This window comes from Dermacentor andersoni, chromosome 10 (assembly GCF_023375885.2).
Source record: "Dermacentor andersoni chromosome 10, qqDerAnde1_hic_scaffold, whole genome shotgun sequence".
Lineage (NCBI taxonomy): Eukaryota > Metazoa > Arthropoda > Arachnida > Ixodida > Ixodidae > Dermacentor > Dermacentor andersoni.
In genome coordinates, this window is record NC_092823.1 from 45,159,979 (window position 1) to 45,232,067 (window position 72,089).

At 45.3% G+C, this 72,089-nt stretch overlaps 2 protein-coding genes across 3 annotated transcripts in view; both read right to left on the reverse strand.

Moving 5' to 3' along the window:
- Positions 1-437: 437 nt before the first annotated feature.
- Positions 438-29,759, reverse strand: LOC126543397 (venom metalloproteinase BumaMPs1-like). 2 transcript variants are annotated; one of them, XM_072285104.1, is made up of 15 exons: positions 29,580-29,759; positions 28,491-28,678; positions 27,712-27,884; positions 26,267-26,359; positions 23,300-23,420; positions 22,875-22,934; positions 22,702-22,820; positions 22,559-22,630; positions 13,726-13,862; positions 13,050-13,099; positions 9,758-9,866; positions 7,104-7,274; positions 6,299-6,446; positions 6,083-6,205; positions 438-670 (listed from the first exon to the last, which is right to left on the reverse strand). In XM_072285104.1, exons 2-15 carry the CDS (start codon positions 28,558-28,560, stop codon positions 488-490), a joined length of 1,629 nt encoding a protein of 542 aa, XP_072141205.1. In that variant the 5' UTR covers positions 28,561-28,678; positions 29,580-29,759; the 3' UTR covers positions 438-487. The 2 variants fall into 2 exon arrangements, with proteins under 2 accessions (XP_072141205.1, XP_072141204.1); XM_072285103.1 differs by lacking the exon at positions 29,580-29,759 and adding an exon at positions 28,767-28,836.
- Positions 29,760-47,392: 17,633 nt separating this feature from the next.
- The window catches only part of LOC126533597 (venom metalloproteinase antarease TserMP_A-like), a 72,886-nt gene continuing 48,189 nt past the window's right edge, over positions 47,393-72,089 (reverse strand). Inside the window, exons 10-13 of the mRNA XM_072284671.1 lie at positions 62,662-62,711; positions 56,637-56,745; positions 48,270-48,440; positions 47,393-47,480 (exon numbers count right to left, since the gene is read on the reverse strand). Of these exons, the coding sequence (XP_072140772.1) occupies positions 47,393-47,480; positions 48,270-48,440; positions 56,637-56,745; positions 62,662-62,711 (418 nt within the window). The remainder of the gene's footprint in view (positions 47,481-48,269; positions 48,441-56,636; positions 56,746-62,661; positions 62,712-72,089) is intronic.

Consider the following 72,089-nt stretch of genomic DNA (forward strand, 5'->3'; position numbering starts at 1 on the left):
GTCAGAGATTTTTTTATTTTTATCGCGTTCCACTCTTAAAGGCAAAGCTTAAGCGTCCACCAATCTCTCGTGCCAGATCACCCAAGCTTCTAGTGTATCATCTCGATTGTCTGCAGAATTGCTGCCAAAATACTTTATAAAATACCATGGAATATTTTACATAATTTGGAGTTTACTCCTTTCCCGTGAAGTCATGTCATTTTCAACACGGTATTTTCTATATTTATATATTTTGTTCTATAATCAAAATTTTGATCTAGATCCTGTTGGGCATGCACGTTTTATAGTATAGTTGTATAATTTGTTTTGTTCTACAAAGCGCAGCAAAAATCTATGGCGCGATCCACGGCTCCAATGATGATAGAAGGGGTGGGTTGGCGTAGCTCTAATTCTGGCAGGTGTTTCTCTGGCTTTCCGAAACTTTACTCAAATACCTATAGAATAATAACAATTGTTTATTAGTTTCGCAGATTTCATGTCTTTTTTTTTATTCACGTCTATTCGTTTGGGTCGTAACCTGTGCAGTGGGCGTCCGTTCAGCTTTATCACTTTTTTTCTTACTTTTCTTGCTAGTTTTCTTATCTCCTTTCTTGGGTTTTTTTGATTTCTTGTCTTTCTTGCGTTTATACTTCGGAAGCAAGTTCTCGACACACCTCCCGTTTATACATACCTGCAAGCAAAGGTAATTAGGAACGTAAAAGTTAACACACGCAATGACCATAGCCAGACATATAATACAGGTAACCAGCTTCGCTGTTTATTTTTGCTGTAACCAGGGTAATACGCGGTATACAAGTATTCCTAGTTTCGCGTAGCAAGTTTGCCAAACTATGACCACCACGATGAATTTAAAGCTCGCAGCAGACATGCCAAAAGTGCTGCATTGGCGGGCGTACTTCCCCGTTCGTATAGCTCAGTGGTGGCCGCTTTGAGTAGAATGCATCTTTGCTGACTTATCACTGCTAGCCGCAATGCCCTCTTTGAAATACAAATATCGCTTTTACAGAGCGACTTTGCATCTTGTCGATGGCATAGCTTCGCCTAGCGTGCGCTGTGCAAGCTGATAGGGAGCAGTGTAAACTAGTTACTTCTCTGGCGATGAATGTAGAAGCTAATGATATTGGCATTGAAGGAATATACCAATACATCACATTGACACTGCCAATTAAAACACGTCATTTATGAGCCGGGTATGCAGCCGGATTCCTCTCTTGTGCATGCCTCTGGACACGCTGCGCCATCTACCGGCTCCACAGCAAAGGCTTGCCATAGCGCGTGTGTGAATATGTACATAGTCACAACGCAAGACGCGGGTTAAATTTCCTCCAGCAGCAGGAATCGTTTTATGGAATTCAACGTCGTCGAAAAGCGGCACATACCTAATGGTGCATACACACCGTCCGAAGCTGGCATAACACAGGTTTTAACAGCGCAGATGTTTAAGCTTTTAGTTCCGCTGTTGAGCGTTACCAGAAAACATAGCCCAGCTGTGCGCCGCCTCGGGTCGCCTAGCAACCACCTGAGAGAGCACTGAGCCATGTAAGCTCTTTGCGGCCCACGCGCGTAGGGTGGAGTCGTGACGTCACAGGCGAGTAAAAGCTCGGAACAACTGCCGCGGCGACAAACCTCTCGCCGACGGAGTAGAGATACTCCGTGCGTAAGTGCTGCTGCCATGGGTAGACCGAAGAATGTCCGGACGCCTCAAGAAGAAACGGCTTACAAAGAATACGTCATACTGCCAAGCGAGAAGTGATGCGTCTCCGCCAAGCTAATCCGAAGCATGCCTAGCTGCGGCTAAGAAGAAGCGACGCCGAGTCGAGGATCCCGAGTTTCAGCCCAAGGAACGCGACAGACGGTGCCTGAACGCTCGACGTCACTGACAAAGTGATCGCGGCCTCCGACTGCTCGAAAACTTCCAGCGTCAAGTCCACCGAGACATCCTGACAAAAAACCTAGCATAACCTCGCAAAACCTACAAACGACTTAGCCAAGCCTACCAACAACTTAGCAAAACCAGCATAAGCTCGAAATACCTGAAGACAGCTTAGGCAAGCCACGTAAAACCTAGGTGATTACAAGCTCCGCTATTGACTCCAGCCTTGCACCACGAGTGCAAGCTGGGCACGTTCTTTTTTCTTTTTTTTAGCGCGGCACAGTCCCCTGGTCGCACATTATCCGTTACCCAAGTTGATTCGACGGTGTTCACAGCGTGTTTACAGGAGGTATTCAGAGACCTGGATTGGGAAGAATTGGGGATAAGAGTTAATGGAGAATACCTTAGTAACTTGCGATTCGCTGATGGTATTGCCTTGCTTAGTAACTCAGGGGACCAACTGGAATGCATGCTCACTGACCTGGAGAGGCAACGCCCAAAGGTGGGTATAAAAATTAATCTGCAGAAAACTAAAGTAATGTTTAACAGTCTCGGAAGAGAACAGCAGTTTACGATAGGTAGCGACGCACTGGAAGTGGTAAGGGAATACATCTACTTAGGACAGGTAGTGACTGCGGATCCAGATCATGAAATTGAAATAATCAGAAGAATAAGAATGAGCTGGGGTGTGTTTGACAGGAATTCTCAGATCATGAACAGCTGGTTGCCATTATCCCTCAAGAGAAAAGTATACAACAGCTGTGTCTTACCAGTACTCACGTACGGGGCAGAAACCTGGAGGCTTACGAAAAGGGTTCTACTTAAATTGAGGACGACGCAACGAGCTACGGAAAGAAGAACGATAGGTGTAACGTTAAGGGATAAGAAAAGAGCAGATTGGGTTGAAATCTTAGTTGAAATCAAGAAAACGAAATGGGCATGGGCAGGACGCGTAATGAGGAGGGAGGATAACCGATGGTCATTAAGGGTTACGGACTGGATTCCAAGGGAAGGGAAGCGTATCAGGGGGCGGCAGAAAGTTAGGTGGGCGGATGAGATAAAGAAGTTTGCAGGGACAACATGGCCACGATTAGTACATGGCCGGGGTAGTTGGAGAAGTATGGGAGAAGCCTTTGCCCTGCAGTGGGCGTAACCGGGCTGATGCTGATGATGATGATGATTATTATGATGGTGATGATGATGATGATGATGAAGTTGGTTCGACGGTTGGTATTGTTCCCGGATCCCCCTGCATAGCAACTCGGTGGACTGCGAATTACACGATAGACTACGCGGGGATCCCTAATGGCGAGGAAACTGTTAGAGAAAAAAATGAATTATGAGGTCTTCCATGCCAAAACCATGATTTTATTATAAGGCACGCCATTTTGGGGGACTCTGGAAAAATTTGGACCACCTGGGGTTTTTTTAACGAGCACCTAAATCAAAGTACATGGGTGTTTTTGCATTTCGCCTCCATCGAAATGCGGCCGTCGTGGCCAAAATTTGACCCCGCTATCTCGTGCTTAGCAGTCCAACACCAGAGCCCCTAAGGAACCACCGCGGATGGTGAGAGACACCTTTAGCTTGCTGACGGTGCGTCACAACAGCCGCCATATCGCACGTCCTCTCCGAATCAATGTTATGCGAAGCAGTGTGCGAGGAGCCTACCACGTCAACGAAACGACCATCGAAGCACCAAGACGCAGGCGACTGTTTCATCATTTACATCACATGAATATCATGACATTTATCTCATGATTTATCACTTATGCTCGTCATACACACTTTCCATGCTATGTCAATTTTGGTACATAAAAAGTTATCGAAACGACCAAGAGAGGACCAAGAAGTAGGCTGCTAGATAGATAGACATATACGGTCAAGGAGGCAAATTTCTCCAAGAAAAGTTTCGAATTTAATATCCTAACAACGCTAATCACAATGAAACCAAGCGTGAAGCCACAAACCCAACCCACCAACACGATAATGCATGTTAAACTGACTTACGAATAGCGTTCAGCGTTCCTACTTTTCAATGCGATTGGCATTCTTAAAATACTCAAGGTGGTTTGTCGTATTTATGTTTCTGTGTCCTTGGCCGTTCCTCCACCAATTTCTGTTCCTGGCAAGTCCATGGTCTAATGAGTAGAGCATTGGGCTACAGTGCTGAGGGAACTACGTTCCAAACCGGCCATTTGACCAACTTGAGTAAACGAGTAGGTGACACTGGGTATGTACTGCTCTTTATTGAACCTTCTTACGCCAAATATGACCACTGGGTATGTGTCGCTTTTCAATGAACTCCGTTGAAACCAAGTTGCGTAACTCTCCATGTGCCACTGGGTATGCGTGGCTCTTTGAGACCAAGAAGTATCCTTTAAATTTTGTCTGGTACTAGGCAGAATGAAACCTGAGTAATCTAGAATGAGAAATGTGCCACGCCAGAACGTCTCGGCGGTGTTGCTACAAGGCGCAACATGTCCAAACGTGTGCGAGACCGAGCCTCCCTCCTGAATATACCTTATGCATCACCCGTTACTGTGATGGCTGCAACGTTCGATGTGTCGCAACTGTGCTTCAATGCTAATGGCATTAACGTCGATGTTCATCGTGTGATAGGTTCTGCGAATATATATTTCTCGAAAGTTCGGCGTACGATAGTCTTTATTTATTTCTGAAAATCCAGTTCTTTGCGATTGTAATGTTTATTCTGGTAAATATTTTTTGTTCATTAGAAAAGGCGAAACACCGATTGCGATAGAAAATTAGCAACGATAGTAGTTTTATCGGCCGTACAAATATGTAAACATTGGCTTACTAAACAAATTATCAAGCATGAACACGTCTCGCTCGACGACAACGGAAACTCGCTGTCAAAATGCTGGAGCGAAGAGTCGTGGCAGCAGCAGCGAGCGAATCGACCTTCGTCCATCTCTCGCTTCATCGCAAACGCATATGAACTAAGCGCATATGAAGCTACTCAGCGCATAAAAGCTACTTAAAAACTAGGCGCATATGAAGCTACTAGCACTACGCGCAGGCTGCAAAACATCGCAGATCGCTTTGAAGATGAGGCCCGCGCGGGCGCGCACTTTGGCCACGTCGCAGATCGCTTTGCAGGTAGAGCGTCCGCATGCCGCGCTGTAAGCAACATCCGCCGGAGAAGAACGCCCTCGCCCGACCCCTCCCTCCCTCCCTCGCCTCAACCGCGTGCCTCGCGCGCGACAGAAGAGGCACGCTTCCGCCCCGCCTTCCTCGTTTGCGCACGCGAGATTGAGCCGCGTTCGCTGGCTCACCGTCGCACGCTTTCACTCGCACATACAGCGTAGAGTCGGCGGCAACGACTATATCGTCCTTGGATTTATACGGAACCTCATGGTGACGGCGACGGTGACGCCGGCAGTGGCGGCAGCAGTTCGCCTGGAATGTCCATAAATTGCTATCGCAGTAGAAATTTTCGGCGGATGCTTTCTCGAGTCGAGCTTCCCGTTTTTCTCTCGTTCACTCGTTTTCTTAACGTTCAAACGTGGTCAATGACTGTTCATCAAGTTTGATTAGGTTTGGTGCATTCAAAAAAAAAATTTAAATCTAGTGGCTGCTGATAGCAATTTTTGATTTAGGCAATGCCTGTCTGAATAAAAATTGTTCGAAATGGCAAAGGTTCCAGAAACAGAACTATGAAGTTTACAGCTCTAACTCAGCAATAAAAAATTGTATACCAATTCTGTAAATTACATTTCACAGTACATCCAAAGCAGGCAAAACAATTTCTATTGTACATGGCTCTCATACATACCACTATTATGTGAATAGGGCTTTTGCGAAACGCTTGTAAACAATGTAATAAATTAACGTAAGCTGTAAACTTATGTAGCAAATTTGTCCGCTTTAGATGTTCGATCGGTGGCATCTTGCACAATGGCGATATCTGTTTTTCATGTGGAGGGACAAACTTGTGAATTTCCTGCTTCCCAGTTTTGTTCACTTAAGTTTTTTTTATGTTATTGTAAAAACAATTAGGTTCTAAATCAATTTTTTTTGGAACAGTCACTAGAATTTTAGATTTTGCTCTAAAAGGCGAGAACTTTCACTAAAATTGGCCCAGGGGTTATCTCTGCGTTTTACGTGCATCTGAATAGGCCGCGTTGCAGTTGGGGCCGAGCTAAAGCTTCCTCTTAAGATGCAGTCAACTTTTCACGAACATACCCTATTGGTCCTCTTATCGCACACGCTGCCATCGATGAGAAGCATCGGCCAATGAGAGTCAGAGGCTTGGAATTCTATGCCGTGGACAAAGCACTGTGCTACGCAGTGCTGGACACCCAGGTTCTGCAGAACAAGAAGCATAGAGTGAGAAACGGGGGCAACTGTGTGTAGAAAAAAAATGTTTCTTAAACGTGATCATTTTCCCGGCAGACGTACCTCCATGTAATACGTGCGTTTCAATGTGGGATATGTCATCTTGCATTGCGTGTTTTTATCTAGCATTTGTCCGGGCAAATAAATTGTCTTCTTCATTTTTATTTTCGTGATTGTCTCATTGTTCCTCAAACAGGAAGCTTCCATGGACCTGAACAAAAAGAACGTTTCCGGAAAATTATACAACGTTCAACTTTGACATACATAGCACAATTTGGCAACTAGCGCGTCTAAATTATGTTATAAGGTGCCCAGAACCAGTGCCCTCGTGCATTGCGGTCTGATATGTGTCCCGATTTTATGAAACACAGGTAAATCGTGCGAATGGTTTAAGAACGCGAGTGAGCTAAAACAGGGCGCAGTTAAACGAATATTGTAGGCCACGGTTCTGTGTGAGGAGTAAGTCACATTGTATTTTCTATTCTCATTGTGCATTTAGTAGCAGCTAATTTCTAACTTCTCAGATTAAAATTCTGGGGTAAACTTGCAGCGGGTCAATTTTAAGCTTTCTGGAAAGCGTCTCTTGAATAGATTCATTCACTGTCCTAAAGCATCCCTCTAGCTAGAAGAAAAACAACCTTTAGAATCAAAGTGACTAGATCGCACTCATTCCCAGCACGCGCCCTATACACAAACGAAGCCTTTAACTTAGGACACTGCTTAGAAAGTTACAGGGCACTGACATTTCTCAATCTTCTGATGGTTATCAAGAGACGGCAAGCTTGTCGCAGGCTAGGCCAACCATTGATGTCAACTTTCCAGTGAAGGCTTCATAAAACAAACAAGAAATGTTTTTCAGATAACGTACCACGAAACTAAAGACATCATATAGTTACAACAAGAAGAGAACTGATAGCTTCTGCTGTCCTCTTCGATATAGCTCATAATGTAGCCATCTTCCCAGGGGCAATTCGTGGAGTCCGACTTGAATGACTTAATGATGCCGTCGACATTCGTGCCATCGTGTGAGCAGCCCAACCTGAAAGTGATTCAGGATGCAATTTTCTGATATTACATGCTTGAAAAAGAATGTTCATGTAACATTGCTTATGCCTAAGGGCTTTTATTTCAAATACGGGAAGCAATGTGAAACGAAGTCAGCAAGTTAGTATTCGCCTAAGGAATTCGACAAATGCTTGCAAACAATGGCGCATTTAAGGTTTACAGTGCCAAATATTTGTCTCAGATGAATTTGTAAATTGTAGTTCTCTAGCTATACATATTTATTAGCGTCAGCCTCACTTATTTCGTCAATATGTCGGGAATGTGACTCAGTCTAGTACAAAATTATGTATCTGAACATATGACTAAGAAAAAGTTTACGAGCCACATACTCACCCCCACAGCGTTTATTATTATTGGGAAGTACTATATATTTTGTTTTATTGTCCCAAGCTGCAAATTGGGTTATGAGAGACGTCCTAGTGTAGAGACCCTAAATGGTTTTTACCATCCGCAGTTCTTTCAAGTGCATCCAGTGCACGGTATAAGAACGTTTTTACATTTCGCCTTCACCAGAGTCCGGCAGGGATTGAAACCGTAACATCGTGCTAAACAGCTAAAGAGCCACCGACTCACCGCAGCTGGTTGAACAACAAATGCGTGAAATTTGTTGCAGGCGGAGGCGTCCAAATTGCGTTAACATAAGACTGCTTAACGAAGTCTACTCTAGCGCAATCTACTGTACAATCTACTTAGCGCAATCTACTGTAGTTTTATCTACAGTATTGATGAAAGAAAGCGATCGAAAAAACACTAAACTAAACAACAGATCATAACAATGACAAAGACAGCACAGACGTTTACCTAAATTGGAAGCACGAGCGCAAAAAACTAGGCAAGGTACACTGTGAAAAAATAAACAAATACTTTTATCAGACATATACAGCGCGTCCCCCCCTCCAAAAAAAATGGCGTTACAAGTCATTAGATGACTTGTAAAGACGCGCGCCAATCTCGTCGAAGAGTAACGGCAGTGGGGATGACTATATATATATATATATATATATATATATATATATATATATATATATATATATATATATATATAAATATGTAGAGAGAGAGAGAGAGAGAGAGAGAGACGGAGAGAGAGGGAGAGAGAGAGACGACGATTCGTTATGCGCGCCATTCTTTCCATGAGCTTAGCGACAAGAAACCGCTGCCATGGTAATCAAAGTTCGAGAAAGTTCGTAAAGGACCTTTGCTTAAGCATTCGCGTCCGAATGCGAAATCACATCTGAGCCGGTATACAGTGAGGGTGTTTCGCTCTCTCTTTCTTTCTTTTTCTCTCTCCCTTCCCCATCTTTCATCCCCCCATCCCGCTCCCATGTGTAGGGTAGCAAACCGGTTAAGCTAAACTGGTTAACCTCCCTTCCTTTCCTTCTCCAATTTTTCCTTCCTTCCTTCCGTTCCCTTTTATTCCTTTTTTTAGGATCAGCTGCTCACGGACAGCCAATGCGCTGATAACGTAAGCGCAGCGTATTTCAAGCCATTGACGAAGTGATAAAAGCAGAACCAATTTAATCAAAACATTGCGGCATTCTGGCTAGTATATCGCTCCTGTGGCGAAGTACTTCTCACTATCGAAGTATTAAATACTTCGATAGTGAGAAGATCTTTGAGCATATTTACAACCATATCAGCATCAATATGCAACGCGAAATCATTAGTATTAGGAGCCACCACGGAAATATTCAGCTAATCTCTAGTATTTAGAGTGTACAGCTTTCTTTGGCTACTGTTTTGCATGGTCGGGAGGTGCTGACCGGACATCTTTCATTGAGGAAGGGCAGCCTGAAAGCATGTGAAGTTGGAGGAGCTAGTACTCGCTGACTGCTTTTTGTCGCACTGGCCACTTATCCGGCGCCAACTACTCTGAAAGGACTGACGTCACGCTTAGATACGCAAGCGCCGGCGTCAGAGACAGGGCTGAGTAGCGTTGAAAGAGTAGGAAGTTTCTGGTTCCGGTTTTTTATGATGTCGCGGGTGCCCTACAGTAAAAAGAGGGCTGTTATGATTTATGTCTGTGACGTTGTGTGAAAGATGTACAGAACAAATGAAATTGCGGAAAGAAATCGGCTGGCTTTCTTCCAGCTGGGTAAATGGTCGGAATAAGAAGATCTTTCGTTAAATGAAAAGGACATGTACATGTGAATATTGAGCCCCATTCACGCAATTGTGAGGTATATAGATTTGGTCATTCGTAGCGTGTCGTTCGAGCAGTGTATTTTTTCAAGCAAAATGAGCCCACTAAACTTCTTGTTTCTGCATGGCGCGAATGGCGCAGAATTGTAGATTATGAAATTCTAAGCATTCTTTTTTTTTCTATCTTAAGAGGCACAACACTAATCAAAAAAGCTAGCTGAGCTAATAATTATTACGTCTCAAAAAGGAGGCTACATTATCAGTGCTGAGCTAGACGGATGCAAACATATTTTTGTACATTACAATAATACTTACGTATGCCCCATTTCATGTGCCATGATGCGAATGCCAATATAAGTGTACGCTTTGTCTTCGCCTAGCTGTTGACGCTTGTCGGTGCAAGCAGACGCCACAAATGCGAACCCTTAATGAAAACAAATCACATCATTTAAGCTCCTTCCTCTCTACATGGGAGAAAAAGTATAGGCATAACACACGGCCAACACACAGACACGCCTCGGCATTCTCGGCAACCTCCAAATGGAGGTCACGTGTACTATATTTTAAATTTTAAATCGCAATATGCAAACCCTACACTTCTTAAGCATAACAAAGACACGCATAAGCACTAACACTTCCGGTTACGCGGAGTAAAGTAAGGATTTCAGAAATAATACTTTTAACTTTTACGCTGAGCCTTTGTCTGGTCTGGTTCGAATATTTTTATACCCGAAAAAGGAGTCAGAGCTACTTCAGCGCTCACCTTGAGCTACTGGCTGCGAAAACGAAGTACGCAAAATGATAAGGCACCAGGCACACAAATTGCTCCATGTGCCTTGCATAAGCGTAGGTGGCGCAGAATGGCCAAGAGCCATTTGCATCCGTCCGCGAGATAGTTGCGACGCTATAAGTGACCGTCTCGATGAACGAAGTGGGGCGCTTGAAGACGCATTTCGGGAGAAATGGCACGCAACGTGGGTTGACGCAACAAGTTCATAAGGGAAGCAACCCAGTGGTCACTCCGTTGCTTCGGAAGCGCGTCGGTGAAGGAGAATCAGGACACATCATAGGTGAAAACAAGGAGATTCACTACACCCGATGCCAAAGACGAGTGGGATAAAGCATGTGCATAAAGATGCTTGCGTCCAGACCGGGTAACTGACGCGAATATCATGCTGTTGGAGCCATAGTTCACAGCGGTTGAGCCGCCAAGATGAATCTTTCAAAGAGGCAAGTCAACACAACGCATGGTGATCTGCCATCATGCTGAACTGGCGTCCGAAAAGGTGAGGGCGCAACTGGCCTATTTCCCATATGATGGCTAGACTCTTTTTTTTGTCAGAAGTAAGCAATAGCGTACTTGTCAAAACAAGGTTTACGCTGGGCAAACACAATGCCAAGGTCAATGTTGGTTGCGTCCGTGTGAATATCAGTTGACGAGGGCGGGTCAAAATGTCGAAGAATTCGAGGTGACGTATGAAGATGCAGAGTGGAGTGAATGCATCGTCTCGTGCTGGTGAGAATACCGAAAGGCAGCTGCCGCTGCGGAGGTCAGCCAAAGTTGTCATAACGCAGGCAGAGCCACGGTTAATATGACGAAAAAGGTTAGTGACGTTTCACGCCGTGAACGAGGATGGCGCGCAAGTGCATGGGCGATATAACGCAAACTACTCTATCAACCCTCGGTGCGCCTACCCTGTCCACATAACTGATCATATTCAAAAGAGCACCCGCGATGCCACGCCACACGCAGCAGCCGCCATAGTAGAATGCGCCGCTGTAAACATTTGTTTACTATTTAAATTGCCTAGCACGGAGTCTGCGCGTAAAAGCAAACATAAAGAGTCCCCACTTGATGACTGCGGGCACTCGCTGTCAAAATGCTGTCATGAGGATTCGCGGCAGCAGCAGCGAGAGAAGTGACCTTCGTGCTGTCTATGGCTTCAACGCAAACTCAGCGGTGAGAACCAAGCGCACGCAAAGCTACGAGCCATCAGCCCACCTAGACTTGTCCCCCAAAGCAGATCATTTTCAAGCTAAAGCGCGCGCCACCGCGCGTAGCCGAAGTACAACGCCCCCCCTCCCCCCCCCCCCCCTTCGGTGGCATGGTGCAATGCGCGATGCGGAATACAGCGCGCTTCCTTGCGCATGCGAGGTTGAGTCGGCTCACCGTAGCACGCTTTCACTCGCACAAACACCGTACGGTGCCTGAGGATGGTTTTGCCATGAGACGAACGCACTATGTATGCACCAAAAAGAAAGCCAGTAGCAACTGCCAAAGAAGGTCAACCCAGCGCGCAACCGTCTGTTTTCCTCCTGCGCCCGATGCTTGGCCTCGTTTCTACATCTCCACTTCGCTCAGCGTTACCCGCACCTTCCTCTAGGTGCCGGTACTTTGCCGCGCGCTCTAAAACCCGTTAAACTTCGTAGAGTACTGCCACGCTTTAAAGAATGCCGCCTCCTCCTCGCGCGCTCTGGCCGAGGCCGACGCCGCGTCGCTATTGGCCCTCGCTACTCGCGCCGTGCATCAGCGCCATTTTCACTCGAGAAGCATCTACGGAGTGGCGAGGAGCGCATGTTGGCGCCCTTGCTACGCTTGAGCAGTGTAGGCGGCGCCTCGGTTGAGGAGGGAGCGTGAAAGAGAGGAGAAACGAAGAGTAGTGAAGGTGGAGGAGGAGAGTGTCCCTACTTTACGAAGTTTCAGGGTTTTTATCGCGCTCGGCGCGCTCCTTCGTACTACCCCCGGCGTGCGATTTTCTTCACCTCCAGGCGCCTTTGTTCACTTGCTTGGCTGTCTAAGGCAAACACCGCCGATTTGAAGAGCTGGCCAGTTACGCTCACGCGTAAACAAAGGTTCGGCAGGTATTACACTCTTGCAGCACAAGGCGAAATCCTCTGGACATTTGGTAGTACATAAAGCTAGACAATCAGGGTTAGACTTCTATGTATGACATTTTGGCAAAGCATTAAGTTATACAATAGAGAATTACTGCAAGACATAACGAGTCGCAGTGGGTAGTACACGTGTGGCAAAAAGCGACCTGCTCACTAAGCCGCAGCGCGTTCAGCTATATATTTTCACGGCAGGAAACGTATCAATATCAACTGTTCTGGCCCCATCTTGAACGCTGAGAATTGTTACCGACAGCAAGGTATTTCTTTCGATAGCTAACTTCGTCCCGGGGTATTACCGTAAGGAAACAGGGGTGTAGAAGTACAAGAGGTGAACAAATTGAGCCTAAGTAGAGTCATAGATTCTGCGGTCTAAAGGACAGCGAATGACAAACAAAACAACTACGAAGTAACAAGCACATGCACCACAATGGTGGCTTGAAATGTCCACCTTCAGGGGAAGCAAAAACTGCGTCCATGAAAACATATAATGACACACAATAAATTATCAGAATTCTTTCAATGAACAGGTATACAAATATGGTTTCGCATAAGCGTTTTTTCATGGTATTTGTGTGGCAGTTGTGAATAATTACAGATGGCATTTTTTTTTTAAATAAATCCTATCGTGTGTAAAGTTTATTCTTTTTTGTAAAACATGTTTTTTTGTAAAACAGCCTTAGTAAAACAAGAGGTCTTAAGACATACGGCTCACCTTGAAGCACGCTTTCCTGCCTCGATCCTTGTACGGCAATCATATCTCTCCTGAAAGACATTTTTGCAGTATCTCAACATATTGGTGATAAATGTAAGCAAGTGTCCGGAACACACTATAAAGCTGACACTGATATGTTCAGATTGGAGTACACCATCAAACAAATCTGGGCGCCAGCAAAATAGTTTTTTTTTTCATTTAGTGCGGCTAATAGTTGTCCACTTTTGGGACAGTAAGTACTTTTTAAATTAGCCATGCTGCATAACTTTTTTGGGCATAACACTATAGCACGGAGGGAACCAGCACTTCAAACACCGTGTATAGGTCGCATTGAGACCCTTTTACACAAGGACACATTCACAATTGTGGTTTAGTAGAACAGCGTGTGAAAAGCATAGATTTATTTGCACCACATTTCTCTAACGACAAGGAGTATGTTGCATTTACCGGGTAGTTATTTCTTGATGATATGGAGAGGTCACTGAACTATAGCCCCTTGTTCGAGTTTCTCTCCCAGATTACTACCATTACACAAAGGCAGCGAGAAACCATTTTTTCACAGGAAAGAAGCCACAGAGAATATTTTACTCCCTACCTATTTCTGTTTCTAATATTGAGTTACCGTTTCTAAACATGCACATCTTAAATGGTCAAACGATGGGAGGTATCTTCTTACCCTGTTGCGAAGTACACCAGGTCATACTTTCCATAGGTTTCATTGTTTTTTGTCACAAATTCAACGATGGCGTAAAGGGATTTCAGGGCATCTATTCCCGCGCCTATATAAGTGAAGTATTTGCCCTCTTGTTGATACTGCAATAAAAAACATATGGCACATAAATATCCCCCCTCCAAATCAAAACAAAATTATGATCATTGATTCAGCAATCCGTATCTCTGAATGGGGATTTAAAATATCGCTCTCTTTTGGCCACCCTGTAGACACTCCTCGGACTACGTCGGAATTATACGGTTTTGTCCTTGAATCAACTGCTGATTGCTATATTGAGATTGCTTCTTTTCTTCTTCTATACATATATGTGGGTCCATGCTGAAAAAAAGTTGAACAAAGAATGCGAAATAGTGGACTCCGACTTTACCTATTTACGTATATCTTAGGTTTCCTCGATATCGGACTGTGCCAGTGCCAGATGTTCTAAGCGACTCATATACGGCGTTCCTATAGTGGTATTGGTGCAACACTTTTGTTTCCTGCAGGCTTTCTTACAACGTAAAAGTGTATAAAAAAAACTTGGACGCTCATCTCATACATAAATTGTACTAGTGGCTTAGCGAGATTAGCGCCCTCGAGACGGCGACTATAACTGTCTGTCTAATCTGTTAAGCTTAGTAGCTCTTAAAATCATTTTGGGAATATTTCTCGCTCCTGGGCAAAGCCACCATAGGTGTTGAAGGTGTGCTGCGAATGTGGGGGCGGCGCACATTACACAGCTCACGTGACTTTCAGGCATTGTAGACCAGGCCCTGGTGACAGGAGGTGATATAGGACGCCACCGCTCGTAAGTTCCGAACAGAAAATTCCTCCCGACGAGAAAGAAATAAACGGGTGGATTGAGGAGCGTATTCCTGATTAAGACGTTATTTTTGGACTAAGAGGTTAGGCCAATAGTTCGGAGGAAATGTATCGGGTGCATTTCTGTGTGTCGGAACGCTGTGTCACTCGCGACCAAATGCGTCAGAAGCGTGGATTCAGTATGCATTGACGAATAATTGGAAATAGCTGGAAGGTGGTATTTCTTTTCGAAAATGCCTGGCTTTTTGAGAACTTTATTTTGAGGCACTGAACGGGTAAGTGTGGATGCCAACCACACGGATGCTACTCGGCGTATCATTGGCCTGTGGTGTAATTACTAAGACATGTGCGGTCTTCTGTCCTTTCTGGTCGAGTACCTTAATTTCCGGGATGTGTTAGACTGACGAAGGCAAACGCGGCATTCTTCTGAGTCAGCAGCCGCGCCTGTTGATTGCACAGTATCCGCGAGAGAGATTCATTTGTGGTGATCGGAGTTTTGACGACGCTTTAGGCCTGATAGTAAGGTAACACCATGGCGGATGATCGTTGAACTTGGTTGAGCAGGGAAAATGAGATAACTTTATTGAAGAGTCACCTTAAAAAGGCTCCGAGACAGTGCTAGAATATACGTGCTCTTGAAATGCTGGAAGTGAGGTGAGATTTCGCAGCGCCACTAACGCTCCTATCCTCCTCTACTAAATTGAGTTTCGACGATTACCTTGTTCCGAAGTGATGCGACTGCGCTTGCCATTTCATGCGCTTTTAGATGACTAAGCTTGTGCACTAGTTGTCGAGCCATCTTGGTACGAGATCCGTGATTATCCGTAACAAGTGCAAAGCTTCATTCAATGTGTTGCGAACGTCTCTGAACCATTTGGCGCAAAATTTGGAAAAAGCAACATCGGCTGAAATAACAGATCAAAGAGCACAATGTGCCCATTAGGTGCACCAAAGTATAACGATCTTTTTAGGGCAAGCCCATTGTGCACAAATAAATTTACATTACACTTCAACTATTCCATTTTCAACCATAATTTATTTTCGATTATCCGCCGCCTCTTTTTTTTCGTTTTGCCTACACTTGCTTTCTGCCGCAGTGTTGATATATCATCAGCCTGGCCACGCCCACTGCAGGGAAAAGGCCTGTCCCATACTTCTCCAACTACCCCGCTCATGTGCTAATTGTGGCCATGTTGTCCCAGCAAACTTCTTAATCTCATCCGCCCACCTAACTTTCTGCCGCCCCATGCTACGCTTCCCTTCTCTTGGAATCCAGTCCGTAACCCTTAATCGCCATCGTTTATCTTCCCTTCTCCATTACATGTCCTGCCATGCCTATTTCATTTTCTTGATTTCAACTAAGATGTCATTACCTCGCGTTTGTTCCCTCACCCAATTTGCTCTTATCCCTTAATGTTACACCCATCATTCTTCTTTCCATAGCCCGTTGCGTCGTCCCCAATTTAAGTAGAGCCCTTTTCGTAATCATCCAGCTTTCTGCCCCGTAGTTTAATACTGGTAAGACACAGCTGTTATACGCTTTTCTCTTGAGGGATAGTGACAACCTGCTTTTCATGATTTGAGAATGCCTGCCAAACGCACCCCAGCCCATTCTTATACTTCTGATTATTTCAGTCTCATGATCAGGATCCGCGGTCACTACCTGCCCTAAGTAGATGTACTCCCTTACTACTTCCAGTGCCTCGCTACCTATCGTAAACTGCTGTTCTGCTCCGAGACTGGTAAACATTACTTTAGTTTTCTGCAGATTAATTTTTAGACCCACCCTTCTAATTTGCCTCTCCAGGTCAGTGAGCACGCATTGCAATCGGTCCCCTGAGTTACAAAGCAAGACAATATCATCAGCGAATCGAAAGTTACGAAGGTACTCTCCCTTAACTTTCATCCCCAATTCATCCCAATCCAGGTCTCTGAATACATCCTGTAAACACGCTAAATTATGGGGTTTTACGTGCCAAAACCACTTTCTGATTATGAGGCACGCCGTAGTGGAGAACTCCGGAAATTTAGACCACCTGGGGTTCTTTAACGTGCACCTAAATCTAAGTACACGGGTGTTTTCGCATTTCGCCCCATTCGAAATGCGGCCGCCGTGACCGGGATTCGATCCCGCGACCTCGTGCTCAGCAGCCCAACACCATAGCCACTGAGCAACCACGGCGGGTCGCCTGTAAACACGCTGTGAATAGCATTGGAGAGATCGTATCTCCCCTCCTCACGCCTTTCTTTATTGGGATTGTGTTGCTTTCTTTATGGAGGACTACGGTGGCTGTGGAGCCACTATAGATATATTTCAGTATTTTTCACATACGGCTCGTCTACACCCTGCTTCCGTAATGCCTCCCTGACTGCTGAGGATTCGACTGAATCAAACGCTTTCTCATGCTAACGCTTTCAATCCTCGGCCTCGGTCAGAGCGGCCACCGCGAGTATAGCAGAGCAAATTGCGGTTGCGCTGGCCTTGTGTGACCCAGAGCATTCCTACATTTACACTGACTCGAGAGACGCAATCAGAGCTTTTGAGTCGGGTAACCTCATACGAGAAGCGGCCTCTATTTTAGAGAAAGGGACTTGCCCCAGTTTTCATTATATCACGTGGTTCCCCGCACACATGGGGACGAACGTTCTCGAGGGCTTCCCAAACCTCAACGAGCTTGCCCACGACCGTGCGCGGGAACTCACGCGCCGCGACGGTCTGGAGGCTCCGGAGGGGCAGGAAGGGACTCAGCAGAACGATCCACTCCTCACATTTAATGCAATTACCAAACATTACCAACTTGGTCGGAGAATTTATCCTCTGCCTCACCCGAAGCTCAGTAGAGGTCAATCAGCTACACTTAGAATGCTGCAGACGGGATCTTTCCCGTCGCGGGGATTCCTCAGTAGGATGTGCTCGGATGTAGACCCTAGTTGTCCCGACTGCACTGAAACCTTTTGCTCAATGGCTCACATGCTCTGGCGATGTGCCGCGTTGCCTAACGACTTCCTCTCCAGCGAAGCGGAATGGGAGGAGGCCATCAGAAGCACGGTACTCCGAAAGCAAGCCCAGGCTATCCAGAGGGCCCAGGAAAGAGCGGAGCGTCACGGCGTTCTGTCCTTTACGTGGGCGCGGCCAGCGGCTACAATGGCCTCCCGTTAGGAGGTGCTGAGAGTAGCTCCTCAGGATTATTTTAAATAAAGTTCGTTGTCTGTCTGTCTGTCTGTCTGTCTGTCTGTCTGTCTGTCTGTCTGTCCCTTTACCCCGAATCGACGACGCTCTGGATTGTCTTCACGGTGCCGAATACTATTCGTCCATCGACCTTCGATCTGGTTATTGGCAGATTTTCGTCGATGAGCAAGACCAAGAAAAGACCGCTTTCGTGACTTCATGTGGCCTCTACCAATTCAGCGTTATGCCGTTCGGTTTATGCGATGCCACCACCACGTTCGAACGGATGATCGACTCTCTGCTTCAAGGTTTCCAATGGTCAACTTGCCTTTGTTACCTCGACGACGTCCTTTGTTTTCTCCTACATTTGAGGCGCACCTTGAACGCGTCGCAGCTATCCTTGACGTCTTCCGCAAGGCTGGGCTCCAACTAAACTCATCGAAGTGCCACTTCAGGTGCCGACAGATTACAGTGCCAGGCCATCTCGTCAATGCTTCCGGAGTACAACCCGACCCCCAGAAGGTTGGAGCAGTAACGGCTTTTCCTGTACCTCCGTCTGTCAAAGACGTCCGGAGTTTTGTGGGGCTCTGTTCTTATTTCCGACGGTTCGTGAAAGATTTCGCAGCGATCGCTCGACCATTCACTCAACTTCTGAGGAAATACGTGCTTTTTACGTGGGGTTCTCCTCAGGCTGCCGCATTTTCATGCCTTATCACGATTCTCACCAATCCACCGGTATTGGCCCAATTTCACCTGCGTGCACCTACAGAGGTCCAAACCGGTTCCAGTGGTTATGGGATCGGCGCCGTCTTATCGCAACGTCAACACGGACACGACCGCGTTATAGCCTACGCTAGCCGGCTCCGGACAACTGCAGAGCGTAACTATTTGATTACCGAGCGCGAATGTATTGCTCTCGTCTGGGCTGTTTCAAAGTTCTACCCATATTAAATGGCAAGTGCTTCTCAGTAATCACAGACCATCATGCGGCCTATTGGTTTTCGTCGCTCAAGTATCCTACTGGCCGGCTCGATCGCTGGGCCCTCCGACTACAAGAATATCCCTACACAGTGACTTACAAGTCGGGGCGCCAACACCAGGATGCAGATTGCCTCTCTCGCTACCCAGTCGAAGACGCGACCTCTATGTCTGATACTGATACCGACGCCTGTGTTCTCTGTTTTTCCACTGCTCCATGTCGCCGACGAGCAGCGCCGCCACCCGTTCTTGCGTTTCATCATTGACCGCCTGGAATCGTGACTTGCCGGCAGTTGCCTTCGCTTATTCACACTTGAAGATAGCGTACTCTACCACCACAACGTTCACCCCGACTGCACTGCATTACTCCTTGTGATCCCTAAACACCTTCGCTCGGCTGTTCTCCACGAACTTCACAACCTCCCCACTGCCGGTCAACTGGGTGTGTCACGTACCTATGACTGGATCCGCCGACGCTTCTTTTGATCAGGGCTTGCTCGCTCCGTTTGAAGATACTTAGCTGCCTGGGAGAAATGCCAGTGACGCAAGACACCGTCGATGCTCCCGGCCGGGTACCTTCAACCACTCGACATTCCCGCGGAACTATTCTTTCACGTTGGTTCGGACTTACTTCACTTTTTTTCATCTTTCTACCTCTGGAAACAGGTGGATTGCTCTGGCCACGGATTACGCCACGCGCTACTCCATCACCCGGGCGCTTCCTATAAGCTGCGCCACATATGTCGCCGATTTTCTTCTACGCGACGTGATTTTATTACGTGGAGATCCGCGACAACTTCTCACAGACCGCGCCCGGACATTTCTATCAAAAGTTATCTCGGACATCCTGCAGTCCTGTTCCACTAGGCAAGAGCTACCCACGTCATACCATCCGCAAAGAAATTGCCTCACGGAGCGTCTTAATCGCGCTCTCACAGACATCCTAGCGAAATATGTCTCTTCAGACCACACTGACTGGGACCTCGCTCTACTGTTTGTCACATTTGCTTATAATTCCTCGCGCCACGACACGGCCGGTTATTCCCCCTTTTTCCTTCTGTTCGGGCGAGAACCAGCACTGCCCATCGGCACAACCCTACCTGTTCAAGCGGCACCGACCAGTGAATATGCACTTGACGCAATCGCCTACTGTGCCCACGCAAGATAAATCGCGCGTGAACGCCTTCTGAAATCCAAGAGAGTCAAAGGCGTTTGTACCACCGGCGACACCGAGACGTGCACATCCCTCCTGGTTCTTTGGTGCTCCTATGGTCTCTTTCTCTGCTGTCTCGTTACTGCTGTCTCGTTACACTGTCTGCTGTCTCGTTACACAGGCCCATACCGAGTGCTTCGTGCCGTGACTCCCGTCCCCTGCGAGATCGCCCCTGACACCCCGTCTGCTTCCCAGTCCAGTGATATCGTGCAAGTTACACGACTGAAGCAGTACCACCCTCCAAGTGATGACATGTAGACGCTCCGGGACGTCGCTTCTGCCGCCGGGGGATTATGCTACACGCATGTGGTATTTGATTGTTTGAAGGAGGTGCATGGGCGCCATCACTCGAGTAAAGAGGAGGAAGAATGAACTGGGCTCGCGCTGTGAATCTAACCGGTCAGCGCTGCAACCGCTGTTGTAAATATAACCTGTAAATAGTTGCTCGTCTTACTGACTCGTCCTTCGCGTAACAGTATTAGTAAGCGTTGAATTTATTGCAACCTGTGTGATTGCACTAAGCTAGTAAAGCATCGGTGCCAAGCAGCCTCATTGACAACTGCTCATGCAAGTTTGGTTATCCACTAAAAAGAAAATAACTGTAACTGCAAAGCAACGTTATCGCCTTTTGCATTGCAATTTTCAGAGCAACGTGGTAGATATTCATTAGAGATTGCAATCACCCATGCCTCTGTCTTTAGTAGCAACCACGCCTTGTTGCCCTTATAAACAGGTATTCATCCAAACATGTTGCCCTGTACACATACTGTTATTAGAATTGCGCCAGTTTGTGTCTAGTGCAAAATTATCATTTCCAACTAAGGTAACTATAATAATTTTGCAGTAGGCCACACGAGCATCACCTATGGCAAGAAGTTACGTGAGAGAACAGGAGAAAACATGACGGCCGTTAGACCTGTGATGATTATATTTTTTTTATAAAGTTCCATAAGTATCGTTAATCTTTATTTCTCTACAACAGCATTGCATATGGTTGCCTTCATAGGCGTGTGCTAAAAAAATAACTTTCAGGGACCTGTTTCTGTTCGCTCTTTTTCCTTTTAAGTGTCCGATGATCCCGTATGTGCATGTACGTTGATTTCTCCGCATGCATTCCGTGGTTGCAAATGTAAGAACAGCTGCCCCGCCACGCTACTTGTGAATATAAGTTGTAGTTGCTGCGCCATCTTTCTTTGTTTCAAAAGCAAAACGTTAATGAGTTCATGCTGTTTTACGGTGTTACTAAGTAAGGAGGATCAAGATTAAACAAATGTAAAACGCATACGTACGCCGGCACTCGGTCAGCATTTCGAGTTCATCATTCAGTCCACAAGAAGTAGTTAACCAAGGGGCTAAATATTTGTAAGTCACGATCATACAAAGTTACAAGACTATGAAGCCAAGGAAATCATAGGGGAACATAGAGGAGGCAGAAATTGAGATGTAGAAATTAGTGAAGAGAAGTTAAATGATGGAAGAAAGGATAAATTGCTGTTGGCGGAGGTCTGGCTCACAAACTCCGCATTACATGTGCGTCGCACTACAAGTTGTGCTATCGCAACGGCCATCATTCCAACCACTATCTTAGGTATTTTATGTGCACTAGATGTAGCCATGGGTGTGCCAGCCAGCGACGCTCGACGCTAGAGCCTCCAACCAATCCAGCCGCGCAATAATTACTCTCCATAATATGTTAGAGCCTGAGAAAGCAGTGCCTGAGAAAAAGGCACGGCTTAACGTAGTGCCCCCTGAGAATTAAAATAGTAAATCAATACGACGAGCGATCTCTTACAAGTATCAAGCTGTAGGTGAAGGGTCAATCTTCTTTCTCGGAATATTCGGCTTATAAATAAAGCGATAACCGAAGGAGTATCGTAACGGACGCAATAAATGCAGCTAGGTTTGTCTGGTGTTCGTCTTGTAACCTTTGTTGTGTCCGTCGCGTTAGTGACACGGCTACTGCTCCAAGTAATAATTTCCAAGCAAGCAGTGCCGAGGGTAATAAGTTTCCTGGGGTATGCTTACCATCAATGTTACTTTCGTTTTCTTCTCGCAAGGAAAGTAAAGCAGCGGCCGTCATCGGCTAAAGCATTCCGGAATAGGGTACGCCAGCTGAAAATATCCCGCCTTGCTACCCGGTCCCGACCGGCAAACCTTACTCAAAAACAGCGATCATCTATTGCCCAATCTTTGTCGTCTGTCTGAGCTCAGTGAATGCGATAGCGTTTGTCGGCATTTTGTTGTCATGGACACTGTAAGTCGCAGAAAGATCAGAGCGCAGTTCATACCAGGCTGGAGCCGTCGCTTCAATGGGCACGATCATGATTGTTTACACAAAACCCAAGAAGGCTGTTTGCATTCAGCCTGTGTGCAGCGCCAAGACTCCATACGTTACGAGCAACTTAGACTTGAGAACCCCAATTAAGAAAGTGCGCAATATCAAACACGTTGGTAAATGTTACCCTTCTGCCTCTGTTCTATCTCGGCGCCACCAAAAAATTGTCAGCCAGTTATAACGGCGAACAAGAGTTGGGCATGCAAGAAGAGCCGATTAGAAGCAAAAAAAAAACTGCGACCAAGTGCGGAGCCTGAAGTAACGGTGACCAAGTACTCACGGTGGTGATTTCAATGCCGCGAAAGACGAGTTGAATTTTAGGGTTCGATACTGTCCTGTAACGGAGGTTCACCTGAAAAGAAAGTAAATAACGATTGGGACCAAGGGCGACGAAATTGCCTCGCTTTGGAAACCTCTACTTACAACTCTGAATTCGACCATCATGTAGAATAGCATGTCTTCATAGCTTCTGAATTCTCGATAAAACTCGGAGTCAATAACCACAAATACTTCTGGGAACACCATGTCGATGTTGTAAGCAGCTGAAAACAATGACTGCAGTCAACTTACACAACTACGAATATTTATTTACTTACTTGAATCTAACTTCAAGGAGCGGGCAGAAAGCTGGCTCAGCCTTTCCTCTGGAAGTTTACCTGCAGAACGATGAATAACCTAAATTATATCAATGAAAACATGATTGGTATAGCAACCAATGAGAAAAGATAGGAGGCTATAAATGGCAAATTAGGTTTCAGCTGCAGTAGCATAGATGGTAAGCCTCCAAGTAGCGGAGCACATCCTAGCTGATTTTGAACAGTGATAATTGCAAAGTTGGGGTAGAGAATCTCAGCGTCTTTAAGGATGCTTGCTAAATTGATGCTAAAACGCCAAATTTCCGTGCTGTGCAAGCAGCGGTAATGTTTTTAAGGAGTAAAACCGTTGTCCGAACGTAGGAATACTGTAACTACTTGAACTCGCGAAATATAAATTTAATAAAGAAGAAAGCGACCATACACACCATAAACATAATCCTCGTCGGTGTCATGAATGCTTTCAAGAATATGGGGATGATGTCCACTTTCTGATCGTTCCATGCCCACAGCAGGCATAATTTTCAAATTTGGACCAACGACTCCTTTCTGCAAAATGGTCACTTGTTTAAGCGAGCAGATGAAATTTCCACCTCCCAAACGTCAGTCAAGCCACCTGTGCTACAACCAAAGGAATAGAACATCTATCTTGCCTCCGAAAAAAAAAAAAGTAACATCAATCTTTGGACGAGGCAACTAGTTCATTCATGGCTGGATAGCAAGAGCTATAATACCCGCAATTCAATTTGTATTACGCTTTCATGCTAAAGTAAGCAGCATCCTAGCCGTTTTAGGACCGCATCTTTAAACGTTGTATCAAATAATGTGTACACATTACTGACCGTGAAAATTTTGTATTCATTTTAGAACGCAGTACTAAAATCGGTTGTAGCGGTGAATTCTCTCAAAAACGCAAGAAACTGACAATACAGTGGGTCAAAATAAAGCCTATAAAGAGACCAACACTTCATCTGACTCGCAAGTTCCACTTATGCACCCATGAGCCGCATGCGTTGTCCCCGGTACGCCAGGAATGAGACCACAATAATGACAAATAACATCGGCCCAATAATTTCCTGAACTTGTCCAAGCGATTGGAATATATTGCAAGCTCGTAGAAATCTCTATTCCCGGCGCAGAAGGCAGTCACTTGCACAACCTTTTTAACCAGTGCATCAGGACCCCATAGCCACACGGAGCAAATCTTCAACCAGCGGCATAGGATAAACTTATCTACACAATCGCACTATCAATAGAAACCCAGAAATTCCTTCTAAGTCGGTCATTTATTATGCATCCTTCTTTGTAACTCGTAGTACATGCCAATTTTCCTCTTATGATTCCTCGTCACAGAGAAAGCACAAGAAGTTCCGCTTTTAGTACTCAGTAGCAACGAAGCGCTGCTTTCTTATCCTCAATCTATGTGCGCGCATATGAGAAATTATCCCCAGTCTATATGTGCGAGGTGAGAAATCTGCGCTCTCGTGCGCAAATGATAAATTATTCGTAACCATTTAATTTAAGCAGTCCCGTGTGGTTAGTCCCTCAAATGTGAAGATGTCTTTTATTCGACAATCATCTGACCTAGTGATACATCTGTTAAAGACGACCTACGTGGCCATGAAATAATCATTCGCGCAGGTTAGCGATGCACGAAATAGAGTTGGTTGGGTGCACACGCTTCGTGGATCTGTTTTCTTGCGCGGCTAACCGTTCCTTAAGGCAGATACCGTTAGTTACGATCGAATTACACATATTGATGTCCTGATTGTTTCTGAATGTACACATTTCACTTAAGGACAATATTTAAGCCTAATCACGTCACTACAGACTAATTACATTAAAAGGCGTACTTCGTTTGCAAGACACACTGAAATGGTTCGTGCAATAATTATCAAAATAACTACATTACTGCACTTTACGGCGAACATGTATATGGGAAGTTGGAGAGAATCGTCATGAAATGGATCTACGGGTTTCTGTCTCTCAGTTTTGATACAAAGACCTCAATACGTGGCATCCGATCATTCGTTTAATTTACCTAAATCTGCATGCCACCCCCCAGAAAGTGGTTGGTGGTGCTACCTTTCCGGGACATAGTAGGGCAGCGTAAAAAAGCTGGAAAAAAGGAGCCAGCGTACAAAAGAGCAACTGCTCACCGAAATCGTACCAGACAGCCAATGAAATAAGATGACGAAAAATACATGCTTATTATAACATAAAATCGTGGGTTTGACGTTCACTGTTGCACGGGGCATCACGGGTATCATATCTTATTTTCTGTCCCGCAACGAAATTTTCGCTTTTACCGAATGTAGAATATAGAAGGAAGTTCGAGCTTTCTATCAACATTAAGGCCATTAAAAACAGCCTATGCACTATGGTTCCGGCATGTGGCATGTGAGCCTATTATAATATCTGCCGATCCCACCGGAGTTGCCCAGTGGCTATGGCATTGCGCCGCTGATGTCGAAGTCCTGCGTTCGATCCCAGCCACGGCGACGGCAGTCCACTGGCGGCGAAGTGCAAAAAGAATGCTTGCCAAGTTAAACTTCAGTGCAAGCTAATGAACCCCTGGTGGTGATGGCTTTTTGGGGTTTGCCAGCATGGTTTGCCTCCTAATCAGATCGTCGTTCGGGGGCGTGAAGGTCAATTATTTATTTTCCTACGTGCCTACACGGCCGAAACAAACATTGCTTTGAAGACATTTTCGTTATTATTGCGCCTGGAGTACTGATAAGCACCTAAGGTATTTTTTTTTTGTATAATCACAAGAATACATTTTGACAATTTTGTTTTCACTACAGTCTGATCATGCTTCAGTGCGCAAATGCGATTGCGCAGGCTGGCACCATACTTCAAACGCGTACATCTAAGACGTAAATAAACTTGATCGTGAGTGAAACTCTTCCGCATCTAGTCGGTAATTCGTTTACCGTTTTTAGAACATTACGATTATCTTCTGGTAACGTGCAAGAGGGAGGTGTTTATATTACGCTCTAAATAAACGCTGTTGTACGAATGAAATGTTGCTTTGGTACGTCATTCATGCTGCTTTTAATTCACTTAACGCTTGCAGAGTTATGGCGAACGACTTATCTGTAAATGAATGCTGCTAAAAAACCTTTCTATATGCTGCACCGTTCACCGTAAGGCTCCATCAAGTGCGCGTTTGCGGAAGCACTGCCTTTCTGTATTTATGCGTAGGATGCTGGAAATACCTGTTGTGCTAGGTTATTTAGGTGACATTGGCCACTGCAGCCGCGATCAGCGATGTTATGTAGCGCTGCGCTGACATAAGCTCTGGGCGCCTGGTTAACGCGATATGCAGCATTGACAACGCGGCCCATCTATTACAGAGTGATATTAGACAAAATGTACGTTCTACATCTTACCAATTGCAAAGCACCGTCTTCTTCTGTCATTATGACTGCTGCAAAACGTTTTTCATCGTCGTACAAATTTTGCTCAAGAGCTTCAACGTTAAACTGAAAATAAAACAGCAAGTCCGTTAGTGCATATAAAATTATTTGTAGATATGTGCTTCTTTAACTAAAGCTACGATAGACATCGCCCCGTGTACAACGTCAATAAACCGAAAATATAGAAAAGTATACCGTATATAGTTTCGATGGCAAGCATTAAGATCTAGCGCGTGAATAAGAAATGCTGGCTGTATGCAAACAAACGCATTCTTCGCAAAATGAATTAGGGCGTGAATGGTTGACAATCATTATTTAACAATCGCGCTACGTACGCACCATTATAGATACTTGGTAATCGCACTAATGACGAATGAGTTGTGTTCGCTGCAACACAAAAGTGCGGAATCACGCTGCACTCCTCTACCACGTGAAGGGGAAGGCCTGCTGCGCACTTCGTAATGCGCCGTCTCGCATCGTCGGGTTGCTGTTTTCGCAGTTCGGCTTCTTTGGCTCGTTTTCGACGCTTAGCTGCAGCTTCGCGCGCTCGCATCGCGGGGTCAGGCTCACGCCAAAGTTTCTCTTCGACTTAACATTGCACCCTCACAGCACGGGATTGAAACGTGTGCTGTTCTGTGTATTTTATGGGTGATTTCAATGAATGTATGCACTGCTCGCTTCACTTTGCTGAGCGCTTGCAGCATCTTCCTTAAGGGAATACGAGCCGTTGCATTTTTTGCTCTCTTACGGCTGTATGAATCAGTGAGAAGGTCACGCGGTTCTTGTTTTTTTATCACTCCACTAGACGCCGCGTTTCTGTGCGTTGCGCATGTGATTCCAATGAATCTATGCACTGTATGCTTCACTTTGCTGAGTGCTTATAACCTCTGCATTACGAGACGGATTACCGAGTGCATTTTTTGGTTCCTTAGCGGGCGTATGGGCCATTGCTGACGACGATAGTTTTTGCACCATTGGACCGGACGTAGCATATTTTTTCAAGGCTATCGGGGTTATGAGCCACAAAAGGCTTTCGCCTTAAAAATCACTCCCAGCATTTTTCAGTTGGCCCTGGTCAGTTTCAGCTGATAGTGGATTTACCTTCTGATATCAAATACCTAATGACGATGGAAATGTTCTATACAGTAACCAATATTACTTAAAAGTGTATGAATGGGAGCTAGTTGGTACGAGTCCATGAGTGAAAACAGCGCAAAGTAAACACAGCCATGGGTGGAACGGAGGACCTGCAAGGTCCTGTGTTCCTACATTTGGCCGTGTGTATTTTGCGTTGTTTTCACCCATCAGTATTACTTATTACATATAGGATCCTTCGATAAGACATGGTTTCGATATCAAAAAAGTAAATGTATTTACGATGACTGAAAAAGTATTGTATATTGATAGGCTATTCTTACATAGGTGTGCTGTGGAACTCCTTGACGATAGGTCCTCAAAAAGAACTCCGGGTGTAGGACAGAGCTTGGCTTCAGGTTGAGAGTTATATCATCATTGATTCTAAGAACTGTAGTGTCTTCATCGTCACGTGCATCAAATACCTCGGGATAAACAATAGCTTGATATTTTGGCACTGAAAAAAAATGTTTATCAGTCAGAAGTCACTTGGTTTGAACCATCCTGAGAGTAAGAAGTGTTGTGCCTATTTGGGTGTTGGTTATGCTCATATGCGCTATAAGTATGTTGGGCTTTACTTTGCATCCATTGGCACGCTGACGCACACCCAATTTAACTGATGTCAAAGAGCTAGCGATATGAATAGCAGCATCCATTCCTATATGTCTTTCTGCAACTGCGAGTTAAAAAATAAACTCCGCCCGTAATATACTCTTTCACTTCTATTGGCCACCGTTTATTTCTGTAGCCTTTCTGAGATGTGTTTTCACAAACCGTGCGAGCTGTACTGTAGGAATCGACTGGCGACTCTTTGAAAAATAGTGTCGCTTAACATCATAGCCATATTTAACCTGCAGAAATAACTATAGAATACGTCCTGGATAAATGTTATGAGTCTTTCCGGTCCTGTTCGATTATCTTTTCATATCGTGTATGTCTACAAGAAGACATACGGCAATGTTAGGTTGTTTACTGATTTCCGGAGAGGCTTAGCTGGCGGCATGTCTAGCATGCTACTGAAGATTGGTTTAATAAGAGTGAAATTATACGCAATATTACTCACATTTAGCGCTGTGGCAGCATAGGAATAAACACACTAGCTGCAGGACGCTTGCAAAGTCTATAATCCTCATGCCGGTGAGTAGGAGTACCCACACTCGCCGAAGTTAAGGGATCAGTGTGAAGTTCCGAGTTCGGCGGAAAGAGTCCTTAAAGCATGAGTGACCATCCGACGTCCAAGCAAAGCATGAACTGCTAGGAAAAAACGGCGAACGTTGTATTTTTAACGGGTATTTTTCTCCTGTTAATCAAATGCAGGGAAGCGCCTTGCCCTATTTACGTAACCAACTTAATGTGCAGATGGGACGTTGTATGAGCGACTTTATGTCAAGAAACGCTGACACGATGAAACCCACTTATGATAAAGATTAAAATTAAAAGCCGAGTAACTGAAGGTGGTGTTGACTTTTCCGAGCGGGATAACGGAACGCTTCTGCCAAGGCTCTTCTGCGCGACCTATTCGCGTTATTTCATCAGCACATGAACATCGAAGAGATCTTAACTTTGCAATAACAAATGTCACAGATATATTAAATACCATCGTTAGAGATATTTCTCAAGTCTATTGGTTGTTGAAAGTGCAGCTTTCCAGAAAACTGCAACATGCTTTTCTGAGCACTGGAAAACAAACTGCTATACATACGTGCCATACTAAAATTACATCCAAACCGTGCTTTGTTTGTCAGATGCCAGTTGTGATAAGGAATCTATTGAGGTGTAGTGCTGATAAAGATAACTGGTAAACAGAGCTCCGAAGCTCACTCTCTGTCTCGAAAGTGTTTATTCGCATTTCTACTTCGCTTTTCAATTCCACGACAACTGGCAGCAAACGTTGCCTGCATCGCCGATGTGTGTGCAAAGAAAGGCTCCAGAGCGTGCTCGCTAAATGTACCAATGAAAACAATGTTTCACGCAGCTGCGCTCTGAAGTGCATGACAAACGAACAACTCACGTTGTCTTGAACATGTATTACATCATTTAACTCTCGAACTACACTCCTCCAGAGCCGTAAACTATATGGGCCTAATACACCACGACAATCCATATGAGTGCAGGATTATGTTGTGCAGATAACTTATGGACTTGTTTTTACCTAAATCACAATGATGACTTTTTCACAGAAACATTGGCTGGAGTCAGCTTGATTATCAAACGAAAAATTCAGGGCTACACACGGAAACGTTCTTTCTGGCTTCATACCTGAGGGAAGCTTAAAACTGCGAGAAAAAAACGAGGACTAGAGGAAGGAGCGCTCTAGGTGTATTGTGAGTTCCTTGCTCTTGTCCTCGCTTCTCCTGGCAGTTTTAACCTTCCTTCATGCATACGGTTCAAATCATTTATATGCGTGTAGTGAGTATCTGAGCGATCCTACTAACCTCAGTGTGGTAATTAGTTGCGTAACCTTTGATCGGATTGGAAATGTCAAAGAAGCTTATAATAAATGTCCTCCAAAACGTTTGCCGGTGTTTCGGAGGTGTTTCTCGTAAGCGTGAAATAACCATCTTTCGCTCACCTCTTGCTTGTAGGTTTCAATGCCCAAAATGTTAATCAAGTGAGATGATGGATGTCAGAATAAACCTTTGCAGGACTGAGGGACATGTACGACCCGCTTCATCGTGTGCGCAAAAATGAATGTTGGCGGCAAAATGCCATTTCTATGGCGTTTGTTTGGGGCTGCCTTTTATCTAAATATGTCAGCAGTTCGTGCGAGAAAGATTTCGTGAGTGGATACTACTATGATCGGCCTGGAAATTCGACCCCTCAAGTGTGGCAAATGTTCAAAGTCGCTTTCCCGTGTCCAGGTGATTACCCTCATACCCGAGAAAGCGTGATCGCCATGGCTCCTGTCACGTGTTGAGCTGACACGAGTAACCAGAGCCACGATAGGAGGAGTCTGTCGACTTCCCAACTTGACAAAGGAACAAGTCTGCACCTGGCGCAACCAGTTGCAGACTTCGACTACCACAAGGCCACGAGAAGTAAATGGCCCTTCCGCTGCAGACCTCTCCACCAAATGCAAGGAATGTACGAGAGCGTTATTGAAGAGGACATTGCACATTGCAGGGGACCGTCCTGTCCTACGTATTAGGCAGAACCTCTTGTGACTCGGATAAAGTCGGAACCATGTACCACTGAAGCGAATATATTCTTTCTTTTTTTCATCATCACGATGCCCACCTTCCTTGTTGTCTCTTGAGTCTCGCAATGAAGACTCACCTCACCCGGTCGAGATCTTTTCACTACTAGCGGTGACGAGAATGCATGAGCTAGAAAAAATTTGCATTTTTTAGCACTTCCCAAATTTGGCCCACACTTTGGTGCGAGAACTTCTCAAGATTCCTGATAGATTGTTACTGTTTTCTGCATTTATATTTACACCTTTAGCTACCAATCAGCACCCATTTTTTCTACATTGAGGCCATACCTACTGTGCCAAACTCGACCTCCTGAATACTTGTGTAAATACATTTACATGCAGAAACGCGCTGATGTTGCTAGTATTCAGCGCATGGGTGAGAAGTGCACACAAACTTTTTTGCGTACGACCTCAGCTTTCCGCTTTGTCCTGCGTGTTTCGGCCAGTTTTATGAGGGAATTTATTACAGACATTCTTTTTTTGACAGCTTGGAAGTTTAGGGAGGCATATGAGTCCCACTTTCCAAAAAAGTCACTTAGTGTAAGTGAGACGAGTGCGTCCCAATTTTAGTAGGAATGAAAAGCCCTTTGTATACACTGAAAATAATTTCAAACTTGAAGAGTTTTGTTTCAAGTAAGAAAGTTGGGAGAAATAATTTTTCATCGAGACCTACAGGGTCAGTGAGACTAATGCGTCCAATATTTTGGAAAGAACATTTAGTGTGAGTGGAACAAATACGTCCCTCTTTTTCTTAACAGCCGACTTGATGTAGATAAGTGAAGCTGGTTGTAAAGTATTTCTAAGCAGCTCATTTACACATGACACGCATATAACTTAAACAGCCTTGCAATAAATATGCGCCGCCCTGAAAAAGGCAGTGCTGTGAATTTAAACGTTTTAAGCGCAATCGAATAGAACGTTATCGCACATTAAGTTCCCCCCAAAGGGCTCTGCAACTCTGAACAGGCATTTCAATAAGAGTGGACATTTCTGTTTGTCCCGTAAGTTATGCAGCATAACGCGGCGATCGCTTTTGAAAGAGCCTTTGCGCTCATTCAAAATTGGTATTGTTTAATAAGTCCGTAAGGCTATATCAAGGATGACACATCATTTCGTAAAGTGGTTAGGTAGAGCCGCCATGTTTTCCCTAGTAATACCTTTCCTAAAGGAAAGGAACAAGGATAGCACACACCATATGGTAACGCAAAGCTTCGTATTTGTTGTCAACTTGTCCCTATTAAGGAAAAATACTATTTTGGTAACGTTGAAAATAACTTTATGCAAGAACACTTGAACATTCCAACTACATAGAACCCTGTGAATTGCTCTAATATTTTTAACTAAGCATACTGAAGGAACACACACCATGCACCCAGCCTTGAGGTCTACATCCGGACTTTTTCCACTATGTGAGAATCCTTAATATCATCAATAAGGCAGGACTAACGAAACATTGGACGAGCTTTCCTTCGGTGCACTTTGGACAATGCTTCTTCAAAAGGCTATGGAAAAGGCAGCCTTTCCTTGAATTACCATGACCAGTTGCTTCTAGATGTTGCGAAAACGTCACTGCAGGTGACCTATATAAACTTTTAGGTTTAATACAGGATGTCACGATCTCCACGTACAAATGCACAGATTAGAGTTTGCTGTAAGGAAGTGCAGTCTACGACGAAGCACGCGAAATGACAACACAAACTGCCGACAATTCTCTGTGACCTTTTATGTGCACCGTGTTTCTTGTACCTGTCGAATCTCTTTTATTGATCCCTGTCTTCAATGTTTGGCAAAATTTTGACGAATAAAAAGTGCTGAATTAAGCATGCACTTCCGAAAAATTCGTTAAGCTTCCTTGATTGATTGAAAAAAGTTGATTGGTCACGCTTAGGTGTAAAGGAAATCAGCCTTTGAGGTAGTTCCAGTCATATTCAATAGTTTCGCATTGTAAACACGCTTTATTTTATTTATTGATTATTTATTTTTTATTTCACAATACTGCAGGCCAACGTAGCCTAAGCAGGAGTGGAATTACAATGAAATGGGAATTCCACTCGGAACCATGTACGGGAACCATGTCTTTACTTCCGCTTGGAATCATGTCATTACTAAGTGCTTTTCGCGCTTTTATTATTGAGCCATTAAAGGGAAGCTGAAGAGCTTTCCATAAAAAATGAGTGAAGAGCTGTACGTAATGGTTTTCAACCGTCAGAATTCGAATATCGCATCGAAATTGAGCGAAAGAAAGTGCAAACAGATCTTATTTCGACGAAAAGTGCAGCAGTAGACTCGGGCACATCGCAGCAGATGCACGCTTATCACTCAGCCAGCTGCGGTTTAATACGCGGTATACTCGTACCAAAATCAGCAAACTAGCCGTGACTTCATGCGTAGCTTTACAAATGCCCGAAGAAATTGTTTCGTTCGGCAACCGCAACTGCAAGCTTAATGAACTTTGTTGTCTTTAAATGAATAAGGTGATATATCTAGGAAATTCGGAAAGCCAATTTTTGTTCACCGCCCTATTTTAAAACTCACGCAAAAGTGAATCAACAAGCTCACACAGCTGCAACTGAGGAATTGATATTTGGCAGTGTAGCGGGAATGGCGAGGCACTGATAGCAAGGACAAGGTGTAGCGCTGCTCTGGTGCTCTTCAAACAGTGTTCTAAAGATGAAGGTGCACGACATTTTGGCGCGACACTGCAAATGACGCCACAGCCGTTGGGCAGCAGAAACAACGCTCTCGCACCTTTCAGTCACCTCACAATGCTCTTTTTATGAGGGGCGCTGCCGCCGGCGTTTCAGGCGTCTCGCCCCAATAATGCACGAGCCGGTACTGTAACGCATAGCTTCAAATATATCGTCTATTGTTAAGTTCACTTGAATTGGTGACTACAGAGTTGATAAGAAACCAGATAGTGGCTTCATGGATGACATTTGTGAACGTTTATTATTGGAGTGTTGAACTTGCTTTCACCTTCGCGCATCCCTCTTGCTATGTCATCATCATCCCTCATCACACCTTTATGTCCCCGTTCCCCCTCCCCCTGTGCAGAGTAGCAGGCTAGAGCTCCTTAGCCCAGGCCGACCTCTCTGCCTTCTTTCAATTAAATTATCTCTCTATACTTGTCCGTTCCGCTTCGACCACCATTATGCGGTATGCACGCATATGTTTTGCAACAACGCTAATGTCCATGCGCACAAAGCTCGTGCCACCAATGTGAGCCGGAATGATGCGTAATTGTCGATGTCCAGTCTGAGAAGCAGAGCAATCAGGGTGCGTGCACGCGGCTTCCTCGTGTTGGTCGCCCAAAAACACGACGCGTTTATTGGGTCTCCGGAGAGATAGCCCTGTGGGTGGGAGCCGCGCATGTGGGTCGTTACCATGACAGCATGACAGCGGCAGTGACGGTGCCCACGGCAAGGAAATGACTGCGTATTCAGCGCCCGCGTCGGTGATATTCCAATAAGAAAGAGTAATATCGATATTCAGTAGACTGATATCATTGTGGGCACTCACTAGCACCAGCAGTATGCCAGCATGGTTATTTAGGACGGGGCATATCAATTATCGGAACTGTATGACACGCGATGGGACAGGAGACATGGAACACTTTCTGTGGTCGTGCCCGAAATTCCAAGATGAAAGGGACGCTCTACTAGAAAATCTGCAGCAGAAGGACCTTCCGCATGCATGCCTGCTACACCTTGTGCTCGCAGAAGGATAAGTTATAGGGAGCAAAGAAACTTCACGACCTCCTTATCGCATTGCTAAGAGAGACTGCTCTGACGGACATGTCTTGAACCACCACAGTGATTGTGTAAGAGATGCTCAGGCGGAGCAATTGCCGGCGTTCATCATCAGGCTAAACCCACCTTTTTGCTACAACTTATCACTACCACCACCGCACTATAGAGAGAAAAATCAATATTTTATTCACCCCTTAAAGTAAGTATGCCATTAATAACCAGACATCTGACAAAATGTTCAGAAACTTTGTGTGTACGTAAGAGAAGGTGTGAACTCACATCTCGTGTTTGTCATCTCTACACTCGCCAAGAGCGCCGCATAAAACTGCGATACTTTTTTTTCTGGCTGAATAACAAACTGCACAAATCTTCATAAATATTAGCTTACAAGCTTAGGGAATTTTTTTCTAAATTGTTGAATATCCTAAATCAAATTTCCACTTGTTACATTAGGCAGAATAAGGTTTTGTCTCTTAAATACAGCAAATTATGTTCAAACAGAGACAGCAATTGCCGAATGAATACATTTCCGCATTGCCATATATTTAAATCTGAGCAGTCTTTTACCGCAAGATAAAAGGCTCCAATTTTTCCTTTCTGGAAAGCATGAAGTAATGATGCATATTATTATGGCAATATTTGCGCTCGCGGTAACTACAAAACACATGGGATATATTCAAATGCAGGGTGATGCGTGTATCGATAACATCCACAGTATAGATGAAATTGCAAGGCAGTAACATTGGCAGCATAGCGTCTGCGCTAACAGAGGTTTGACTTGGTGCCATACCATTGTTTCAGCAGACGCAGATGCATAGACTATATTGTATACCAGACAAGTCATAAGCAAACAATAAACGACAAATATTACTGCTCTCCTATTCAAACGAGAACTGACAGCAGACACTGCATGGAGAACTTCATTCTTGAGCACATAGTGACATTTAGCGCATTTGTTCTTACAACCTGAATGTCCACTCGAATCAAGGTCGCATTGCACAAGACGATAATAGTTCGCTGACAGCGACCACGCCTTTGTACGAATCGAATGGGTGTTAAATATTTAACAGCTGTAGACGAGAAACAATCAACGTCTACGGAATTAACCGTGGGCGCGAAATTATTTTTCTGAATAGTGAATGACCGATGGTCGCTCGAAGCAAGGTCGTACTCCTCAAAACTGCAACGGTCGGCTTCGGTGGCCAAAGCTACGCACATATCCAAGTGGGTGAGAAGGCTTTAGCAGAAACAATCACCTCATATTGCTCGAACAATGGGAGCCACATCGCTTCACTGAAAACAGATTTACCGAGGAACGCTCGAATCATAGTTACATTACACGAAACAGGAACTGTTTGCTGACGGCTACCATAGCCTTGTACAAGTCCATGCGGGTGAAAAGGCATTAAAAGTTCCAGCCTGAAAGCAATGACAGAATATTGCTTGAACAGTGCGCGTGACAGCGCTTTACTGAGAGCTGAATTACCGAGGGCCACTCAAACCAAGTTCTTATTAATGCAAGACTTCAACACTTCGCTCACAGCGAACAGGATATTGTATAGATGCAGGTTGATAAAACATTCCTAACATTCTCGTGCAAATCGAAGCCGGTCACTTATACCTGACAACTCTAGCCCAAATACAATTATTTCATTTTGCTTAAACAGTGGGCGCTGTGTCACTTCCCCCGAAGACAGAATCACCGAGGGCCACTTAATCAAAGTCAAATTACAGAAAACAGGAGCAGTTGGTATACGGCTGCAATGATGACATCGACGACTAGAGAAAGATTTGGCTTTTCGAAGGGTGACCTCAGGCGAACTGTAGTCTACAAGCGACACATTCCAGTAGAATACCTGACAACGCAAAACAGCTTTATATTGCCATTTTCACGAAGATTATAATTCAGCGCGTTGTCCCAACCATAGACGCCGTCAGTGTTGAGTGTAATTATGAAAGAACTATCGAATACACAAACGGCGTCTTTAAAGCAACCTGCGGCTCCAATATTGCGCTTTACACTATAACTTCTGCTCGTCTTGCTCTAAAAAAAGGTACGCCTGTCTCATAGTAACTTTTAAACCATTTCATACCTAGCAGGCAACGCTATGGCAGCTACGCAAGTACTGACGTCATAGAAGTCTCACTCCCCGCATTTCGCAGCACAGTTGCCTTTGATTAGCGGCCCTTTCTAGCAAACAACAAATTCGCATATTACTTCGACTTGAGGCCATGAAGTTAATTTATGTGAAATTGCATACTCTTCCAACAATGTCGCAACTTTCGCTATACGAGGTTGTATTTTTTTGTTGTTAATATTGTTGGCCAGCACTAATGCTGGGCTGGGACTGCTGGTCGCAGAAACTTGTCACTCGACTCGATTAATGGGACGTAAAAGTACGAAGCCTATTTATTGCGTCATATTGCACGAAGTTCCTCTAAAACGTTCAATTTAGTGCGAAAAGTATCTCGTGTCGTCGTAAGGTTGGCGTCTTCTTTTTTTGAAAAGGATATAGCCGCTGTGATGCATGGCATGACGCATAAGATCACGCCTCCCGGCGGCACCGCAGGCTTAAGTTAGCTAGCATGAAACGCTTTTCACGCGCAGCCAACCGCTATCCACCCCATTTGCAACTATTTCTTGCTGTTTCATAGCCGATTCAGTCAAGCATTTAGATGAACTATTCTATAAATGCGTGGAAGTTTCACATTAGTACACCAGTGTGCGACGTAGAATGACGCTTTCCATACATGTTGTAGCAAGGCGTCATAAAATCATGGGGTTTTACGTGCCAAAACCACTTTCTGATTATGAGGCACGCCGTAGTGGAGGACTCCGAGAATTTCGACCACCTGGGGTTCTTTAACGTGCACCTAAATCCAAGTACACGGGCGTTTTCGCATTTCGCCCCCATCGAAACGCGGCCGCCGTGGCCGGGATTCGATCCCGCGACCTGGTGCTCAGCAGCCCAACACCATAGCCACTGAGCAACCACGGCGGGTTGCAAGCCGTCATAATCACAGAGAAGTCAAATATGTCGCACGGTTAGTGACGGCGGCTTTCTTGTAAAAGAATATCCCAGTTTAGCCATAAGCAATCGTGGCAATAGCAACCTGTTAGAATATCACACGATGCGTAATACTCGTAGCTGTTGCGACAGTGTGAATTGAAGGAAACGTGTTCTCCCGTAAGGCCCTCCTCGTTTCTGTCAAACTTTATGGTGGCTGAGTGCCCTTGAGTACAAGCGCAACCCAGGTACAGGTATGTACGATTTTGTGGCGCCGTGGGATATTAAAGTTTTGGTGCTTAATATTGGCAGTGGTTTAATGTATTCTGATAAGGTATTGATGGTACTGATATGTGTGTCGAGGCGGTTGCTTGTGCGTGCATGCGTCTAAAATTGCCAGTGCGTGTGCCTCTGTGCATATGCCTACGTACACCAACAAAGCAGTGAGCTGCAGCGTGAGTCTGTTGATAAGTCCGCGACGGCCCATTTATGCAATAGGTGCCAAACGGTCTTGAGATACGAACACCTTGTTTGGAGCCTAGCCGTACTGGCTGTTCGAATTTAATTTGGTCCTTGCAATGTTAAACTCTGTAAATAAATGCACAAGTGTGCCTGGAAGTAGCCATTGAATGTATTTGTTTTGCAGAACACGTAAACATGAACGTCAGAAATCTTAGCACGCTTCATCACTAGCTTTAACTTTCCGATTCTTCTTGCGCCGCTCCCTCTTCCTCCGATCTTGCACACATTGCCCGTTGATGCATATCTGAAAAAATCCGGCATCTATATTATCAAACAATGCACCATGTAATATCAAAACTGTCCATAAAAGATTTGGTTATTGGCCTACAGCCTAACTGGTACCAAGTCGGCGAAGAAAATCAAGTTTATACGCTTCGCCTATTTGTTGCCTTCCCTATGTCTCAGAAAGCATTATAAATATGTGAGGAATAGGCATTGTATTTTTGCCGTCGGAAAAAAACTATTTTTGTGAATCATTGCCTCTGAGAGCACGACTCAATTGAAGTGGTAGGTACTCTCAAATTGCTTGGCGATATTTAGAATCACTATAACGTGGATGGCACTGACCACAATTAGTATAAAAGGACTATGCTTACATTTAATACACCAGTAATTTCAAAGAGAACATAGATTTTATATATATATTTACACACACATGTTCTGTAGATCGAAAGCAGCTAATAATGAAACTGACAATATGTGCTGTTTAGCAGTTACATTGTTGGCGTCCCAGATGTTCAAAGGAAGGTTAGAACTTCTGCGTATGACAATATGGTTTTAGAATAATGCACGGCATAAAGAATAAAGCATTCGTTTTAATATCATTTTATAATTTCTAGAATTGCGATAGACCACAAATGTATCTACTGTCGGTCTGTGTGATAAAAGCTCGAACAATGGGCTCAATTCAATATGTTTTATGATGTTATGACACACACTTCATGTTAATAATGAAAACTAAAGTCATGAACCTTAACATATCAACTCGCAAGACTCAGATCTTGCAGAGAAGCGTGAAAGCGATAAGGAAATTTACTAAAGCGCAGTGCTTCTTTCTATCTCCCCCTTCCGCTCTCTTTCTCTTTTTATCCCCCGTTGACCCTCCCCCCCGTGCAGGGTAGCTAACCGGAACTGCCTCTGGTTAACCTCTGTGCCTTTCTATGCATCCTTTTCTCTCTCTCCGCTAAAATGTATGCAGTATGTCTTTCCGAACAGACTGTTTAGATGTTTCTTTTAGCCTCGCGAAAAAATCGAGGACACACGAAAGAAACACACATTGGGCTCGTTGTGGGGTCTGTGTTTCTTTCTTGTGTCCTCGTGTTTTTCGCGCTGTTAAAAGAAACATCTAACGATATGAACCAACTATTCCGCCATAACGTCATACTGGAGATTAAGCTCCACATATTTTTTGATGACTTATACAAAAAAGTAGTATGTACACGGCAATCACCATTGTAATGTGGACTAATATGAAGAAAATCCCAAATTTATTCATAATGATATGTGTGCTTTTTTATCTTTCTCCGCTGACCACCGTTCACTCGATAATGTAATGCCTTCGGGCCTTCAAGCCGATAATAAATGAAATGAAATGAAATAAATGTTAAACGTTATCGCTAAGCGCAAGACTCGCCTGCATGATTTGGAACTTACGCGAATGTTATCGCTCCTTCTACCTGTTCTGTACGTGCTCGTCAAACCTCGTATTATCAGATTGCATCATCATCATCATCAGCCAGGTTATGCCCACTGCAGGACAAAGGCCTCTCCCATACTTCTCCAACTACCCCGGTCATGTACTAATTGTGGCCATGTTGTCCCCATATAGGAGGTTGTGGCCAAGTACTGCACCAGGGTGGCCAATCCTGCTCTGGTGAGGGAGTGCGTTACCGGTTCTGGTCACCGAGTTCAGGCCACACTGCAGGCCTGCTCAGATTGCATGCTCGGCACCAATTGCGAAGCAGTTTTTAGAAACCACGCGGAGACGAGCGATTACACGCACACACTGATAGTTTGCTCAATAAACACGGTCGAGAGAGGACAAAAACAAAAAAAAAATTATGCAACTCCATAAACGAGGCATGGAAGCAATTTCTCGAAGACCTGGCTTGGAATGGCCGTTAAGCCACCACACAATTTTCCGTAATTGATATAGGACGAAGTGCTCGTTGAAAAACCTCCAGTAGGAACAATAACGAGAACGTTGTTTTTTTAGACAGATCATTTTGTTATGTCGAGGCTGTTTGTGATGTTGAAGCGTTGTGATAAAATTATTGGGATACATACAACGAAAATCACTAATGCTTCCAAACGTACTCTGATCAAAACTTCCCTCCGAAAGATTTTGAGCTCCATTCGTTATCCTGCCCTGAGAAGGATAGGAATATAAACCAATGGTTTACACTCTACTCCTAAGAAGGCAGCTACCTACCCATCAATTTTATTAGCGTTTTGGTTCTTCTACTATAATTATTGTTAGTTCTTGCTACAATAATTTACGCCTTGCAAGAATCATCATCATCATCAGCCTGTTTTATGTCCACTGCAGGACGAAGGTCTCTCCCTGCAATCTCCAATTACGCCTGTCCTGCGCTAACCGATTCCACCTAGTGCCCGCGAATTTCCTAATGTCATCGCCCCACCTAGTCTTCTCCCGTCCTTGATTGTGGTTCCCTTCTCTTGGTACCCATTCTGTCACTCTAGCGGTCCAACCGGCACATTACATGACCTGCGCAGCTCCATTTTTTTTTTTCTCTTGATGTCAATCAGCATATCGTCAATGCCCGTTTGCTCTCTGATCCAAACCGTTTTCTTTCTTTCTCTTAACGTTATGCCTAGCAATCTTGTTTCCGTCGCTCCTTGCGCGGTCCTTAAGTTGTTCTCAAGCTTCTTTCTCAGTCTCCAAGTCTCTGCCCCATATGTCAGCACTGGTAAAATGCACTGATTGTACACCTTCCTTTTCAGTTATAATGGTAAGCTTCCAGTGAGGAGCTGACAATGTCTGCGGTACCGAGGGTCCGGCAGCCTACCAAGCCATGTTGAATGAATAGCCTTGATTAACCCAGTAATAAACACCGGGGCCGCACGTTTCAGCTTCGCTGGTTAACCATTTGCGCGCAGTGCTTGCAAGAATATCGAGCTGGATTCCCATCTTGTGGTTTCTCTTTGTTTTATAGCACGCGGTTAAGCTTACTTGGCGACATATTCATCACCTCTTTTTTTGGCTGTTAGTTGTGACCAATAATATCATGCGGTTCGACTCGCCTTGAATTGCACCGACGTTCTTTCTACGCGATACGCAATCCCTCTGGAAAAGTTAGCCTAGTGGAGAAGTAAACACAGCTGAGAAGAAAGCCTGTGCTCGCTTCTCCACTGTGCGATAGCACTGAGAGCACACCACATTCAGTGCTGTTTTCTTAACTATACATCGCATTGTTACTAAATTTATTGTTGCAGTTACGGCTGTTCGAAGCGGTTTCTCAGGCATTTCGAAGACAACTTACATAAGCTCTTTTTTTAGCTTTTCACAATTACCAACAATATTATTATCCTTTTAGACGTAGTCCGTCCTGATCATCAAGATTCTCGTAATCGTCTTGCATATATTGATAACCGCAATAGATCAATAATGAGTAATATTATTTATCAACATGCTGCCTTTATGGCAACATAACATAAAATTTCAAGGGAACTCAAAGAAATTTCTTGGTAAGACGGTTCCATTTAAAAATGATGCCCGATTGGACTCCACCAAGAAAATCGCGGTAAAAGTGCAAGGAAATCAAAGTACCAGTGTCATTCTCATACGTGCTCTCTACAATCTAAAAAACTAAAGACAAATTTAGAGCAAAAGTAATAAGGGCTCAATTTTTCTATTTATCGCAGCCATACGAAGTTACAGACAATGGTGTCAGAGAAACCATTCATGAGGTAAATATAATGTTTAACTGTAATGTACACATACCAAAATACAGGCAATCGAAATAAACAAACTAACCGCTCAAGCACTGCCTACAAATGGTTAACCTGCGAAGCTGACACGTGGGTCCCGGGGTTTATAACTGGGTTAATCCAGGCAATTCATTAAACGAAGGCTTGGTAGGCTGCCGGATCCTCGGTACGCAGTCGCTGCTTGCACTCGGCTGAACGAGTCTGTTCTTGTGCCCAGGCTGCAACATCGGCACGGTGTAGACGAGATCATTCCCGGTTCTGCTGGCGGCGTTGCTGATCGAAAGCTGCCTGCTCCTCAGCAGTACGCACGACGCATGGCCTACCCATTTCCGAGCCGAAGAGAAACTGCTGCGTGCGTACGCGCTCGGCTGCGACGGAGAGCAATGATGTCACTACTGGCGCTACCAATCAGACGCCTCTCTTACTCTTTATTTTTTTGCGTATGGGCATGGGCTTGCGCGGGAGGAATTTTCGGCGAGATGCTGTAAGTCTGGAGATGGTATCAGCAATAATTTGCTTGTAAGAACCCTATGGTTTCGTTGTCTTCATTGGCTCTTACTTAGTATTGTTTTGATAAGCAAGTTTGAAATGAATTGATGTTAAATTTATTTCTTGTCTATTCCTTACAGATTCAGGCTGAAGCCAAAAGCACGAGGGCCGACAAAGGTGTTAGCCTCCGTAAACTACAAGTACAACAGCACAGTACATCTGTATTGTACAGTATATAGGGTGTCCGAGCTAACTTTAGACAAACTGAAATTGAAATAGATTTCAAAAACATGGTGTAAGACCCTATTATAAGACCGACTGTGTTCGGTATCAGACCTATGACAACCTAGCTCCATATTGTATTTTTCTTTATACAGCTTGGCTAGTGTTAGCGGGTATACACGGCAAAGCACCAAACGCAACTCTGCCTAGATTTTCACGCCTGTTGGAATCTCAGCGCTGACGCCCGTTGTTGCAAATGGGTCGCAAGCCCCAAGGGTAGCGTTGGCCTGGCGGCCTGGGGCACAACTGGAAGCATCCGAAGGTCCCGGCAAAGCATGAGTCGACTGGTAACAGAACAACTTGTTTATTCTAACATCGCAAAAGAGCGGGCGGTCAGGTCGACCGAAGTCAGAGACGGGAGAGCACGTAACTCAACAGAAGGAATCGGAGCCTCTCTCTCGGCGTCCGGGGGCAGCTGCTCTTATACTCTCGGAGTTGAGGGCAGGAAGGAACGTCTCGGGATGAGACCACGTGACTCTGGGCCCGGACAGGCTGAGAGACATGTTGAGACGAGTGTAGTGACGCATCGCCGAGCCGGCGCCGATCAGGCCTCCTCGCTTCACACTTGGGGAGCTCCTCTCCCCGGCTGCCGCGCTTTGACAAGCGTGGGCACACACACACACACGCACACACGAAGACACGTGGCACTGAAACACGCCTGGACGCGCTTGGCGGGGAGGCTTTGCGGCAGCTCCGAACGGGCCAAAATGTCCGCCGCTTTGAACGAAGCCCCGGCGTCCGTTGCATCCGCGCCGGCTATACCGCGCGCCGTAGGCGAAACGTAACACGCTCTAACAAGTTGATAGTGAAATACAAAGACATGTGTACAACAATGAACACGTGTTTTCACAGTCGGTTTCTTAAGTTAGGAGAACCAGCACAAGGTGGGGTGATATGTAACCACAGTAATTGTTTGGCCGTACAAGTAGGGCCGGAATTTGGCAACTGCCCAAACTAACGCCTGGCTCTCCTGTTCGGTAACTGAAAAATTGCCCTCGGGGGGTGGCGTACGCAATTACGCGCTCTGAGTTACGCTGATATTGAACAAGTACAGTCCCGATTCCATGGGCACTGGCATCCGTGTGAAGTTCAGTGACAGCAGATAGATCATGACGAGCCAGCAATGGGAGAGCAGTGAGCATGCCTACGAGGGCATTTAAGGCTTTGGTTTGAGCAAGGCCCCATGTGAAAGCAACGTCCTGCTTAGGAAGTCGGTGAGAGGGCGAGCTATTTGAGCGAAATTCTTGATAAAACGACAAACATGCGAGAATAGCCCAACAAAGCTTCTTACGTCTGCGGCGTAAGACGGAACAGGAAAGTTCTGGACAGCGCAAATGTTGTCAGGATCGAATTGAACGCCAGCCACACGGACGAGATGGCCAGGAGCGGCAATTTGACTACGTCCACAGTGGCACTCGGATGAGTTCAACTGCAGGCCGGCGCATCGAAAAACAGCAAGAATAGCCGATAGATGCGTTAGATGACTCGCGAAAGTTGGTGACAAAAACTATGACATCGTCTGACAACACAGATATGTTGACCACTTATAGCCGCGAAGTAAGGAGTCCATCCTTCTTTCGAATGTTGCCGGGGCATTACAAAGGCCGAACGGCATAACCTTGAATTGGCAAAGGCCGTCAGGTGTTACGACGGCAGTTTTTCTCACGGTCCATGTCATCTACCGAGATTTCCCAATAGGCCGACAGAATGTCTATTGATGAAAAATACTTGGCTCCGTGCAAGCAGTCCAAGGCGTCACAAATACGCGGCAAGGCGTAGACACCCTTGCGTGTGATTTTGTTGAGATGTCTGCAATCCACGCTAAAGCGCCAATTGCCATCCTTCGTCTTGACAAGGAGGACAGGGGACGCCCATGGACTGCGAGATGGCTCCATAACGCTTTAGTCAACATCTTATCGACTTCTCGTTGTATCACTTGTTCAGCATGTGAAAAACGGTACAGCCAGCGGCATATCGGATTGGCATCTCCGGGATGAATATGATGGGCGACCACCGATGTCTGGTCTAAAGTGTGGCAGTCAAGGTAAAGAATGCCGCGGTAAGTATCCAAGAAGTGGAGGAGGTCAAAAGCTTGTACTGGAGGAAGATCAGGTGCAATCATTTTGCTAAGTTCGTCTGTGAGAGTAGATGAACTGGAAGTTCCTGTAGAGGGCGACAGAATTTCGGCGTCAAAAGCCGATATCTCGCAATCTTTCACCGGTGAGATGTCGCTCAAAACATGCCTCTGGGAAGAATTTGAGTGGAGCACTTAAAATTTAGAAGGGGCAGTGAAGTCTGATTGCCTGTAACAGTGAGCACAGTACGGGGAACGGTCAAATTTCTTTCAAACAGTATGTCAGCCTTGGGACATAGTACATAGACGCCACCAGGAGCAGATGGGAACGACAGTAGAGAGATATACGTAGTGGCTTGAGGCGACAGGCGGATGTCTTCGGGAAAGCATGTCTTCGGGATGTCTTCGGGAAAGTAGTGCTTGTGCGACTGGTAGACTATAGCAGCCATGGGGCAGTTCAAGCTGAATGACACTAGACGCGCGATCACAAAGGCATGAATGGGACGATAAATATTCCAAGATAACGTCGTAAGGGCATTGTTCCAAAACGGAAAACAAAACAGTCGTTCTGGGCCCCGCGATGCCAATGCGAGCGGTGTACATACGAAGCACGGTAGGCGTTCCTCAGTCGGCAACGCGGAGCGTGCCTGATGCAGCGGCTGTGACACCTTGAATCAGGCGTCGGGGCAATTGGGCAATCATCATGGATACGTGGGTCTCAGTGTGAATGACTGCTGTGACACTGACGCCATCGACTAAAGGTTCCATCAAGTCCTGTTTGGTCGGCAGAGTGATCAGAGTGTTTTGCGGTCCAGTCTTCAATGCAGCATCACCTCCAAGAGCTGCATGGCTTAGTTTTCCGGAGAAGGTTGTCGGGGCTTCATCGCAGACGGTGGGCGACGAGCCTGCGGCGATAGGGACGTTGGTCGACCCGCTGGCGGCGAACGAGAATGGTGACGTCGGAATGGCGACGAGGGTTTGTTCCAAAGAACACGAGCGTCATTGTGTGGCTGTTTCGGTGCCAATGGATGCTGCTAACGATGCTCGCTTTGTTTTAGGCGATAACTGATGAATGGCGTTCGCAGAGGGGAGGAGACAGTGCGGTTACTACAATGGCTAGCAATGCTTGTTTATTTGAGCAACGCCTTCGTTTATTCCACAAAATATACCATTAAATTCCCACGCTCAAATCACGCTATATCGAACCAGTCTCTTTTACTTCTGCGCGCTTCAACCATCGTCATAAAGTGAACAACCTAACCAACAGAACGTCTACCTATGGTAACTCGGTTCATCCACAAACATGCCAGGAATGGATTAACCTACCGGATCCACTAGTCTGCGTTGCCAACACCGATGACATCCGTAAGGTACTTACTAATGTTGTCTAGCAGACTGACTTTAATATATTGACACGCTGCAATGTCCTGGAAGCCATTGAAAGATTAGGTTGTGTCTCTTGTCATGGGTGCGATGATATATCTGTGGAATTTCTGGCGCCAGTTGTTCACTAGGACCTTTGCGCATTGTGCTTTGTATGCACTGACGGGCTGCCTTGGAGTCACTAAAGACTGTCCGTTGTTGCGGTGGTTCCTGATTAATGAAATCAAGTGCAGTGCCGCAAGTCCTTCATCCATCGATGTGGTCACACATTAGGTTTATAATTCGATTTCTTCAGATTTTGCCGGGATGAATACTTCAGCCGCAGGGCTGTTCAGTTTTACTGAAGCATCTCTGTAGACATGTCCCAGAAATGTGTGCACGTTATGAATGGACCCCGAAGTGATTTTCTTCAAAGCGTGCGACGGAGCTCCAGCTTTCTTTGATTCCCAGAATTGTCAATTTCCTTTGCGGCCGCTGCAGACACCAAAATGGGTCTGATAATCGTGTAGCAGCCGTCTAATGTGCTGGCAAGTAGGACTTATGTCTTACAATACTTTTCCCACATGTTTAATGTGGCCTCTTCGCTGGAGAGTAAGCAAGATGGTGTGAGCGAATCTGAGTCAGGTTTCGGAATTGTGATCTCAGAACACCTGTAGCAACGTATACTGTCCAAGGAACGTGTCTGGCAATGGCCACTGTCGCAGTCAATGGCCACTGTCGCAGTCAAAGACGTAGTTTTTGGGATACTAATACAAGTTTTGGGTGCTTAGGCTTGCACTCCTTGAAGTCTGTGTATATTTGTAGTGCAAGTATTTTTTAGTACAGGTAAGCTGTACCGCAGGAAGCCCTAAAATATTGGTTTATATAGTTGATTATCTTTTATTTCTATGCCATTTACCAAGGTTCTTAATACTCATAAACCAAACAGTTGAACAATAGGTCGGTTTAGCATATGTAATTGTTTTACAGTTTACAGATTGCTAAGTTTACAGATTTTTCTGCTGGGCCTCGTTTTACATATAGGTGTGCTGCCTGCATGATAAAATTTAATTAAATTCACGGGTTTTATGTGCCAACACCAGGGCGTGATTATAAAGTACTGGGAAGCTCCGGCTTAATTCTGAGCACCTGGGGTTCTTTGATGCGCGCCCATAGCTTCTCAACTAATATAATTATTCTCTTTGTAGCACCATTCTTACTAAGCCGAAACTCTTCATTTCTTAAATTCGTGATGATAGAGGTAATGTGAAAGTAGTAATCAAGTTTCTTTTCCTACCCGTTTCGATTCGTTCCTACAAGTACTGCCGTCTATCAGGTACATGGGCCAGTAGTGATCGGCTCCTCCGAACTGCCTTCCTGGAACGAAGCAATATACCCGGCATTCCTGGATGCCCTTATCCTGCAACGAGAAAAAAACAAGGTCAGTACAAATCAGGCTGTGGTGCGATTCTTTGCATTATTAATTGCCTTAGGAAGTGACAATAAATAAGTCGTACCTCCATATAATATGTCGTTTGCAGGTCTGGGTACGTAAGTTCGCACTGTTTATTTCTGCTCAGAACTTCGCCGGGTAATTTATATACTTTTTTCCACTTCCTTGAAATCTTTGTAGTTGAGTTCCGACGCAGACAATCGGCTCCATACATCCTGAAAAGGAAATGTCACGTTGCATAAGAAAATTTGTATTTAAGCTCATATTCATAATGTATGGAAGATTGTAGGGAATGCGTAGCTGCTATACGTATTATGGTTAGATAAAAACAAGAGCACGTATTACGGGCGCGCTTTGTGTTGTTGTGTGTTGCTCTTTTCTTGTTCTTTTTGTGCCCTAATACGTGTACCAGTATGACCAACGAGTTCAAGCACAAGGCTAGCATAGCTGTTGCTCAAGTATGCAAGCTTTAGGAAGCTTCCTTTCTGAATTTTCCGATATAGTGGCCTATTTCATATGTACTCTTGTTTAACCGGGAAGAAGCTTGCCTTTGCATTAAGCTAACAAGAGAAACAGTGAATGACTGCAAGGCAAGCACAACTTTTCATAAAAAGTCACCTCCCCACCGCCTTGATAGAATACTCGGTTCGCGTTAAATGGCCTAAGGGCACCTGCGGCTACATTCCAAAGGCACACTTATGGTATCAAATTGCGTAAATGTGCAATAATTTTAGAGTTGTTGCTGCTGCCACGTACCAGGAATACTGGGAAATATCGTAGTCACAGCAGGTTGAAAATTTCATGCTCCTGACGTCCTCTTCAATATAGCTCATGATGTAACCATCACTCCATGGACATCTCGAGGAGTCCGCTTTGAATCCTCTCAAGTGGCCTTCTACAGCCGTTCCGTCGTGCGAGCAACCCAACCTGAAATTCGTGCAAAATAATTTTCGAGATCACTGGGTGCAAAAAATTATCTGCATATTGTTCTTGCCAATTTCTGTAACTTAACTTTAAAGCACTGTTGCATACACCACTTCCTTGTCTTTCAGTGTTGTCCTAAATACATTAAAACTCGCATTGTTAAGCACGCCAACCTGTTTTGCTAAATTCATATTCTTCCTATTATTTCAACGGCAATTATAGGGACATCTCAGGTACATTTTTGCGGTCGTCATCCCCGTCGCTGTCGCCGTGATTTTTCGCATAAAGTCTAAGTGCGATGAAACCCTATCGCGCCGCGCGCCGTATGCTATGGTGCGAGGGTGCGCAGAGAAGCGTGCGAACGTGAGCCGAGAAGGGTAGTGACTTCACGTGTATTGTTGTCCCGCACGCTTACTGCCTGGACGTCACGAAACGTCATGTTTCGGAAACACGTTCAAGCAATGTGCAGCACGAAGCGGTGACTACCCTCTGCCAGCGTTCTTCACAGCGACCTAGTTGGCACAGGGAGCATTTGTTTTCTCATCACGCCCTTCTTCCGCCTTAGAGGAAAATTCCCGGCTACACCACGAACTGTTACACTTCCCTAACGCCCCCAATCTGGTACTCCCGCATTTTCATGCAGCTCAGTGCCAAAAGCCTTCAGTTTCATTCATAGTTCTAGGCAACGACACTAGGCATCCGTGTTTGCTTAGCTTTCCGGCATCACGCGAGTTAGAGTGGCACTTAGACATTCCTTCATTCTTTGCCCGATGCTGCAGATGCAGAAGCAGACAGAATACATACTGACCGGTTCGTGAGGTTGTGTTTCGCACTTTTGTGAATGTCGATGCTCGAAGCCCGCAGTCACTTGCCAACTGTCGCTTAAGCGGCATGGCAAAGTACACCACGTAGATACAGAGACTGCGATAAGGGGACCTCGTAGAAACGTGTGCTATTGGTTTCCAGCAAAAACGAGAACGGCCAATGGCGAGTGTCATGGCGGGACGTCGCTGGCATCAGTCATCTCGCATGCTACTACTTGGAAAAAAGAACAGGCAGCTGGTCAGACGATCTCGCCTGGTATTATTAAAACAGAAAACTGAAAAGAAGAGCAAATGGCTGCCTGTCCTTTAGAAGGGACATTCGAGATCAATTATGTAAGCGCTCTCGTGACGCCACCATACTTCCCTTTCACCCTGACCGAACTGCGGCTTCAGAGATTGTATTGGCGCAGTTACAACCGGTCGCAATTTCGGCGGTTACGATTCAACATAGCCCTTGTTACTCTAACACTGCGTGAGTGCAGCCAGCAGTCAGTTGCGCAATAACATATTTTATTGCGCTAGTCTTTCTGCGCAACTGGGAGCTTTGCAAATCTTCACTGAAGTTTTAATCCCGAAAGTTATTTTTAAACGTTTTTACACCACGCCTAGCCACATCTAAAACCTTAACAGGCAGCAATGGTAACTTCTTTTTTATTGCGTTTTTTTATGTCGCCATTTTGAGTATTTTTGTCGTCTTCGTTTGCGCGTTGTCCATTCGGTCTATTGTAAGCATGCTTGTGCGCAATCATTACGTATTTTCGCCAGGGGTGTAGACGAGAAAAAGTGCAACGTATGTATATCCCGTCATTAAACCTTCTTTCTGGGCGAGTTGGTGCATACTTGATTTAAGAATTATAACAGCGCTGACACTCGCATCCAGAAAGGAACAAGGACGAGACAAGCGCTGTGTGTCGTCCTTGTACCTTTCTGGATGCATGTGTTACCGCTGTCATAATTTTCAAATCAACTATCTCCCGTCGGCGCCACAATCATTCAGGGTAAGAACAACAGCATCGGCTGACGCAGAAGTAAGCTACCGACTGCGGCGTGGAAGCGAACATGAAGGAAAGAACGCCTGTCAGAGGCCCCGACGATAATTATCTTCGGTTAACACTTTTTTCGACTGATGGGTTCATATGGCTCTCTCCCCCAGTTGAATGCTTGATTCACGTGTGGTACGCGGTGATGATGCCAAAACAGTTTGTGCGGTGTGTGGTAACGTGTTGCACGTGCATTCAATGGAGCGCCGAGATGCTATGCTGAACAGTTAGTGGCTTGGTCTATGCATCGTTATTACAACCTGGGCTTATTGGTCACGGTAATTTACCCTCAACAAACCACTTAGAGCCGGGAGCCCCCTGTTCCTGTATTCTCACGCTCATCCTACCCACCGCGCTGCCTTAGTGGCTTTGTCGTTCTTCTTTGAGCTCGAGGTCATGGGTCCAACTGCGGCCACGGAAGCGGCGCTTAGATGAGGGTGAAATGCAAAAAAAAAAACGATCGTGTAATCACATTAGGTGCAATTTACTCCACCGCAGCTGGTCAAAATTATTCTGGCAGTCTCTCAGTACGGCTTGCTTTTTAGACAGATTGTGATGGCGGCCCAGAAAAACCATAGGATTTATTTTTTCAGTTGAATGCTTTACAAGTGGTTCTGTGGGAGTATGGCCCATGCCCCAGCAGCTTCTGTTAACATCAAAGTCCTAGTCAGTCTTTTTTTGTTTTATCGTCGTAAATCAGTGATGCGCTAGTGTCATGAACGGTAACGTGCCATGTCGTACAGACGAGGATCATCGAATGAAACCAGCCGGCTGATCTGTCGTGAGTCGAACGCAACCGCAATATCCCCTTTTCTGAAGTGTACAAAACAAATCGATGTTCATATCGAAGGAGATCCGTGCCGCAAGTTTCCGTCCTAGCTCTGAATATTTTCCACGTCGTAAAAACGCCTGCGCGAAATTACGGGTGTATTCACATTCATTTAAAGAATACAAAAGTAATTTACGCTGCTGTACTTTTTCAACGGTATAACAAGTGCGCTCAAGTAGTGCATTTGAAACAATCATACCGGTTGGTTGGAGTGAATTTACCTTGTGCAGCATAATATTCGATTGCATCACGTGTCTGGGCAAACAGAGTTGCGATTGCGGAATACACTGTTTAAGTTCTTGTTACATGGTAGATTGTGATATGGTAGAGTAAGATGATCTGTGACTGCTTCCGGAAGTTTCTTGCCTGTGTTCATACGATGTCCAAATTTCGGTAACATGCAGCGACAATGATTTTTCTGTCGTGTAAATATATGGCCTGTGGCAGAACCAGCATTTGATTGTATAACTTGCATGGCAACAGGTAAAATATCATGTAATTTCTGCCCATCCCGGTAGCTCTCTGGCTGAGGCGTTATGCTGTTCAGCTCAACGTGGTGGGTTTACACTTTTTAACAGCTGTCACATTCCGATCAAGGCGGAATGCGAAAAACGCTCGTGTATGGTACATCTAATACACGTTAAAGTACCCTAGGTGGACAAAATTATTCCGGAGCCTGTCATGACGCCTTGCCTCCCAATCACAACGTGGTTTTCGGACGTTAAACAGCGGAGTTCTTTTAAAATTTATTGCACCTAATTATTTTCGCTAATTTTATATTGCCGGTAGACGGCATGGGACATTCCAGCTTGTCTGATCCACAAGTTCAATACACTTCAAGCAGAAGGTATAAATATAATCAAAGCATAGGGCTTGAATACGCTATTCTAGAGCAAGTCCTGTCACGAACTATACAAGTTTCGTAGTGTTCCATCTGCCCTGCGCAAACTTGTTTATTTAACGCTCGTGCGAGACGTCGCCCATGTGGTCACCACGTCAGCGAAATAACCAATTGAAGCCTTGAAAATAATTCAGAATTGGGCAAGTCGTTCCAATACTCACAATTACAGTACCCAGTCCAGCATAACGCAGATCAAAACCGAACTATCGTTGCAGTTGTTGAATGCTCGCCGTGATATTGCATTGCTGTCATTATTCCACAAATACATTTACTCTGACAGATCATTCCTACGATGCTTAAAACACCACGTCATCTACGCACCGCGTAGATTACAGTTACGCCCGCGTATATGGCGTGACGCAAGCATTTCATTTTTTACCACTGCCTCGCACTATCTGTCTCTGGAACTGCCTGGAAATTCTTTCTCCCCACTTCCCGCAGATCCTTTTTTTTTTTACATTACGCAACGTAAATGCATAACGTCCCAACGCAAAGTAACTGTTTTTATTTACTGCTCTTTGCTGCTATGCAATGCTGCCTAAGTTATGCAAAATATTGCTGTTTTTACGAATATCTGTACATTTCTTTTTCTCTTTTTAACATCTGTCTCGTTTCAGTAGAGTGAAAATTTCTTAGTTTTCTGCCAAATTTTGAATCCTTGTAGGCATCGATATCTTTTTACTGATAGCGTTTAGTTATAAATTGTACCAACCCTCCTCACCCTAGCCTCTTCGTAGGCCTGTGAGGTCTTTCTAAAAAATATAAATAATATGTTCCATGAGTACTAGATATGATGTCAACACAAAAGCAGCAATAAAACTATAATTTCCCCGGTGGCCACTCTTCAGTAATGATCAACAAGTCTTCAGTGATGGGTCACTGATATTTCAACTAACGTATTAGTGTTTGGACAACCGTGCCTCATTGGAAAAGTTTGCTTTATTCAACAGCAATTCTTGCGAAGGACGTGTAGTTCTCTAACTGCTATCGCTCTCAATAATTAGCCTTGGCGAAACAGCGACTTATTTCTGTTCACTACAGGGCGAAGGCATCTCTTTTCCAATGATATATTTCCCCTTTCTTGCGTGCGCGAACTCTACCGTATACGTCTGCACGTTTCCTGATGTCATCAAGCCCCGTAATCCTCGTTCTTTTTTTTTTTTTTAGTAAGCAGCCTCGTGTCATGACAGTCAACACAGACTCCCACAACGAGGTCAAGAAGCGCTGAAACTGTAGAGCAGACGACGGAACTGTGGAGATCACCTGCATCAGCCCCACTCCTTAATTTAAAACTTATGTGTTTGCAGACAAACTTTATAGCGATATAAAATTTATACAGCCTAAAAATTTCAATCATCTCCAAACTAGGATAACAGAAAGTGCTTCAGCTTCCTTTCGACTGTTAACAGGTGGCAAATTGTTATTACGTAATAAATCAACCATTCTATTCAGGTAGAGAGCAATACACACGCGTCGTCATGAACACTGAGGTAATAAACAAATGACAAGATAATAATTGTTCACCTAGCTTCTTGAAACATTGTTACACATTGCGATCCCGAACATAGGAATCGCAATCCTAATCGTAGCTCTTCTGCCACAATTCGAACTGTTCATAGACATTTGTGGATAGCTTGATGCTCACGTGCCTGGTATACTACAGGCGTGAGGAAGCGCTGTGCAGTTCGAAGTATTAGCACAAACAAGAATTGTCAAGAATAAAACGCCCGTTCTTTGCATTGTCACAATGCTTTGGTTACGATCTATTCAGCTTAAACTGTTGCTTCACAAGCACAAGGGATCCTGTTCTTTCTGTACGATTAAGAAACTGGTTCTTGAATGGCAAACACACTAAACAGGTCGGATTACTAGGATCAGGTTACGTTCACAATAAAACCTTTACTCGAAGCCGGTGCTGAAAAATTATGTAGTGGGGAATAACTTTACACATATTTGAAGCACCATCTTTTCTAGAAATACAAGTCACACTACAGCGCCTGATCAGCTGGTATAGATTATCTTTTTTTTTTACAGCGACGCTGTTAAGGGCTTCTTTCCCTACTATCGTGTCCGCGTGTAGAAAAAATCTTGAAGATATTGTAATGCCGGGCTGACCCACGGCGGAGGTGAAGCAGCTGTTAAGCACTCCCCACATGTGGACCGATCCCGCATATAGCGCTATACGGCGCCGACCCACGATAGAGGTGAAGCAGGTGTTAAGCACTCCCCATAAGTGGGCTATCCCGAAGATAGTGAAATGTCGGGTCGACCCGCGGCGGAGGTGCATTTGGCTCCTAAAGGGCCCACATAGACAGCTTCGCTGGTCATCTTTCCTCCCAGAATGCAAGGACACTGAGCTTTTTTCTTAGCTTTTGGTAAATAATACTTCGTTGGGCCTTCTGGGGAAGTGTGATCAAGTCCTGATGACATGACACTGCATATCATGAGCGTAGCTGGTTTCACAACTCCAAGAAGTCACCGACGATTACGATACTCCCTAATGCGAAATTCGAGCGTTGCTCTATACGTGTATTGCTTCGCGATATATCGGCTGGCACAGACAATCTGCCTGGTGCCACATGTAGCAAATGGAGCGAAGTGCGGTGCGACTGTTTCACTAATGTGGATTTCGCGAGAGCCAGCGCGTGAGTGACGCGCGGGTGCGTTTCACAGCAGCCGCCGCTGACAGACCTGCCAGACGGCGCGCGCTACTCTGACGCAATCTCGTAGCCATCGTCGCCGCACTACGCTTTCCTTACGCTTTCCTCGTACACTCCTGCACTTCCGTCTCATGGTTCTGCTGCAGCCTCCTCTCTGGTTTCATCCTCGCGTCTTGTACCCCCGCGGCGCTCGGCGTTCGCTTTCATCTTGTGCTGTGCTCGTTCGCTTGGTTACGCCACCGCCGCCGGCACTGACGCTCGCCGCAAGAAATGGCGCCTAAGAGCTGCGCTCTAAAACACCATCCACATAAATGAACTTCACATCGTAGAACGATTAGGCCAACTTTAAGAGGAAATTACATATATGCCAAGGGAACCATCCATATAAACTTGTTCGAAATGAACGATATTTGAACGTTAGATACTGCCGGGAAACCTTGGTAATGAGTAAAGCTATGCGAATCGGCAAGGTTTCATGAATGCACCACGCCCGTAAAGAAGCAAACAGGCAATAGTCATGAAATACAGTCGATAGCGCTCGTGCTGTGAGCGTGTTGATCGTTTACTATCATCTCTCTACTGTTCATATTTAAGCGAAGCTTCCTTTGCCTCTTCCTTCTACTTTTTCACTACTGCTGCTGTTTCTGGTACTGCTGTCGTTGTCTAGCATACGGCTCCAGGATCGGGTCGGGACCACAAGGCAAGAGTACGGGAGAAGAGACAGCGACGTCAAACAGCATGCCTCGTTTTCAGGGAGATCGTGGCCACATTGCCCTCTGGAACTCCTTGGGGGTTTACCACAATGCTCTCTCCCCGAAAAACCAATGCAAAAGCAGCAATGATTCTCTTTATGTTCACGCTCAACAGCTCGGAGAGGGAGTGAAAAGAGGAGGCAGGGAATGGGTGCAATCGAATTTCCTACCGGTTCCCTCACCGACGAAGTTATGACGCGGTTAACAGTTAACAGCAAGATCACCACTGTTCACCACTGGCAAGTTAACAGCAATATCATCACTGTTCGCTCGTGGCAGCTAAGCTGCTCGGGGAGGGCGAGAGATAATGTGACCTGTGTATAGCATGCGTCGTTTGAGCTCTAAAAAAAGGCTACTATTAGTTGCGGCAGCAGTCGAGGACTAACTAGATGCTTTTTGAGGGCACGGGACGATACGTTTCTGCTACTTCTGTAAAATAAAGGTCGTTCAAATGTGCCCTGCCAAAGAACTAACACAGGGTGGGCAGACCTAAAGCCGCAATAAAGCACCCCAGCGTCAATGCTATGCAACGCAAGAGGCCTCCCAGCATATCAACACTTGTGTGCCCGATGCTGTAGCTTAATGATTGTGGCATTGCTCAAGATCACGACTTTGATCCCAACCGCGGTGGCCGCAATTCGACGGGAAATAAATACAAAAACGCTCGTTTACTTAGAGTTCGGTGCGCGGTAATAAACTCCTACAGGGAGGACAAAATTATGAGGCTGTCGCCCACCACGGCGTGCCTGATTGTGGTTTTCGCACGCAAGGCACCATGACTTATTTGAAGTTTAGCAATTCTGTCACAATGAGATGCGCAATGTGAGGCAATGGCAGCACTAACGGCCTCGCAAGCAGGGAACAACGGCCTACAACAACGCGTCTAGGAAATATGTGTCGCTGCCTGTTCTTTGTGCGACGTGGAAAAACGCATGTGGTGCCCACAAGGACATCATCACCTCACCGCTCTTGTATTGTTCAAAGTGCTCAATAGCTTAAGCATTAACCATCAAGGTCCCCGCCAATTATCGTTAGTTAGCGCAAGCACTACAGGAAGTTTCGCTTACATCAATTCCCGGAGTACGTGACATCCGCATTTTTTTTTTCACACGTTTCCAATCAATGTTTAAGCGCTGCTCACATGTAGGAGCGAAGTATGCAATTAGCATGGTAGAATAAGGGAAGCAGCTTACGTGTGCGCAATCTCGTGGGTCATTATTCGAATTCCTCGGTAACTGTACGCAGTATCTTCACCAAGCTGCTGTCGTGAGGCTAAGCAGGCAGACCCAACAAAGGCAAAACCTGTAAGCAACAAACCAACATTTTTCGGTCAGATATCGACTATATTCCCGCATGTGCACATTCTATAATCTCAACAGGCCCACTAAATTGTCCCAGGAGGCATCGCTACCCTCCGGCAAGCCCAAGTAAACTGTGCACAGGCTCCTCTCAATAAGCAAATCTCTTCATAGAAGTCAAAGCAGCAGTGCATTAAATTTCGCCAATTGTGACAGAGGCCAAACCTGTTATGCAGTCACGCACACAAAAAGCCTCTCAGCATGACGAGTGTAACTATTGTATTTTGTTTATAGCTGCCCTTTTTTGCTCAAAAGCTTACAACATTAGTGGCAAATGACCTTATCTCAAAACTCTACTTCACAAATTCGTATTATGATCTCCCTTATTACATGTGCACGTAATATTGAATTCAACGTTTCTTGCCCCAGCAATATGTAATATTTCAAGCAACAAAGCTAGAAATGAACTTATCAATCAAAATACGATAAAAAAGTTCAAGTGCAACTGAGTGGTTATGGGAATACAGATATAACCTGTAGGCGAACATCCTTGCACACAGCTCGTGTAGTGCACTTCATTCTCCATCCCTTCTCTTAGTGCTTAGTTTTGCGTTTACTTCAAACCATTAGAAATGAATACTGCAGTAAGAAGATTCGCTACGATTACATGAATTGTTCAGTGAACACGATATTGTTTGAGAGCAGACTCTGACCACAAAGTTCTGTTGACGATGTTCTGTTGAAAGGGTAGTGCATTTCAGGCCTTGCCGCTAGAGAGATGTCGCCGACAGTTGCAGCATGTGTACATGAAGCTGTATCTGGCAATGTGGTAATATCGGCTCATTACACTTGGAAATAAATAACCATTCGCTCTATCGCGCATCTACAAATGTTCGGTAATGAGTGATTGTGGTTATTACAAAAACTACCCCCACCTGTGATTTAAATCTGCACTGCCGTGGTTCAGGGATGCAGAAAAATTTCTGTGATAGAGGAGTACTGAAATTTGTCAAGGATTCTTCAATACCGCGTGGTTTCACGGAAACATTCTAAAAAGGGCTAGATCAACGCTTTCTTGCCTACGACCCCAGTTTTGTAGTGCAACCTGGCTGCTGGGTACGGTGAGGCAGTCACTATCTCGGCGGGTATGTTTGCGCATACAAAAGCTATATGTGTGCCAGATGAAAGCACTAGCGAATGGGCAGTATAACCCTTGTACTTTGAGAAAGCATTTCCGTACGGCGTGACAAACAAAAATAACGCTTTACATAAAGCCGCAATATACAATATCGGCTTGCAGGGATCTCTAAAACACACCGATTTGGCAATGGTATAGGGAATCATATTTAAAGGATTCCTTGGTTTACTTAATATTTACTTAGGCATTCCCTATTTGACGCTGGGGCGTACCGATACCCCAGAATGGCTTATCACTGTTACAGCAGAGGTACAGAATCCTTAAATTTTGTTTGATACGCGTCGTACCTTTCTGCGCATACACCTTTCAATAGATTCTTCCCTCTACAAGCATCATACATTGCCTTCATCCTTGTGACATAACTGCGTAAACGTTTCACACTGTGCACCAACCTGATATGGCATTTGTATTTCGGCATTGTTTGTGAAAGAGGCAGTGAACAAACAAAAATATTACATGACAAAAACGTTGTGACGCTTGCAGTAGTATAAAGATGAAACCGTGAAAGAGGTTACACGTTACGTGGTATGAAAGTAGACAAAACTGTAGGCATCGCCATCAGTTTTAAATCATGAAACTAAATCCCTAAAGCCTCGTTTCACGTGTATTACCATGCGTTTGTAGGCGTTAATAAGGTTCTCATTTCTTAATTCCTGGTATTTCAACTGTCTAACGCCGTTCTCTTTTGTTGTTTTGTTTTCATACAAAATAAGCTCGATTGGGAGCACCTGCTATCACAGACAGGTTCTTGTCCATTCAATGCTTTTTAACATTTCGACTGTGAGAACCAAGCCCTCATCGATGTTTTGCGCCTACTTACACCGATACCCAATTTGGGTGGGGGCACGTGAGTTGTATGAACACCGTTAAGGAGATTTCGCACTGACCACGTCAGAAAGTCCACACTTATATTGAGATTGGCGTATTCGGCCACTCTTGATCATATTCTAGAATGATAAAATTAGCACGCAGCTGCAAGCGCGTACACGTCTTCTGCGAGCTGTATCACAGCACATAGATCATGAGGGACCGAACTGGGCTGCAGAAAATTGGGCTGTCATCGCATTCACACGATAGTTCATGCGCTCCTACCCAATTTCTAGTGACGGTAAAAAGTGACACGTTGACGCTATCTACGCGCTGCCTTCGACCGTGATTCATCCTGGTCAACGCGTCCCCTAGCTTTCGTTGTGGCATAGTAACTGTGATCAGGTTCTTCAAATCGCAGAAAGCGGAAGGAAGGATGAAGTATGAAGGAAGGATGCCCGAAGACTCTATGCTCCTTCTTTAACAGGCTCTACTCTTGCGCTTTACATGGTAATCCCGCCAAACTATCGGACATGAACAGTTCTTTTGTACGTATAATGGAGACAATACAAGCGCATCTACATCGTATTTGGTGGGACGTATAACGCTGCACTCCCACTTAAGTCCCGGTTGACAGAAACGCCACGCTATTTCTACCGAGTCCACACGCATCACAGATTCTTCGTATTTCTATGTGCTGTTACTCAGCGCAGACATCGTCCAATTTTCTCGCTTCAGTACGAAAGCGCAAGTAACGTCTTCTGAGGAGACACTCACTGCGCGCTGACGTGTGTCCTGCTGGACCTTTATTAAAGTTTGTCCAATCCAATCCAACGTCTTCTGAACAGCCGCCCGATTTCAGGAATAGCGAGTTCCGCTATCTTGCTCCTCCCTATCTTCCCGCCATGCCAGTTTGGCTCATGGCAAAATCTCTTGTGACGCTTTTTTATTCCGCGAATAAGCAAATTATCAATGGTGCCGACGCCATGCCTCAAAGTGCTTGCCACCAGTGACACATTCATTAGCGGAAACAGTACGCATTTAGACGAGCCGTCCATAGCTTCATTTCTCTGTGTTGTGGTCGTAGTCACCCATTCATAAATCAGCTTGGATAACAAAATACCCGAGGCTATGAATACAACAGCATAAGGTATGCCTCAGAACATACCCAATTACAGGTAAGTTTTGAGGAGTTACCCGCTCTTGCTGCAGTACAATGACACAAAATTCCGCCCTAATTATTACCTAGACACTGCGTAGTCTTTAAGAATGACCTTTAGGTAAAGCTGAAAGAAACGCATTAAATTACTGCACAATTAAAAAAAGACACCAGGTACGACTATCAGTCACCATAGACATTAATATAGCCGCATGGTTCTTTGTCTTCTTGGATGCCGCCTGGTATCCAACCTGGGATACTTTAATAATGATGACGATGCGTAGTACCTAAAAATATATGCGCTTCCACTTGTATTTGTGGAATATTCAGTTCATGATGTTAGTGAAACGCAAAATAATGCGCGGCGTGATTTTGTCTCGCTAAGTACACGTCAAATGCAGGCTACGGCTGTTTTAGCACATACTAGGGAATCAGTTGCTCAGAAAAAACGGGCTAGTAATCGACCAAACTCTTGTATTCTAGAGCCACACGTGAATTTCATACACGCTCGTGCAGCGCTTGTCTCGGCTCGCGATTTGGATCTGTATGTTCCTCAATTTACTCTGCTTTTCAGGCCCTCCGTCCAGTGTGGCCCACTTCCTCTACATTCCATTTCTGTCCTTGTACAGTAGAACGCTGGAGGATGTCACTTCGTTACGACCCGTCCAATAAATGTATTCGTCTCCAGAAAGACGTAAAGTATTTCAATACCCCTTCAAGTTCTCCTCCCAAATCTTCGATGTAGCCAGTAAAACGACCTAGGACTTGGCTACAAGCTACCGTGAAAGGAGACCCATTTCGCAATGAACCAAGTGCTGCAAGTTTTCGCATGCATGATTTGAATTCGAGCAGATTGCCACAATCTCGGTAAATTGTGGCGGAACCCATCTCACGACGACTGTCTGCGGTAACGCGTTGGCAATAAATCAATATGGCGACACAGCGTATTGCCACAGTCAAACGTGTTCAGAGGCGTCTACTGCAGTTTGGGACTGTTCTTGCGCGCCAACTTAAAAACATTCGACACCATCGTGCGCCGCTGTACCGACACCTGCGTATGGCCTCCGTAATACATGGCACGCCGGTGCTTGCAAGCACGTAGAAACGCGTCACGTGGCAACTCGGATTCTTTCTGCGATTCTTTACGCACACACTGCGCCATCTAGTAACGCGGCTGAGAAGTCTGCGCGTTGCCTCCGAGACGAGAATCAAGGCGTGCCGGTGCCAGCGAACGATAAGGATTGTTGTCTTGCTTGCAGCACATTCAGTGGCACATGCTCAGCTAGTCATGCTTGAAAGTGGTTCATTAAATAGCGGCACATACTGAGTGCATTCATAACTGAGCTGTGTAAAGCATTGGTCTTAACGGTTTTTGCAAAGGGGAGTGCAGAAGCATTGCGGAAAAAAGGAGACGTCGGCATGAGAGACGCTCACTTGCAACTAAGCATATCTCCAGAGACAAACCACCAGTAACGTTATTGCGCATGCGCTGCCATCAAGAATTGTTGGAAAAGGATGTTTTGATTTTTTTTATATAAAATTAACCTAACAACGAGGCATGCATCACTACATCAATAATGGCAGCATAGTGTAGGTGATAGCAACAACGGCCCGTGCAAGTAGCCTGACAGAAGTCATTCCAAAAAAAACTTCTGTGGGAGGGGCACAGAGGAGGGGGCGTATAAAGTTCTGCCAAGCGCGAGGAACGTAAATTCCTTGTCTATCCGATGCACTGACGGGGCCCTAATACAGAGGGTAGCATGAGCGTGAATCTGACAAGCCTCGAGAATTTCTCTTTCGAGTCTGCCATGAGATCTGCTTATAATTTGGGTTTTGTCGAAAAGGGGTTTACAGCCACAATCCCTGCAGTGCGCAGGAAGGTGCGCGGAGTTGCTCAGGGCCTTTAAAGATGAAGAATGTTCTCTTAGCCTGTCATTCAGACAGCGCCCCGTCTGCCCAATGTAAACAATTTCACAGAATGTGGTATCTTATATACCACTTCGGTGGCACAGGACGCGAGAGGTTTCGCGTGTTTCTTTTCACAAGTCTTGTTCTTCCTATGGCCGCTTGCAAGGGTGCACAACAGAGAAAGCTTGAGAGGATCTGTAAAGACGAGGTCAACGCCGTCTTTTTGCCACATCGTTTTTAGGTTCAGTGAAATCGTGAGGACATATGGCATCGCGACAAACTTATTTGGTCTTTAGCGCGGCATAGCATTGGGCGGAGCCTGGAAGCTCTTTAAAAGTGTTGAACCCGCTGGGACTAGCACACTCGAAGGCAATCCCGAGGCTTTCAGACGTGCTAATTGTACGTTAAAGCTATGGTCCCGGATGAATTGAGGGACGATGAAGCTATATCCCGTTTTACCAGTTATAGTGAGAGGAGTCAAACGGTAAAATGGCCTTCTTAGAACGCGGCAAATATTCCCAACAAAGATGTTCGTACCAGCTACAATAGAGCGCTAAATCTAAAAACCGGAGTGTGCTATTGTCAGGAAGTTTCATTGTGAAAGATAACGAGAGCGAGCATTGTTTGAAACACACGCTCAGTTACTGCACTACTAATGTCATTATGTGGAACAAATAAATGGACAAGCAAATCGTCCACATAACTATAAACTTTAAGAACAATGTGCTGGTTGAATCCTCGCTGAATCAAATAGTCAAATTTCGCTAAAAACTTTAACCCTAAATAGGTGCCACACACGATCCAATTTACACAACCTAAAAAGATCAGGCAGGTGTGCACAAACTTACCTGAAAGAGCTGACTCCCTTTTGCCTCCTTGTAGCGCAATCATGTCATGGCTAGAAAAATAAAATTCTTTGAAGTCGAATTCAGTAACGGTATTCCACAATGACTGTTCTTGAGCACACAAAGCCTAAAAGCTCCTTTAATAGAGTCAAAACACTTTTACTCTACCTTTCATTCAAGTAGCCTATATAACATGTACTCTCAATTGAGAAAACAAATCTTGTTCAATATATTTTACCCTGCTACAGGCCAAGTTGCAGAGTGCCTCTGTGTGCAGAAGACCGCGAGAAGGGGGCGATATATTTTCTTTTTAATCTGGCGTTGTGCGGTCACTGGCCATGGCTATATCAATGCAAGTACGCAAGGGAAGAAAGGCAAGCAATAGTTCTAGAGCCTTAATGCACCGGTCTTTATGAAGCTTCTTTGACAAGGTCACCTAGCATCATGCTCTGTGCTGTCTCTCAGTGCTGAAAGATCCATCAGGTCGCATCGGCTGCTGGGCCACTTCGGCTGCAGAAATACCACATTCGCATCGCGTTTCAATTCGAATGAAGTGAGTCTCTAGCTGACGTGCTATCGCCCTCTCACCTACCTAACGTAGCTTCTCGAACACATCGTGTTGCTAGGTTGACCCCACATCACGTCGACAATATTCCTTCATAGCAACGCAAGGATCTCTCACTTTGACAACTCCGCGACGTCCGGACCAATGCATCAGCTCATCCGGTTGAATATCAAATCTTGAACCACCATGTGCATCGACCTTGTCTTCTTCAGCGGGAACATTCGGTTGAGCCTTTCTTTTTTCTTCCGTGGACCTGCTACTTTAAGATTCCTGTCAATGTCAGGGCCGCGAGAAGACGGTGTTCGTCCCACCAAATAGACTCTACCATCTCAAGGTTTTGCATTTCAGTCAGTATGAGGCTACGGCAACCTACGAGCTGATGACGGATTCTCTCCACATCGGCTATAAATTATATAAATGCTTATGCTGTATGAACGATGTCATCGGCTTGTCCCCTACCTCCGAGAGCCACCTCACTCACCTGTCAATAATTCTTCGTGTGTTCTGGTGAGCCAGTCTTACATTGAACTCGTCCAAGAGTCGGTTCACTCAACTCCACATCCTCGTTTGTGGTTTTCTTGTTAGTGCTAGTGGTGTACATCCCGACCCGACAATGTGCGTGCCGTAAAAGAGGCTGTTCTTCCCCACCCAGCTAAATAATTTCGGAGGTTTGTCGACTTACGTTTTTACTTCCATCGCTTCTTCCATTATCTCAGTGACGTTGCCCAGCTAGTTACTCGTTAATTTAAAAGGACACCCCCTTCTTATGGGGCCAAGAGCAAACTGTTGGCTTCACCACCCTTATTAGCTTGCTTACAACACCGTCCGCTTTGGCGTATTTGGACCCTTCTGCCGCTAGCGGAGTTCATACAGGTGCTAGTGGCCATGGAGTAGGTGCAGCACTCGCCCACCGCTAAAATGGACAAGGATATGTGATTGCTATGCCAGTCACCTTCCCTCGTCATTATGGCGGAACTTTTCTATCACTGAGCGGGAATGCCGCGCTTAAGTGATGATGATGATGATTGATGTTTAATGGCGCAAGGGCATCTAAGGCCAAAGAGCGCCAGTACATGTGTTATGGTTTAGTAAAATTGTGAGATTAGGACTATGATTTAAAATAAAGGCTGTATAGAGGCCTACACGTAAGATCTTTAGATACTAGTGGATGAATTCTAAAATAATTACTAAGATAAATATAGGGCTTTAAAAACAATTGCTACAGGCACACATGTTAATTTATTCTGGATTGTCCAAGTCCCTTGGTGTACAATTCTTGCTTACGCAAGAAGCGCAAGAGCTCAGGCATACTTTTGTGCATCAGACTGTGCCTCACCTGTGAGGCGCAATCTGAAGGTTAGGATGGTATGAGATGATGTTGAGAAAGTTAACTTGCGCAAGATAATTAAGCACTCTTTTAAAATTAAAAAGTGCATCCTCTGATAAGAACATCGAGGGATGGGGTGGTATATGGTGTGAGTAGAGTTCTCTAAAATGAGTCAATCGGTGTCGGTGAAGTTCAGGACATTGAATGAGGACATGTAGGACGGTTAGGTTCTCACCGCAGCGTGTGCACGTCGGTGGGTCAGTTGCTGTCAAGAGGTATTTGTGTGTGCCATAAGTGTGTCCTATTCTGAGGCGTGCCAGGGTGACTTCGGTGTGTCTATTAAGCTTCAGTGGAAAGGATTTGGTTAACTGCGGTTTGAGCAGGTGCAGCTTATTTTGAACTTCCTTGTCCCATTCAGTTTGCCAATGATTACGGAGCGCCTTTCGTACCACAGGTTTCATATCCACACCAGGTACCCAACTTACATCAATTGTACCCCGATGAGCCGCTTCTCCAGCATTTTTGTCCGCCATTTCATTGCCTGCGATCCCAGAGTGGCCTGGCACCCAGCATACAACAAGAGCAAGGTTTTGTTTATGCGCTACATGAATCTGTTTAAGGAGCTGGTTAATTACAGGGTTTCGGCTTGCTTTGCCACAGGACAGGGCTGTGACAACGCTTAAGGAATCTGTGTATATTATAGACTTTTCTATCTTGTGCTGAACTATATACTCAGTAGTGATCAGGATACCATACGCTTCCGCTGTAAAGATGCTGCTGTGTTTATGTAAGGTTTTAGAGTTGGAGAAATTTGGGCCATGGGCTGCACATGATACCAAATTTGCAGACTTTGAAGCATCAGTGAAAAGTGCAATGGATCTGTACTTGTCTTCAACAGCCATGAAATGTTGCTGGATGAGGGCACTTGGACAACTCTTTTTCTTAAGCTCTCTAAAGGACAAGTCACAAGTGACAGGACATTGCTCCCAAGGTGGAATGGGTTCAGCATTGTCGCTTTCCTGTAGATCTGTGAAAACTACTCCGAGTTTTTCCGCAATAGATTTTACTGCCAGCGAAAACGGCGGGGTGTGTGAAGGCCTGTTTAGGTACAACTGATTTGTGGACTGATCACTTATGAGTGCTTTGCATGGATGTTGTTTTAGTGGCATGATTCTTATTGCATAGGTGACTCCCAGATATGTACGTTGATAATCCAGTGGCCACTGATCCGATTCTGCATACAGACTTTGGACGGGGCTCGTCCGAAAGGCACCAAGCGCTAGACGGATACCCAAGTGATATACAGGATCGAGTAGCTTAAGCGTTGTCTTTGAGGCCGATTGTTAAACAATGCATCCATAATCTATGCGTGACAACACAAGGCTTTTAAAAAGAGATAGGAGACAGTGCCTATCTGTTCCCCACGACTGATGAGATAAAATCTTTAAAGGTTCATGGTGTTAAGACATTTCAGCTTCAACTGTTTTATGTGCTGCATGAAGGTTAGCTTGGTATCGAAGATTACACCCAGAAATTTTTGTTCTTTTCTTATAACGAGGCTTCTCCCATGCATCGTAATGCAGGGGTCCGGACATACCCCTCTTCGTCTAGAAAACTGCACACAGGAAGTCTTTTCGGCACTGAATCTAAACCCGTTTTCGTCTGCCCATTTCGTCAGCCGATTAACACTCAACTGTATCTGGCGTTCACATATTGATAAGTTGCAAGATTTAAAGCTGATTTGGATATCGTCCACATAGACAGAATAAGACACCGTGGGTGGTATAACAGAGCGGAGAGAGTTCATTTTGATTATAAAAAGTGTGCAACTTAGCACTCCTCCCTGTGGCACACCGTTTTCCTGGATAAAAGTGCGTGATAGTACATTACCAATTCTTACGCGGAACTTTCTTTCAGATAAGTAATCTTGCAAAAGGTTCAGCGTACTACCACAAATTCCATAGGACGACAGGTCTTGCAGAATACCGTATCGCCAGGCAGTATCATATGCCTTCTAAAGATCAAAGAATACAGATAAACAGTATTGGCTATGTACAAATGCATCACGTATATATGATTCAAGGAGAACAAGATTATCGGTTGTAGACCTCGCTCTTCGGAAGCCAGATTGGCGAGGGTCCAATATACCATTATATTCCAAAAAGAACACACGGCGACGGTTAATCATTTTTTCAAATACCTTGAGTAAGCAGCTAGTGAGTACAATTGGTCTGTAACTGTTAACTAAGGAAGGGTCTTTGCCGTGTTTGAGTATTGGTAGGACTATTGCTTCTTTCCAAGACGAAGGTATATGACCAGTTGCAAAAATCTTATTGTAAAGACCTAAGATGCAGTTTAGGGTCTCATAAGGCAGATTGTTGATTATTTCATAAGTTATTGTGTCAGAACCTGGAGCCGAACTACCACAAGAACCTAGGGCAAGCTTTAGTTCATGGAATGTTAACGGTCTATTGTACCCTTCTGATGACTTGTTTGGGCGCAGAGTATTTTCTGCTATTCTTTTATGCTTTAAGAAAGTTTCGGAATAGTTTTCCGAACTTGATACTCTTTCAAAGTGCTGACCAAGAGTGTTTGCTTGATCTTCTATTGTATCGCCAGAGCCAGGGATGAGAGGAAAAGGATTTGCACGTTGACCTTTTAGTTTACGTACCCTGTTATATACTTTACTAACATCCGTGCATGAGTTTATGGAGGATACGTAGCGTGACCAGCTTTCTCTTTTGGATGTTCGGCGGATGCGGCGGCCATTTGCTTTGCACCGCTTAAATTCTATTAGGTTTTCTGTGGTTGGATAGTGTGAAAATCTACTCCATGCTTTGTTCTGCCGTTTCTTTGCAGTTTCGCAGTCTCTGTTCCACCACGGCTTTGGATTGACTTTATATGTGCAGGACTGAGGTATGCAGTTTTTAGCAGAACAGAGGATATGCTCAGTGATGTAGCTTGCCAGTTCTTCTACACCTAGGTGGTCCACATCTTCCAGGCACAGTTTACATATGTTTCTGAATTTCGACCAGTCTGCACTATGAAGTTTCCACTTTTTGGGGTAAGCTGGTCCATCGTGCCACTTTGTTGTTTCTAGGAGTGTAGGGAAATGATCGCTCCCATATGGATTACTGATAACTCTCCATTCCAGGTGTGGAAGAAGTGATGCTGACCCTATGGCTAAGTCAATACATGAATACGTGTTGTGTGTAGGACTGTGAAAAGTTGGCTCTGTCTTGTTAAATAGACAGGCTCCAGATGAAAGAAGGAACTTTTCTATTGCCCGTCCTCTCGCATCACATCTTGAGTCACCCCAAAATGGACTGTGAGCATTAAAATCTCCAATTACTATATAAGGTTCAGGAAGCTGGTCAATCAGCTTTTCAAATTCTGCAATGTCTAACCGTTCATCAGGCGATATGTATAAGGAGCAAATCGTTATAAGTTGATTGAACAATATAGCCCGAACAGCCACTGCTTCAAATGAACTTTGGAGTGATACATGCTGGCATGCTACAGACTTTTGGGCTGTGATTGCCACCCCACCTGAAGAAGAATCACCATTATTTCTATCTTTACAGAAAATGATGTACTGCCTTAAGAAGTTCTTGTGTGTAGACTTTAAATGTGTTTCTTGAACACAGAACAGTCGTGGCTGATATTCCTCTAGCAGATCTTTGATATCATCTAGATTGCGAAATAGGCCCCTGGCATTCCACTGAATTATTTGTGTAGCCATATTGAGAAAGATTTTTGTTGTCTGTGTTCAAGAGCACGTAGTAAAGATAGATGGATATGTATACAAGGGCGGTAACCGTTTAGGTTACCGGTCCCTTTCTTTGAGCAGTTACAGGAATTTTCTCTCTCCTAGCGCGCTCCTGAGAGCGCTGATCTTTCGGCGTCGATGACGCCGGGGATTTTTGATCGACCTCCATAACCTTCTCTGAGGTGCTGAAGGATCGTGAACTAGGCGCTGAAACTCGCGTCCCAGGCCGTGGAGTTCGGATTAGCTTTGGAACCTGCGGGACTGGAGTCGGCAGGTCCACCTTCGATGTTGATGGAGCAGCATTTGCTGCAGCCACCAGGGGGGCAGGCGGAGTGATTACCGGGCCACTGTCAGTGACCGCGGTAGACTCCCGAGAGATTTGTGACGCTGCCCCCCGTCGCGCCACCTCGGAAAAGCTCGTGTGATTCAAGTATGACAGACGTTTCCTTGCTTCGTGAAATGTTATATTTTCTTTGACCTTTAGTGTAATGATTTCTTTTTCTTTCTTCCATTTAGGGCACGTTCTAGAGTAGGCTGGATGGCTTCCATCACAGTTCACGCAATGTGGAGATGAGTCGCAAGTGTCTGATGGATGATCGTTCGAGCTGCATTTCGCGCAAGTCTGCCGTCCTCGGCATGTCTGGGAACCGTGCCCATACCTCTGGCACTTGAAGCACCGTCGAGGATTTGGAATGTACGGCCTTACACGTACTTTGATATAGCCTGCATCCACTGTACTAGGCAACACACTGGTACCAAAGGTTAGTACAATGTGCTTTGTTCGAAGTTGTTCGTTATTCCTGCGGATTAGAATTCGTTCTACCTTGATGACATTTTGGTCCTGAAAACCTTCAAGAAGCTCTTCGTTACTAAGGTCCATGAAGTCGTCTTCGGAGATTACTCCACGGCTCGTGTTCATGGTTCGATGTGCGGACACAGTGACCGCTACATCGCCTATGCATTTCAAGTCATTCATTTTCTCATATTGGGATTTATCTTTCAATTCAAGGAGCAGATCTCCATTGGACATTTTTGTGGCTTTGTAGCCAGGTCCTATCGTGTTGCGAAGGCATTTCGCCACCAAGAAGGGGGAGAATTTACGGACGCTCGTGTTACTTTCACTATGGATTACATGGTACTTAGGGAAATTTTCTTCATTGTCATTCAAAAAGAATTGAAAGGTTGCATCGGTGCGCCCTCTTTTTAGAGGGCGATCAAGGGAAAGTGGTTTACTAGAAGCCATATAGAGGTCATGAGTTCGGCAGCAGCGCCAACCGCCCACCACCGAGCCCAACATGGGGACGGAGTAGGTCTTACGAGTAAGACAAGCCCTCGCCAGTTGTACGGTGCCACTATAACCCAATCTGGAGTACCCAAGGTTGGCCACCCACACAAGGTTAACCCTCGCTGCCAGGAAAGTTGGAAGTAAATAGAAGAGACGAGAAGACAGGACAGATTGAAAGGAAGAGAGAAAGACGCAGAATGGAGAGGAGGACAGGAAAAGGCAACTACCGATTTCCCCCGGGTGGGTCAGTCCGGGGGTGCCGTCTACGTGAAGCAGAGGCCAAAGAGGTGTGTTGCCTCCGCCGGGGGGCCTTAAAGGTCCAAACACCCGGCATCGGCTCAACCCCCAGGATCCCCCTTTCCCCGGACACGGCTAAGCCGCGCACGGCTACACGCGGGAGGGTCCAACCCTCGTGTGCTCGGGTCCGTGGTGTCGCAACACACCAAACGCCTGCTGACGCAGACGCCCCTGCGGGGGCGCTTAAGTGGGACCTGCCGCGAAAGTCCGCCTGTACATATAGGGAATCACAATTTCCGTCATCACTGACCGCCTTCTGCTCTGTGCCCTTATCGCTCAAATATTAATGAGAAGGCTTCATCATTGAGCGTTGTGGTTGCAGGGGAACACCATGTACGCGCTATACAAGTCCGGTGGGATGCATTAGCGTACTTTCTGACTGTCAGTCACGTTATCCTGCCGACCCTCCCGGCATGCTACGTCGCCATCCTGGCTATAGCCAACCTCCCTTACATACGTCATGAACAGCAAAGCGATGACACAATAAGGTCCATCGTCCATCGCCTACAATCACATCATGCCGACCCGTCACTCCTCCTGTTCGAGCTTTGCGACGGCATCTTTTGCCGTAGCAATAGCCCCTCCAACGGCCCGGACTTCTACTCTTCATCGTGAAGCAGCTTTGTGGCACTGTTGTCCAAGAGCTTCATTACCCTCATATAGCTGGCCACCTTGGAGTTTCCGGAACATACCACCACGTGCGGTGTCAGTTTTTCTGGCCCGCTTCCAATCAATCAGGTGAACGCTACGTTGGCAGTGTGTGACTTTCACCAGCGACAATAAGCGGCCTTCTCTACTGCCGCCTGGCCTCCTTCACCCCATCGACCTAAGAGGCCCTTTTCCGCATCGGTCTTGGTCTTCTCAGAGCATATCCTAAGTTCCACTCGGGGGAGAAATCTATCACTATTGCGATCGACTTGGTACACCATCACAGGAGCCCTACGAACTAGTTGTACCCTTGATGTCACCGACTTGTTGTTTCATGCGGTCATATTTCATCATGGTGGGCATAAGCAAGTGCTCACAGATTGCAGCCGCTGCTTTCTCTCAAAAGCCACAGAAGAATTTTTGCGTTCCTGCTCTTCAGAACAAATACTCGCAACCGCTTACCGCCCGCAGAGAAACGGCCTCACAGAGCAGTTTAATTGCACATTGACGGGCGGGCGATGCACGTCTTGAACGGTCACAAAGACTAGAATATAACCTTGTCATACGGCACCTTCGCCTAGAATTCACACCGTCACGACATCGCCGGTTGCTCAACATTTTACCTATTGCGAAGCCACACCAACTTAACCTTTCTACCCCCTCCTACCTGCCATCACACACTCCAATACAGATTACGCCCTTGACGCTGCAGCTTGGGCTCACCCGAGAGGTCAGATCACAGAGACGCGACTTCCTTTCCCCAGCCTGTTCTCTGAGAAGGTCCGCTACGACCATCGACACCCGCTCGTCGGCTTTTATCTCGGGCCTTTTGCTCTTCTCTGAACTCCTTATCTTCGTGCCGGCCTCTCCGAAAAACTGCTATGACACTACACATGACCTTACAAATTTTTACGCCAAGTTACTGACATGAGCTATAAGTTTGTGTCGCTGGACCTTGCCTCACCGTCTTCCCTGCCATACAATGATGCTATCCACTGCTCCCGGCTTGAACCGAACTTTTCAGCCACCTCAGTGTCTGAATAATTTGCGCCGAGACAGCGATCTGCCTGGCGATGAGATCTTATGTTGCGAGCAGTTCCATCTTGAGTTTTCCAATGTGTAGATAGCTTTTGTATATAAACCATCTGCTTGGTTTACCCATATTTCTCGCCGTAAAAAAATAAACATTGAAAACTTGGTATATCTCACCTTTTCACCTCACACTCATGTGAAAACCGGCATCAATATTGTTCACAGCCAATGTCGGCCTTTAATGATTAAAGATTTGTTGTTCATAGCAGCCGCGTTTGCTTGGATAGAGCGACAACATAGTGCGTCCAATTTCCCGCAAGTGCATACATGTAAATACTGGTAATGCGCCACAGGAAGCGAACGTAGCACTGACGCTGATCTGCGTTGCTGTGACGTTGAGAATGCGTTTATCCGATTGTGTTAGGTTAATTGGTTGGCTGATTCGGCTAGCTAATATTCCAATGAATTTGTAGTGAGCACATAAGGCGGGAACAGGTAGTAGTACAGG

Bases quoted from the DNA above. Each gene is read 5' to 3' on its own strand.
- LOC126543397 (XM_072285104.1), bottom strand. From the start codon at position 28,560: ATGAGGATTATAGACTTTGCAAGCGTCCTGCAGCTAGTGTGTTTATTC. The intron at 22,821-22,874 runs GTAAGTAAATAA...CATTGTTTTCAG, and splicing joins CTCCTTGAAGTTAGATTCAA to CTGCTTACAACATCGACATG. The intron at 6,447-7,103 runs GTACGTTATCTG...CTTTTTGTTCAG, and splicing joins ATGATGTCTTTAGTTTCGTG to GTCCATGGAAGCTTCCTGTT.